The following is a 72,089-nucleotide window of genomic DNA, read 5'->3' as shown; positions in this document are numbered from 1 at the left end:
CATCTGCTGACTGCTGCAATAACAGTAGTCCTTGTAAGGACTGCTTTTATTTATTTTTTTGTTGTTTTACTACTACTACTACTACTACTATAAGAGCCCAGTGCTATTAGTCTAGCAGTGTTGGGGAGTGGGACTGGTGTGCTAATCTGCTGCTCCTAGTAGTTCAGCAGCACCAACTTTAATTTTTTTTTTTAATATTCATTTTTTTTAATTTTACTTTTTTTATTTTACTACCGCTGTAGTAGTGTATAAGTTGACCTTTTAGGCATTATTTGCCCTGTAGGCATTTTTTGCCCAGTGTGTTATTCAACCAACTGCCATCTAGCTGTGTGACCTTGTTCACATTCTGTCTAAATATCCATAATATTACCGTCTCCAGAAAAAACACCAAACAATGCCTACAAGGTCAACGTATGGCAGTTGTTTAAAGAGAACAGTAGATTACTAGCCAGCAAAGCTACCTAAGCTAAAATGTCCCTCAAATCCCTGCAGACTTCTGTCCCTCCAATACAGAGCAGTATCAAGCAGATTACTAGCCAGCAAACTTACTATCATCTGTCCCTGAAATCACTAACAGCTCTCCCCCTACACTATCTCTTCCAAGCACACACAGGCAGATTTTTCAGATACATTTTTGCCCTTGATCCCCCTCTGGCATGCCACTGTCCAGGTCGTTGCACCCTTTAAACAACTTTAAAATCATTTTTCTGGCCAGAAATGTCTTTTCTAGATGTTAAAGTTCGCCTTCCCATTGAAGTCTATGGGGTTCGCGAACCGTTCGCGAACCGCTCGCATTTTTGCGCAACTTCGCGAACTTTTTTTCCGACGTTCGCTACATCCCTAGTGGTTTGTCGCCGGGCATCTAAATCTCTTTGAATCTCTGTCTCTGGGCAGCAAATAAGTGTTAACCTCAAATGGCACTCTAACTAACAACGTTCAAGCTTTTCTTGCAAATGTATCTAGAATAGCTAAAAAGATATACTCGTCTAAATCTCACCTCAAGGAAGGGCCATTGCTCTGGGCCAACCTTGGGAATCACTGCATTACATCTAGGGGTGAGTCTTGCTGGACAATTAACCCATAGCAGGGGAAAACACTAGCTTTTCCAACAGAATTTACTTTAAAATTATGGAGCATTATAGAAGGTACTCCCTTATACAGAGCGCAACTCTACTGGAAAATTCAAGGGTGCGATGCCCCTTTAATCTGCTGTCATTTTTACTGCCACATGCGTTATTAGGCTAAACAATATGTGCATGTTATTAATTGGAATAAGTAAGGTTGTTGGAAATGGGTTGTTAGAACAAGACGTATAGGTATTTAATTGCTGTTGGTTGAAGAATGTGTTCTGTGGTTGCACTACAATGATTTATATTGAATTTGAAAGTAATGCTTCCAACTGATGCTGACAAAGGTGAAGCCCAAGAATAAGTACTTCTCTGACGTGTGTTTTGCTCCAAGTTGTTTGTAGCTGGCCAGTGGGATCTTTGTCTACTTTGTACCTTTTGCCAAAAGCTGCACATGCCAAGAGACATAACATTCCACAAAAAATCATTTTCCAACCTGCAGTTTCCATCCGTGCTGTGATTGAACTACCAGCATTTATTGTGCAATCTACTCCAGGGACTTGATACTTACAAACATGTTCTTCAGACATTTTTATTCAGCTCTGTGGGGCAGGGATCTCCTGCTTCTTCTTCCTGTGCATCTTAAAGGGCATGTAAATTCTAAATAAAGCTAGAAATGCTGTATTTTGTATACTGAATATAAACATGAACTTACTGCACCACAAGCCTAATCAAACAAATAATTTATGCTTTCAAAGTTGGTTACAGGGGGCCACCATCTTGTAACTTTGTTAAACAACTTTGCAAGACTAAGACTGTGCACATGCTCAGTGTGGTCTGGGCTGCTTAGGGATCGTCATAAACAAAGCTGCTTGAGTTCTGCATGGCTGAGAAGTAAGGTGGAGGCTCCCCTTGCTGTTCATAAGTATGATTGTTTCCCTGCTCAGCAGTTAGGGACCGTCTGACAATTCCTATCCACAGCAGTAAATGAAGGGAGAATTCACTGCATACAGTCAGGTTTCTTATAAAAACGGTACACATTTTTTAATTAAAGTATATTTGAGATAGATTTCTTTTTCATCAAAGAAAGTAAATATTGGATTTTATTTTTTTTTTGCCTTTACATGCCCTTTAACATATGGCACAACCATTATAACGCTGTATATAAGTGATGGATGTGTTATCTGGAAACCCGTTATCCAGGAAGCTCAAAATTACAGGAATCACACAGAGTGCATTGAAATCAAATAATTCTCATTTTTAAATATTTCCTTTTTCTCTGTAATAATAAAACAATTAGTGATGGGCGGATTTTTTTTTTACCTGCCATGAATTCTGCATTTTGCCATCTGCAAATCCGCGAAACAGCTGCACAAAAGTCGCAGAGAAACACCCATAAGAAAAAGACTTGAATGCATTTGGAGCAAGATAAGTTGTCGCGTGTAAAGAAATTTTGACTCTCATTGCGTTTCGCAAATTTTTGGGTCATTTCGTAAAGCTTTGTGCAGTTATGTGAATATTTCAGCGAAGCAAAACGGGACCTTGTACTGTATCCCAACTAATCCTATTGGGTTTAATTGATGTTTTAATTGAGGAGTTTTTTTTAGTAGACTAAAGTTATGGTGATCCAAATTACTGAAAGACCTGTTATCCCAAGGTCTCAAGTATTCCCAAGCATTCTGGATAACAGGTCCCATATCTATTGAATTATTACAGTGTTGGTCCCCCACTGGCTTAAGAATTAATGTGCTGTAATAACATACAACATTGCATAAATAAATTTGCATTTTTTTTTACACTTACTGTGCTCAGTTGACCAATAGTGCAAATCACTAAAAGCCTCTATTATACTGTATCTACTAAATAATATGAAAGGATTGATGTTCTAGGTCATCATTACTGAAGCATATAATATTTCACTGTTTCCAGCGTGTAACAGGGTTAAACGTTCCATTGTTTTACAGACATTCAAATACATGATTTTGCATATACTTATATAGACTGATTTCACTTTGCATATACCTAAAGACAGCAGGGAGAGAGGAATACAAAAATACAATATGTGTCTACATTGTTGTAGGCGCTGCTTCCTTTTTTTTTTAATTCCAATAATAGTCACTTGCACCCCAGTTATGCCGTGGCACTATTGAAGAACACATTGTGCCAAATTGCCTTTGTTATATAAATATCATGTTTGTGTGGGTTTCTTCCCATAGTTCAACACATACTGGCAGGTTAATTGGCTTGTGATTAAGCTGGCTCTAGTCTGTGTGTGATAGGTGAATCAGATTGAAAGCTCCACTGGGGCAAGGACTGATTATTCTCTGTAAGGTAGTGGTAATATGTCAGAGCTATACAAACAGAGGATAACCATAATATATTATGGACCTGCTTTCATGGACCAGTGAGAGAAGCCCACAGCATAGTCAGTATGGTGGCCAAATCAACACTATGGGGGAAATTCGCTAAAGGACGAAGTGACTAACGTTAGCAAAAATGCGCCAGTGTGACGTCATTTCGGAACTTTGCTGATATACTAACGGGCACAGGCATAACTTCGCTAGTGACGGAGATAGACTCTAGCGCTCTGGCGAAAGAGCGTTACTTCGCAAATGCACTAAGATGCTCCTTTTATTCAACGTTACCTGTTCCGTCAGACTTGACTTCGTCAGCTCAGACCAGGCGAAGTGCAATGGAATGTGTAGGGCTTCTTCAATTTTAAGTTGAAATTTTTTTTCCAAAAAACGCTGGCGTCTTTTACTTTTTCACAGTGATAGGCTGCAAAAGTCTGTAAAAATTTTTTGGGTACCAGGGCTCCCCCATACATTTCCTAACATATGGCACATAAACTATACACTGGGCTCATGTGTAGGGCAATATAACAACTTTATTTTATTCTATTAAGGTTCCCTGAACTTGTGTAATGTAATGTATTTGCTGCAACATATACATCCATTGTACTTTAACTTCCCGCTGTATGCAAATTAGCCAACGCTAGCGCAACTACGCCAGAGTTCGGCGCCCTGGACGCAATTTTGGATTTTAGTGAATTAGCGTTATCCTGGCGAATCTACGCCTGGCTAAGTATTGCGATGTGAGTGAAGCCGGCACTGGCGAATTTCTGCAGGTTAGTGAATGTGCCCCCATATATATAATTATTGTGTTTTCCTTACTATAGAGGAAGGAGAGGCTGCAAATTATAGTCTTGATCTGGGGACCCTTGGTCTGTTGATTCATCTGTTCTGTTTTCCCCATAGTCTTCCTGCAAAGGCTGCCATGTAAGTGTAGGGGAGAATTGATCCTTCTTCTCCTCTTTACAAATCATTTGTGCCCAGCCAAAGCCATTTTCTGCTTGCTCTTATCCTGTTCTTAATAGATTAACGGAGCCTTCAGTTAACTTGTGTCAGTGCCACAATTCCCTTCTGCAATCTTTCATAACTCTGCAGATTAAATTATTTCCATTTCACCTAAAATTGTAAGGATACACGTTCTCCTCAAATCACTCTCTCGGCTTCTCATTAGGCAACAAATCACTCAACTACAGGTTTCTCTTTCTCATCTTCCAATCACTCCGCTCCTCCCTACACATCACTACATAACAAGTCTGATTCCTCATTATGTACCCACATCCCTACTGAGTTACTTTCTTGTTTGCTGTATTGTGAAACCTAAAAGCCAGTATGGATTTCTAATGAACGTAATACAGTCAATCCAATTGTACAGTCACTGCAGCTCCCACTAATATGTGTAAGTGCAATTATCAGATAGGGAATGTTCAGACATGGCCTCACGCTGTTTTGTCCATTTAAGTGAATAAATGGATAGAAAAAAAACATACATAACTACGGTATATTAGACAGCAGTGTTTAGGCCACCGTTAGCTGAGCAACTATGGGCCATGATATAGTCATTAGCAGTGATTTATGGGCAGGAGAGAGAAGGAAGATGTATAAAAGTGCACAATGCATGTAGTTCATGAAAACAAATAATAATAGGGACGCGTTGGTGGTAACATTCTATCTCAAAGCAGAGCAATACAATTATTCATATAACAGAAAAATTATATATATATATATATATATATATATATATATATATATATATATATATATATATATATACAACTCACTATAAACCTTAAGATTATTATATTCCTGGAAAATGATGTATCCCTCATTCTCACCATCGTTACTGTGAAGAACCATTTGCATTGATTGAGGAGATTGGGGTGACAATTTTGCTTCTTGAAGTGTGCCCTTACCCTTTGTTCTTTTCTATTGGAGAAAAAATGCCCTTTAATCTAATGTACTTGTAAAGAAAAATCAAGTCCACCTTTTCTCCATACAAAACAACTCCATCCTATCCTCATAGTTTAATTGTTCCATTCTTTTTGGCAGTGATGTCACATTCACAAAAAATGTCACTTCCAGATGTCGCTAAATGGGCACTTTACCCTTCACCCGCCCAGCGGTAAGTCTCCCGCAGCTGCCTGGGGGGGTTATTTTATTTTGAAAATGTTTTCCGAATATATAGGCATATAGCTGCGTCCTAGGCACAGGCCCTTAGGTTCCTATATGTACTGTAAATACGGCCCTATCTCTCTCCAGCTGACACCCAAATTGCACTGCATACTTAAACTGAGGACTTACCAGGGACCAGGGTCAAACTGTGGGAAAAAAAACAATGAGCGCCAGCCTAGACCAGATCAACACTTGCAATACTGTCGCTCCCCCACTGCCCAACCTCCCCTAATCACTACAAAGTAAATATAAGGTGCATGAGCGAGGGGGAAGGGAGTATGGAAGGGGCCCCTGGGGTAGTGGCTATAGTGGGCCTTGCCCACCCCAGTCCAATGGTGCCAGGGACCTGTAAAGCCACAAAATTATGATTTTGTCTGTCAAGTCCTTTTTAATATAGTACAGGTATGGGATCCGTTATCCGGAAACCCGTTATCCAGAATGCTCCGAATTACGGAAAGGCTGTCTCCCATAGACTCTATTTTATTAAAATACTCCAAATTTTTAAAAATTATTACCCTTTTCTCTGTAATAAAAAACGGTGTAATGAAAACGGTGACTTTTTCGGATTTGAAACCCGAAAGCACAATATGTTCGGATCATTGACTGAAACCCAGCGCAGGATATCAACGGGACACCTGCCATTGACTTCTACATGAACTCGGCAGGTCTTAGTTTGAGTACTTTTTATTCAGATTTTTAACACCATTGGAGTTTACTAAATCATGAAAAACTTCGGAAAACAAAGAGCTCCAAGTGCCATCCCACCTGTGATCTACATTCTTGCCGGCGGGAAGGCAGTTCAGGGAGATTGGTTGCCCCGAAGAAGAGGAGATTTGTCGCAGGGCCACTAATCTCCCCAAATCTGAGCTTGTGTCTCTGCCCTAAAAGATAATAGTTCAAATTCTTCTGTTTATCGTTTTCAGTCCATTTTTAGTGCCTCTGCTGACCAACTACAGTGACTGTCAAATAATCCATTCATACTGTGGTTCAGATTCACTGTCAATGCCTCTACTTGCCAAAACAAGTGATCTGATCATTGGCCCCAGGACCAAGCATTTGGTACAAGACACAACTTGGGTGGCCAAATAAATTACATAGTTTTGTAATCTGGTGAAAAATTGCTTAAAATGACATTTTGGAATTACAAAATATTATTTTGGGGAATAACCAGTGCAATGTATTAGAATAGTATAATCTGCCCTTGCTCCAAAAACAAATGCCCATGACAAAAACACACTGACTAACCGTAAAACAAGTTTTATTTGTATTTATTGAAAACCTGATGTTTTCTCCAGTACATGTTTAGTATGCGCAGAGCATTTCTACATTTGAATGAAATCTTTAGAGCAAGCTGTCTCCATGGGCACAGACGGCACTGCAGAAGCAAATGGATGTGTTTGTGAAGTGGCTTTTTGATTGTGAATGTGTGATTGCATTTATGTATATGTGTCTGCAGGATCTTAAATTCACTGGCCAGGCAAGTAGAGTGATGCAGCGGTTCTGCTCACATGAACTGGGCATGTGACACTTGGGAGTTAAAAATTAACTCATATTATATAACGATCACAAATAAGCAAACAAACAAGAACATTGGATAAGGTGGTTCCATAATGCAGCCAAGCAGCCGGTGTACAGAAGTAATGGATCTGCTCTTTCTGCTGGTGCATGGTCTGAGCTGGCAGTTCAGGGAGATTGGTCGCCCCGAAGAAGAGGAGATTTGTTGCTGGGCCACTAATCTCCCCGAATCTGAGATTGTATCTGTACAGCTTCTTTTAGGCCAGGGGTCCCCAACCTTTTGCACCCATGAACCACATTCAGTTGTAAAAAGAGTTGGGGAGCAACACAAGCATGAAAAAAGCTCCTGGGTGTCAACTAAGGGCTGTAATTGGCTATTTGGTAGCACCCTTTGTGGACTGAAAGTCTAAAGGAGGCTCTGTTTGGCAGTACATCTAATTTAATGCAACCAAAACTTGCCCAAAATACAAAAATAAACACCTGCAGCCACTGGCACCAACATTCAAGAGGTTTGTGAACAACATGTTATGATGCTCTGTGTAACTACAGAGGAAGCAGACCCTGCAACTGCAGGGGGGCTCAGGAGGTATAGGGTACCCACAAGGCCATAATTAGTGAGCAATTTCAACATCAACCTCTGGATATATTGGGGGGGCCCTAAAATGTATTTTCTGTGGGGCCCAGTAACATGTAATTACGCCACTGGTTGCTCTCAAGAGACTGGTTGGGGATCAGTTCTCTAGGGCCACTCATCCTAAAGGATTTTCAAATCTGGATAAAAGACATCAAGCAGAGCCCAAAAAAAATATTTGATCCTGATTTTGACCTCATATATAGACCAACAGACTGTTGACTTACACATTTAAGTAAATGTACGGCTGTCTAATCTGCACTCAAATAAAATGTTGCTGTTGCCATTAGCCACCATCTTGCACCTACTGTTGCCATATTGTTCTGCCACATTATCTATTCCTATCTACAACTGATTCTCTGTGGAGCAATGTGATTGGCCTTTCCCTGGCAGTTGCCCCTATTTAGACATCATAAAGACACCTGTAGCAGAAAGTATATGGGGACCACACGATGCTGTCGCATAAGGTATTCAAAAATGCTAAAGAGGGAAGGCAAAAAATGAAGCAGCAGTGGCAAACGATTCTTTATTCCCCATATGATTAACCGTGCTACCACCTAACAAGCATTAGCAGATTGTTTTGTTTGGGATGAAAACATCCAGAGCAGTATTCTCCTGTGCATTCCACAACTGAAGAAAGTCTGCTAATGATTGTTCATTACCTGAGCTAATGAACGAGAGCCTACTTTGTACCTGGAGAAGTACTTGCCAGCAAGCAGACGGCTGTTATTTTCCTCCGCTGGCCCATCAGGCTGGAAGCAGGTATCTAAGCAACTGTCTAAAACTGGGAATTAGAGGTAGGAAACATCAATGGATAACTGAACTAGTTTTTTAAGCTGTGCTCCTGTCTGTCTTCATTGAAAGAAACGTGAGATTCTTTTTGCCGCATACTTTATTTATTTATTCATGTATTGTTTGTCTGTGGGCATATGAGAAATTCAAGATATGTTTTCTGTTCTACACTTAAGTTTATGGGATCCCCTTGCCCAAATAAAATGGGCAAAGATGGGTGATCAGCAGTCTATAGTTGATTACACAAGGCTACACAGGACAAAATTGCAGTTACAAAGGGCAACAATACCCCAGTATAAACAAGCCAACTAAAATACATGCACCTGTGCAAATCCCTAGAAAGCAAACTTCCTTTAGATTCTGTAGAATATTAAAAAAAAACAAGCTCAAATAGTTTTTTGAAGCAGCAGTGAATTTAGTTCCACTGGTGTTTTTTGGTTAAATCAAGAGGGGTAATTTACTATGACCCTGGACAAAAGTACTAGAGCACTGAGGGATGTAAAAGTGTGCCCTTTAATCAAGGGCAATCCTTACCCCTCTGCCACCCTAAGGTAGCTTTTGTGCACTCTCCAGAAGTTTGGCTCTTAAGGAGGCAACTAACCTCATTGGTGCAGTGCCCCTGCCGTTAATGCTCATTCAAAAAGTATTTTTGTAGGGGGATCTTGCCAAAAATCCAGTGCTAGGTGCAGGACACAGTGCCGGTGGGCACACCGCAGCCCTGTCCTTACTGCCTGGCTCTGAATAACACCCATGTTAAGGATCTGGTAGCCCTGCATGCCATCTCCCGCATGCCAAATGCTGCCTGCCCCATTTAAGAATGCAGATGCTTGCAGCCATTCAAAAAAGTGAAGGGTACGGGGCAAGCGTAGAAAATCATGGCAATATGCTCCTGTTTTTTTTTCACTTTACACATGCTTTGCATTTTGAAATGATCCCTAAGGTGAGAACCTATTAAGGCTGGTGGAAAGATATTGAGATGGGCATTAGAGCAGGGCTGTCCTGCCATAAGGCAAGGTAGTGAGGGGCCAGTTAACAGGGACGGCAAAAAACAGAAATTCGTCTCAGCCAGTGCAGAGAGCTCTAAATTTTTATTTGCTTAAGGATCGCCCCTGCATTAGAAACCTGCACAGGACTGTTTTTGCAACCTGCAGTTAAAGGGTACCCATGGAGTGCCCACAAACTTTTCATACAGTCAGGACTGTTTTGCACAGGGGTATAACTACAGAGGAAGTAGACCCATGAGGTATAGGGGCCCCACAATGCCCTAATTCATATATAATTTCAATGAATACTGGTAATACAAGTTAACCTCTAGACAATTTGGGGGCCTGAAAAATAATTTGCTGTGGGGCCCAGTAATATCTAGTTACACCACTGGTTTTGCAAGTATCCTGCACGTACCTGACCCACTGCAGGACTCTAATGTGCACACCATATACCATCTTCAGCAGCTATACTTCTATACTTCAACTTCTATAAACACAAACAATGGCCTAATGTGGTTTGTGAGTCACCATTGCGCTAATACTTAGCATGACGTGATCAGGGTTGGATCTAGGGGTAGGCAGAATAAGGCACCTGCCTAATGTGCAATAATGGGGGGGCACTGGCAGGGACCTGTGCATATGTTGCTACCGACTAATGATGTAGAAGAGGGGTATGGAGGGATTGTAGTAGTATGCAGTTCTTACATCACTGTAACTTTGAATGGCATTGGTTTATTCTGCCTCCTTGTTTGATGTCTTTGTGCACTGAGTACAGTTTTCTCACTATTCCACCCTAATGCAACATAATGACCAGACTTCCCCTTTATAGCAGAACACTTATGAAAAATGTATCTGGCTGTTATAAAGCTGATCCCCAGCTCCTCTGCAGTATGAGCGTTTTATAAGTACGTAGCAGTAAAAGGCAGGATGGGGCGTATTAACCTGCGCTCGCCAATAGAATTGCTGAGCTACAGTATAATAGCAGCAAGGGAGCCTTTGACGTTATTTTGGTAGATGACAATTTAAGACGAATGTATGTTGTTTAATGAGGATTAGACTGCCCTCTAGTGACAGATACTTGGTATCAGTGTCCTAAATCCGTGCACCAAAAGCAAAATGAATTCAGAGGAAAACCTGCTAAATTCAGAAGAAAACCCTGTTAAAGGTCTAGTGCAGGGGTCCCCAATCTTTTATACCTGTGAGCCACATTCAAATGGAAAGAGAGTTGGGGAGCAACACAAGCATGAAAAAAAATCCTGGTGGTGCCAAATATGGGCTGTGATTGGCTATTTGGTAGCCCCTATGTGGACTGGCAGCCTACAGGTGCTTATGTTTAGCAGTAGATCTTGTTTATATACAAACAAAACTTGCCTCCAGGACAGAAATTAAAAAATAAGCAGCTGCTTTGAGGCCACTGAGAGCAAGATGTTGCTCACCAGCCACTGGTTGGGGATTACTGGTCTAGAGCCTAATTCCAATGTCGGAACTCAGTCTGTAATCTTATTATACATAGAGGCACCCAAAGCTGATAATCTGGAATCATCCTGTACATCAGGTCTTTTTTATTCCACACATTTTATATTTCATAATCATAAATTATAATTCTATGTGTGGATATATTTTCCCCAATTGTCATAGGGAGAATTCTCTAGAGAAACTTCACCTTGAAGAAATTAAGTATATGGAATTATAGCACTGAGGACCTGACATTGATAATGAAATGCCAAAGTGTCTGCCCTGTTTTTATAATGGCAGTTTGCCAGCCTGAACCTGGTCAAAAATGTATCCTTGTGGTCTAAGTAAATCGATGAAGATTCACTGCCGAAAAGATGTGAATTTTCACAACGGGAAGAGAATTTTCACCAATGAAAAAGGAATTTGCCAAAACTAGTTGTACAGGTATAGGATCCCTTATTCAGAAACCTGTTAACCAGAAAGCTCCAAATTACAGGAAGGCCACTTTCCCTAGACTCCCTTTTTTTATCAAATAATAAAAATTTTAAAAAAATAATTTCCTTTTTTTCTTTAATAATAAAACAGTACCTTATACTTGATCCTGGCTAAGATGTAATTAATCCTTATTAGCGGTAAAACAATCCTATTGGGTTTATTTAATGTTTAAATTATTTTTAGGAGACTTAAGGTAAGGATCCAAATTACAGAAAGATCCCTTATCTGGAAAACCCCAAGTCCCAAGCATTCTGGATAACATGTCCCATACCTGTAATACCAACACCCAGAATGTATAGTCTTAGTCTAGATTGTTATTGTCGTTATTTTTGCATCAGTCACCAGACTTGCTAATGCGGGATCCTACAAATTCCAATCTGAAGAAGAAGAGTTCTGTAATTAAGGACCAATAATACATTTTCTTAGAATGACTATATCAAACTAAATATATACTGCAGTCATAGGGACTGCAGCCCCTCTTATTATGCCGCTACACCCTATAAGGGGCCAGTATAAAATTACACTTCCAGTGACTAGGGAATAAATATTTCTACAGTATCTTTCTCTACAGGCTATGGACAAATTTTGGGTTTGTTCTGGCTACAGTTATCCCTGTAAAAAAAAAAAAAAACCGGTGGGCCCCGCCGGCCCAAATCCGCAACCCGCACCCCCTCAGGGCCCCCCGCAGCTCACGCGCCACTGTCAAATGCGGCCGAACGGAGGGGACGGGGCCGGCTGTGCATCACGCACCAGGGCCGCCCCCCTCTAGTGACGCTACTGCTGCCTTCTTTTTCCTTTTTTTGCGACTGGCCCAATACAGTGCGCTCGTATGCGCATACGTGCATTCACGCTCACTCGTACGCGCATACACACTGTCCGGGCAGAGCAGCAGGGGGGGCGGCAGAGGGGGGCTCTGCGAAAGGAGTCCCGGTGGGCCCCGGGCCCCCCAGTCCAACCCTGGCGGCAAGTCAATTTTTCAAGAACAGAATGCTGTGGGCAAAGTGCAAAAAGATAACCAATCGCAGCCTTTTTTGCACTTTCCACTCTACATTCAAGTTATGATCCCTAGTAGCTTTCTAGACGAGACTGAATGTGCTAAGTCCATAACACCTTCATAGACACTTGGGACACACCAGAGGACAAATGTATATGCCGTATCTTATTTTTCTATTAGACCAATACTAAGCCTATTTACTAGCAGTCAGAATTTTTTTTCCACAAATCTTATTTTTCCTCAGGCTGTTGCCAGCATTCGCAGTGTATGTAATAACATTTCGCAATCGCAAAGGGTTTTTTTGCAACAAAATATTTAACAAAATCCCAGACCAGGTGTTAACGGAGAAAAGTTGGGCACCCCCAAGTGATAGAATGCACTTACCTGACACCCCGGGCCGGTGCTCCTATCAGCAGAAAACTGCACCGGCCAGGCATTCTTCCAGCGAGCACCAAGGAGCAATCGTCTTCTGGTTTCTTCTATCTTCAAATTTCCCAGGGCAGACGCATGCACAATAAAATGAAATATCTGCTTTTTTTTAAAAAAAAAAAGTTTGGCTTTACGAGCTACTGCGCTTGAGGATCGCTCCGTGGTGCTCGCTGGAAGAATCCCGGGCCGGTGCAGTTTTCTCCTGATAGGAGCACCAAGGATCACCAGCTATCACTTGTGAGTGCCTAACTTTTGGCACCCCCAATTTAAAAGACCTTTCCTTCTCCTTTAACACTAACCTTTGCTTAGTGATAATGCTCAATGTAATATTCACCAGCGAATGTTTTTTCATTGCGAGCATCACCAAACATTTGCAAAAACACAATTTTCAGTAACGCTTGCGATTTTTAATTACATTCACCCCAATGAGTTTAATAATGGTTTCAGAAACCTCTAATACCACTAAAACGCGACCTTTCATAAATGGGCCTCTAAGGTAAAATTATAAAAATGAATGGCCAAGCATGTACCAGTGTTCAGGATAGCTGAGTTATACTGTATGTGTGTACTTTACTACAACCACCACAGGCACATGTGCTTGTTCAACATTTCAAAACTATAGGCATTAATAAGGATTTAGTCCCCTTTGTAACTATAATGGTCTCTACTCTTTTGAGAAAGCTTTCCACAACGTTTGGTAACCTGGGTGACTTGGGTCTTGCTCCCGTTCCGACATCAAGGAAGTCAGAGACAGGCACTGATGTTGGGCATTGGGTCCTGGGTCACATTTTCTACATGCCTAGGGTGGCAGCTTTAGGGGTGGCATTTGGGTGCCTATAAAGAAAAAAATGGCCCTGGATCCAAAGTCAGAATTTCAGTGTTATTGTATATGCTGTAAATCAGTGCAGAGCTTTTGGGCACAAACATTATTTTGATCCCCACATAGTTCCTGTCCTGAAAATGTACAACATTCAGACCAAAGGCAGAGATTTGCTAAATGTCATTCCTGCTAATGGGTGCCTTGATTTAAGATCAGCCTGTTGCTTATGGAATGCAAAACCTTTCCTGAAAGCAATATATAAAGTCAAGTTTGCTCCACTTCCTGAAGATTTATTTCATTTTCTGATTTTATATTGTCTTCCAGTGCCAGCTTGTGCCATTCATTTTTTATTAAAAAATACATTGTAATTACATCTGCCTGGTTTGACTTGGTGGATTCCCGTTGTAGTAAGTCATTAAGGCATTACGAGACTCGTAAACAGACAAAATAAATAATTTTAAAGGCAAATAAACAGAGACGCCAGGGCAGTTTGACTGGACCCTCCCTTTCCCCCACCCCTGGCAATTGGATTAGTGATAATACAGCAAATATATAATAGATGCAGTCCCAATTCCTACATTTTCCACCCCGTGTCTGAGAGGGTGCCACTGCCTGCGCCACGGTAGCTCCTTACAGGCAAATGTGGGTTTAAGAGGCAGATTTATTTTCGAGTTGGAAATAATCCAAACTCGAATTCGATAGTAGGCCACCTAAAACCTCCCAAGTTCATGGAGACAAAAAGGAACACCAAGAGCCCCAATAGTGTAATATGTTTTTTACAGGGAGTAATGGTAGAGTAAACAAGTTAATACTCACAAACCAGGGTTACCGATACGCAACCACTGTATAGGCAGGTGGGGAGATTATCCTGACCCCACTCAGGAATAAAACGTCGCTCTCTGTAGAAGAAGAAAAAGGGGATGATACCCCTCCACTCGGGGTGGACTCGATATAGTAGTAAGACAAAACAGAGGCGCATCCTTTTGGCGCCTCTGTTTTGTCTTACTACTCCCAAGTTCATGTTTAAGTCAATGGCAGAGGTCCAATGACCCATCCTTCAAGTGTTTTTTGGAGAAAAAAATAGATTTGGGTTTAGTTGGATTCGATTGGATTCGAGTTGTATTTGGCAACATTCGTTTGAGTTTTTTCTATTCGAGTTTCAAGGTCATTCAAGTTCATTCAAGGTAAAAAAAAACCTCCATCACTCGACCTTTGATAAACCTGTCCCTCAGTAACTATCGGGGGGAGCAGGGGGTGCGATTGGACCAGGGCCCGCACCCCCTCAGGACCCCCCGGCAGCTTGTGCGCCATTCTGTTCTGCGGCAGTTTCCGGCCGTACGGAGGGGGCGGGGCCCGGTTGCACGTCCCGCGCCAGGGCCCTCCCCCCTCTAGTTACTTCTCTGCTGTCCCTAAATATAGGCACAGAAAATGCTTCCATATTCACATATGAACCTATCCTATAGTAACCCAAATTAAAGGTTCTTAATAACTTAAATATGTTCTGCCAAACCTCAGTATGTGCTGCTACTTTCATTGGCATGAGGCTGTTGGCAAATTAGTACTTTCCAGTAGGTTGATGTGTCAGAGTTCAGATACTGATGCCCAAACCATAGGATCATTGTCCGTAGTGAGCCCACCAACCTGAAATTCATACACGGCTAACTGTAGAACTGTTAGGGGACCCTCTGATATAATGAACTGAAGCCTTCAATCCTCCCAAAACACAACGGGGGCTTTAAAAATGTAATTACCGGCCAGTCTATTATTTCTAAACACAAGGGAAATCAAGGAGGATAACACTACTTATAAAGGGGAAATATTTTTCTTTTATTATTATTTTCCCCTGACCACAGAATGGAAGTGCATTTGCTAATGAGGCTTATCTGTTTGGTAATGAAAGTTCCACAATTACTTTGCCATAAAATACAAACTCACAGAGAATCACTGGTTGAGGAATAATAAACATTTAAAAATACTGAAATGTGCCAAGTGCTTATTTTCATCTTTCTCTGTAATAATAAAAAAACAGTACTTTGTACTTGATCCCAACTAAGATTTAATCAACCTTTGTTGGAGGCAAAACAATCGTACTGGGTTTAATTAATGTATTTCAATTAGTGTATTTCAATTAGGTATCCAAATAACAGAAACATCCCTTATCCAGAAAACCACAGGTCCCGAGCTTTCTGGATAACAGGTTCGCTGCCTGTACTAAATGGAGATCAGCTTGTTTTGGGGCAAACAAGTAAATCATTTTGGTTAAAATATGGCCAGATTGACTTTATCTGTCCATCCATACTGATGGGTTGACAGTGGAAGTTGTGCAGGATTTACTGGTAAAGCTTATACAACTTATTGATTAGAGCTCCGACGTGGCTATGTACTTTTGCAAGAAGGAAGAATGACTAACCATAAAGAGCCAGCAGAAACGAAGGAAGAAAGACACATCCACATCAAATAACATTTAGACAGACATCTCCCTCTAGTGCAGTGATCCCCAACCAGTGGCTAGTAAGTAACATGTTGCTCTCCCCCCTTTTGGATGTTGCTCCCAGTGACCTCAAAGCAGGTGCATATTTTTGAAGGTTGGTTTGAAGGCAAGCTTTAGTGGCACAAAAACCAAATGTACTGCCAAACAGAGCCTCGTGTAGGCTGCAAGTGTACATAGGAACTACCAAATACCAATAACATTCCATATTTTGCACCTGTAGGAACTTCTTGCATGATTATGTTGCTCTCCAACTTATTTTACATTGAAATGTATCTCACGGGTAGTGATGGGCAAATTTGCGCCGTTTCACACCCGTTTTTGATGCCGGCGCACGTTTTTGCCGCGAATTTTCACGGGCGTTTTGCGAATTTATTCGCTGGCGGCGAATCGCGCAAATTCGCTGCGAATTCGCGCCTGGCGAATAAATTCGCCCATCACTACTCACGGGTAGAAAAGATTGGGGACCCCTGCTCTAATGGTACACAGCACATACCCAACATTAGAGTAATGGCCCATGGAGAGATTGGTAGTGTCTTTCATTCTCAGGGGATAATAAAAGGTCCGATTGTGGCTTTCTCGTTCACTTAGAATTGGAGAAAGTGTTAGAAAAGGCCATTTTTGCCAGTTGATTGAAATTATTTACTGTTCGCAATTAGCACTGACACCAGTAGAAAGGTATTTTTGGACTTTTTGTCACCCCACTAAAAGAGTTAAGCATGGGCGACAAAATGTACCATGTGCCATTACCCTACAGGAGTGCTTACATGGGGTGTGGGCAAATGGAGTAACCGGAAGAGTTCTCTTTAGAACAAAATGCCTGTATTTATTCTCTTATCTGTCGCACCCTGAAAGGCTTTAGAACACACAGGAATCTGTGGCCAATGGGCAGCGCTATGCAACCGATCTTAGCTTTCCCTGAGTGATGCTCATAGGATACTACCTGCCCTGCCACAATCTTCTATATGTCCACAGAAAGCTGAGATCGGTCACATAGCCCTGCCCAATGGCCACAGATGTGCACAAAACAAACCAGTGATTGACTGAACCACCAATACATCTGCCTCCTGGTGGTATCCAAAATCACAATGCCTGCCTAAATATTGCTACCAGACTTTTAAAGGAGAATGAACTATCCAATGCATGGGGGTGCCAAATGTTAGGGCACCTCCCCTCAAGGATTGTAATGACTTACCTGATACCCCAGGGCGGTGCTCCTATTAGCTCCCCAGCCTGGGGTACTAGTTAGTGATCCCCTCCCTTCTTTCTTCACTCAGGCGCACAGGCCACAGTAGAGGACTCTACTGTGCATGAGTTGCCCACTGGATTTTGAATAAAGAAGATGGGAGGAAGAGGATCACTTGTATAGAGGATCACCAGTGCAGTTTTCTGCTAACAGGAGCACTGGCCCGGGGTATCAGATAAGTCATTACAATCCTTGATGGGGGTGCCCTATCATTTGGCACCCCCCATGGATTGGACCTTTCCTTCCTCTTTAAAGGTCATAGAATGCTGACACAGGAACTGAACCAAGACTTTCCTGATTCTATTTCCTTTATCCTGGGTTACTCATTGGGAATGTTACATTGGCACATGACCCTAATAGTATAGCTACACAATGTGCATGTGCTGCAAGCAGAGCCAGACTTGTACATCAAGAGGAAAGACTTGTGTAGCTTTTATTATCAGTCTTTCTAATGCCAATTGCTGACAAGGTCCCACGGGAGCCATTCCCCTCCCTGCCCCCATCTTCTGCTCCTGCTGCTGCTTATGGAGATTGAGGCTCCAAGCTGTTATCATCTCTCTCCCAGGTTGAGGGGATGGTTTCCTTTGGCAGAGGGAAGGGTGCATAAGGGGGGGGGGGCAACAGAACAGAAGGCGGAGCTTCCATGAGCTGTCACAGCCTTTAACATCTTTTATGATATAGTATAATCCCTCTGTGCATGAGAAGAAGCCAGCTAATCAGGGAATATACATGGGATGGAATAGGAATTCTCTTTCTTTCCTGCGTCGTGATCGTTTGTATTGATGAGAAGCAAATCTATCCCAGGAGCTCATAGCAAATGGCAGAAGAATTTGAACTAGCAGGTAAGGAAAAGTAAGAGCAATATTTGGGGCAGAACACAATTTCTTACCTACGTTATTGGATCACAAGGATTGAACACCTTGGGGGGGGGGGCAGAGAAATAACCAGTAACCAGTAGTATGGTCAATGTGTTTATGTGTTGGAACAGGTTTGGCTTTAGAAGTGCCTTGGTTTGTACAGAAGAGAAATCCTGTAGTTTGGGTTAGTAGGTACTAGTCTTCTGTATAATTAGATCCAATGAAACTTCTGTGCAGCACTGTACGAGGCATGGCCAGGGTTGCTGCTGCTACAGGATACTCTTGGGGAAATGTCTCACCTCCCGCAGCAAAGGGATATTTTAAGGGTGTGAATGAGCCCTCCAAAGTCTGCCTTCAAAATTCCAGCTACTCTGCAATGTCACCCGTGCCTATGTGTAAGTGCAGTTATGCTAGCGTGGACTATGTAAATATAGAGAGAGAGAGCGAGTGAGCAAATAAGCAAATACTAATCTTTATTTGTACATCATAGTGTTATTTATGCTGGAACAAAAAACCAGCACCAAGGAACTTCTTGTGCAAAAAAGTTCTGTATTTGTTACATTTGTATGAAAAACCCTATATATTTATATTTATAATATATATATTTATAATATATATATATATATATAAATAAAAGTAGAAAGTAGCGACACACACAGGTTTTTTAAAGTTGCAAAAACAAAAAAAGATGTTTATTGTGGCCACAATAAACATCTTTTTTTGTTTTTTGCAACTTTAAAAAACCTGTGCGTGTCGCTACTTTCTACTTTTGCATTTATCCCAAATTGGCAGGCACCCAGGTACTTTCACAAATATATATAAGAGTGCAGCTCACCCATGTGTTGCAATTAAAATCAGTCTGGTGCATGGGTGTGTGGCTTATATCATATACTCAACTAAACAAATTATCCCAGCACTCTCATTATACAACTTTAAGGAACAATTGGATTAGAGGAAACTTGTCTGTATTTGGTAAAAAGAGACACTTTTAGTTACATGGTTTGTACAAAGTATGCATATATATATACACACTGTATATATGAGGGAGCATGTAGACCTACTTATGGAGCATGTTTGGGCCTATACGTTTTTTCTGCTGGGAGAGTATAAGTTAGTGGTGTTGGCAATTAACAAGCTGTGATGCGAGCAGCTAATCACCTTACCTGAAACCGGCTTACTAGCTGGTGGGCACTTATATTGGCATTTTCACTTTGTTTCTAAAGCAGTAAATGCACCTCAGTGGTTAGTTCCCCTGCCATGCAGTGCTGGGTATGGTCCCATTCCAATGTGTATGTATGTATATTTTTATTTGTATAGCGCTCCTTGAGGGCAAAGCACTGTACAACAAAACAATAAATTAGAAGTAACAAACAAGGGGTCAACGAAATTAAAAAAAATACAATTCACATAAATATAAAATATAATTGAAATACAGATTACGTGCTCAGTGTCAAGGAGACAAAAGGCTGGAGGACCCACCATGCAGGGCTTACAGTCTAAATGTGAAGGTAACAGACAGAGACAATTCAGAGGGGTATTAAAGTGCTGTAGGTTACAGTTTGTTACACTGTCAAATAAGTGCCAGTGCCAGTATATATGTTTCTCTGTGTTTGGGTGGGTTTTTGCTGATAAAAATAACCATAGTGTGTGTGAATGTGATAGGGGCCATACATTGAGGTTTGTGTGCGCAGTAGAGCAAGTGCAGGCAGAATTGAGAAAACCAATAATATCAGGGCTTAGGCTTCAGAGGAAACATTTGAAAAATATATGGTAGGAATAACTGTCAATGCAAATGGGTAGTCTTCATTTATCTTGTGAATGATCTTTTGAAACTTTTATATCTACAGTGGAGACATGTTTTTTTGAGTTTGCCACAGGGAAATACAGTATTTGTGTTCCATTTTTACATTACAATGATCCAAACTAACTTTTGCAAAATTATAATCTAGGCTATTTGAGGATTATGGGAATTGTAGTTCAGTATAGAGGGTGTGTTAGTTGCACTAGAGTGGCTGATTGCTTTAGATCACATTTTCCAAAATGTAGGTCTCTACCAGTCCTCAACATGTTGCACCAAAATCAAATGTAAACAAGGAAGTGGAAATAGGGGTAACAATGTTGTGGTCCCCAGTGATGAACAACTGAAAAATAAGAACCCATATTGGAGTATGTAGGGAGATATTTCTTTAGTGATCTGGCTGAGAATCCCTGTTATCAGTATTAGTGTTATGAAGGGTCTATTCACTGCCATTGCAGACAGAAGCAGCAGCAACCCCCCACCAGGTCCGGACTGAGAATTAAAATAGGCCCTGGCATTTTGGGTGCACAGAGGCCCAATCAGCCCACACAGAGGCCCAATCAGCCCCCACCAGCCCACTAAATACTGACTTTCTATGGGACCTTATAGCAGCCCCTCTGGCATTTGCCAGAACCCACAGATTGCCAGTCCGGGCCTGCCCCCCACCGCCTCCATGAATCCAAAATGATAGATTGCATTCCAATGTACAGTACAGGGATCCAACAGGTAAGAGATGTCCTGGGTCAAATCATCAGATTAGCCTGATCTGTGGGTGGCCAAATTGGACAAAAACCTACTTTTTGGCAACAAGTGCATCAATTAGTGTCCAACCCAAATTACACACCGACTGGCCTGTAGGCTGGATTTGGAGGCCCCTGAGATTGCAACCCAAGTGGGCACCAGACCTTTCCAGTTTGCAGATTCATGCTGAGTTGGGAGAGAGAGGGTTACTATTTGTGCCTGTGTACAATGCCACAGGGGCCCCAGGTACCCAGTCATACCCAGCTACTATACCCTCATTTGGCATTGTCAATTTTAGATTCATATATTAGACTACAAACATTGGGGTACTTCTATGACCACAAGTGCAGTTGCACTAAATTTGTCACAAATGTTGTGCAAAGTGATGCCATTACAGTTGTCACCATGCCTAATGCGCCTAGGATATTTTCGGATAAATTATGAACAGTGTGCCTCTTGACTATGGGGAACACCACTGCACAATTATGCCTGAATCAGGCAAAGACATCATTTTAGTGACAATGGCTTCTGCTTTGCCTCAAAACATAGCATCAAATTGTGTTGTGTTTTGATGCATCAGACTGAGGTGCCAAACACAACTACCCCATCATTGGAATTACGGGAAAACACCACATTGTGATAAAAAACATGGCAAATTGTATACAAAAAAAAATGTTGCTTAAAAGGTATCTGAAAACATAGAGTGTCCCATTATGCAGAGCACACACACAATTACATTTTATCACTAGTGATGGACGGATTTGCCCTGTTTAACGGAAAAATTTGCGAATTTACAGCGAAATTCAGGAAACGGAAAAAACCCGAGAAACGCATCAGTTCTCTTTTTGACCCAACAGGTAAAAGGTTGGTTTGTGAATTTATATAGAACGGACTAAAATTCACATTTACATTTCTTTATTCATATGATTATTGGTTATTAGTAGTGATGGGTGAATTTGTCCCGTTTCTGTTCGCCAAAAAAATCAATGAAACAGTGATTTTGACGCCAGCGACAATTTGAAGTTGACGCCGGCAGCCCATTAAAGTCAATGGGCGTTCATTTATCGGCGGCGGCATCTAAATTGACGCCGGGGTTGGAACCGTCGCTGGCATCGATAAAACTTTGACACCGGCGGCAAAACTGTCGCTGGCGTCACAATTTTTTCGAACAGCCAAATTCAGGCATCAGGCAAATTCGCCGCGAATTTGCGCCTCCCGAATAAATTCACCCATCATTAGTTGTTAGTTATATCTATGCTCAGCAGAATAAGATAGCTAGCTGCAGTAAGCTTCATTAGAGGGTGGCAAATACAGGCAGTTACCCTGTGCCCCATTCTAAAAAAGAAAAGAGGGGGTCTGGCCTGGAATCTGCCACTCAAGCACTAAGGACTATCCCGGCCTTTGTGAACCAATGGTGTAAGATTAGGTCACATCCATTAATGGCCAAAGTACAGAGATATGGTCAGCCGTGTCAAGGACCCACACAGATAAACAAATGTTCAAAAATGATCCAAATATCTAAACATGGCTCCCTATGTGGTTAGCATATGTTGATGTTCTCCTAGTCCCAAAGCTGGTTTTTCTTTTATCTGAACAAAAAAATGAATGTGTGTTTTAAGCTTTATTGGAAAACACTATTACAGGACGTTGTTCTTTATTACAGTGGGAGCAAATAATGACTCCATTAATCCTTTGAATCACAGCAGGGGAAAATGGAACCCTACAGATGCGGGATAGGAATGGCCCAAGAACAAAATTTAAACAGACTTAATTATCTCAGACGTTCTACCCAGGCTGACAGTGCCGCACAGCAGGCTGTTTCCTCCGAGCTCTAGCGTGCTATCATCACACACTGTCATCGCTCTCAATGTTTTGGAAATGGGAGATAGGAGATTTTGTCCACGTATATTATATATCAGTGATCCCCAACCAGTTGCTCATGAGCAACATGTGCTCTCCAACCCTTTTGCTTCCAGTGGTCTCAAAGCAGGTGCTTATATTTCAATTCTTGGTTTGAGTAAAAGCTTTAGTTGAATAAAAACCACGTGTTCTGCCAAACAGAGCCTCTTGTATGCTGCTACTCCACATACTGTAGGGGCTACCAATAGCAGAGTCCATAGTGGAAAAATTACATTCATAGACAAGGGGATACCCATAATACCCTTGGGACAATGTTAATACATACCTCCCATACAACAATGCTTCTGAGTCCTTCCTTGAACATGGCACATTAAAACTCAGTAGCCCTCTCTTTCTCTTCACTCAGCTACTTAAATAGAAGTACAAGTATATTGGACCTGTTATCCGGAATGCTCTGGATCTTTCCAAAATTTGGATCTTTTTACTTTAAGGGGCCCATTTACTTAGCTTGAGTGAAGGAATAGAGGAAAAAAATGTCGAATTGCGAATGTTTTTTTTTTGGCTACTTCGACCTTCGACTACGACTTCGAATCTAACTAAAAATTCGACCATTCGATAGTCGAAGTACTGTCTCTTTAAGAAAAAACTTCGACCCCCTAGTTCGCCACCTAAAAGCTACCGAGGTCAATGTTAGCCTATGGGGAAGGTCCCCACAGGCTTCCTAAGCATTTTTTGGTCGAACAAAAATTGTTCGATCGATGGATTAAAATAGGATTTAATCATTCGATCAAACCATTAGCGCTAAATCCTTTGACTTCGACAGTCGAATATCGAGGGTTAATTAACCCTCGATATTCGACCATAAGTAAATCTGCCCCGTAATCTGCTAAAAAAATCATATAAAAATGAAATAAACCCAATAGGCTGGTTCTGTTTCCAATAAGGATTAATTATATCTTAGTTGGGATCAAGTACAAGTTACTGATTTATTAATACAAAGAAATTGGGAAATCATTTTTAATCATTTGGATTATTTGGATAAAATTGAGTCTATGGGAGATGGCCTTTCTGTAATTTGGAGCTTTCTGGATAAGGGGTTTCTGGATAATGGATCCCATACCCTATTTAAAGCAGTGACTATCTTCAAAATCTCATGTTAAAATGGACAATAAATATGAATAGTGGGAGCAGGACATGTCTAATTTGTATATTGCTCTTTTAGAGATATCAGCTTTCATATTGCTTGCTCCTTAACATAATTCTCAATATATTTAATATACTATATGATGTATTTGCAGCTGTTTTCTTTAGATAATGTCTACAATTACTGATGCATATGTACTCGGGAATAAGTTTTATACTTATATTAATGCAGAGACCCCTGGATTCACAGCATTATCCAGTTGGCACTATACGGATATATACACACACACTTACACCCATATACATTACTTTTGGTTCAGGGCCCATGTAATCTACCCTTGGAACTACAGACAGTTAGTTGTGTTGCATGATATCTGCCTTCTCTTATACAAATAGATTAGGAAAGTCCATGTGGCTCTGGGAGATAGGGGTACATGAAAACAAACTTCTAGCCGGCTCTTTGCTTACCAGAATCGATGTGTAGTTTCCTTCCAGCCTTTATCACTCTCTACAGTCGTAAGTATGGATGTCATTAAATACATATATATATATATATATATATATATATATATATATATATATATATATATATATATATATATATATATATATATATATATATATATATATACATATGTGGAGCTTAAAATCCCTATAACATCAGAAGCCAATTAACCTGCCTGTATGTTGGTGTGGAAGTAAACTGGAGTACCAGGAGGAAACCCTTGCAAGCATGGGGAGAACATACTTTACTAACACCTGGCTGTGGCATAGCAGGTATAGTAGGGAGAGATGGTGCCTATAGTAACAGTGGGATAATAGTCTCTGGGAAGGGAGTGTGACTGTGGGATAGCAGGTATAGTAGTGAGAGATGGTGCCTATAGTAACAGTGGGATAATAGTCTCTGGGAAGGGAGTGTGACTGTGGGATAGCAGGTATAGTAGGGAGAGATGGTGCCTATAGTAACAGTGGATAATAGTCTCTGGGAAGGGAGTGTGACTGTGGGATAGCAGGTATAGTAGGGAGAGATGGTGCCTATAGTAACAGTGGGATAATAATCTCTGGGAAGGGACTGTGGCAGTGGGATAGCAGGTAGAGTTGCCACCTGGCTGGTATTTTACTGGCCTGGCCGGTAAAAAAAATGGTTGATCCCAATGTTATTAATAGGGAAAATAGATAAATATATAGGAAGGCCGGTATTTTTTTCTGGAAAAGGTGGCAACCCTAATAGCAGGTATAGTAGGGAGAGATGGTGCTTATAGTAACAGTGTGATAATAGTCTCTGGGAAGGGAGTGTGACTGTGGGATAGCAGGTATAGTAGGGAGAGATGGTGTCTATAGTAACAGTGGGATAATAGTCTCTGGGAAGGGAGTGTGTCTGTGGGATAGCAGGTATAGTAGGGAGAGATGGTGCCTATAGTAACAGTGGGATAATAGTCTCTGGGAAGGGAGTGTGGCTGTGGGATAGCAGGTATAGTAGGGAGAGATGGTGCCTATAGTAACAGTGGGATAATAGTCTCTGGGAAGGGAGTGTGACTGTGGGATAGCAGGTATAGTAGGGAGAGATGGTGCCTATAGTAACAGTGGGATAATAGTCTCTGGGAAGGGAGTATGGCTGTGGGATAGCAGGTATAGTAGGGAGAGATGCTGCCTATAGTAACAGTGGGATAATAGTCTCTGGGAAGGGAGTGTGACTGTGGGATAGCAGGTATAGTAGGGAGAGATGGTGCCTATAGTAACAGTGGGATAATAGTCTCTGGGAAGGGAGTGTGACTATGGGATAGCAGGTATAGTAGGGAGAGATGGTTTCTATAGTAGCAGTGGGATAATAGTCTCTGGGAAGGGAGTGTGACAGTGGGATAGCAGGTATAGTAGGGAGAGATGGTGCCTATAGTAACAGTGGTGGGATAATAGTCTCTGGGAAGGGAGTGTGACAGTGGGATAGCAGGTATAGTAGGGAGAGATGGTGTCTATAGTAACAGTGGGATAATAGTCTCTGGGAAGGGAGTGTGACTGTGGGATAGCAGGTATAGTAGGGAGAGATGGTGCCTATAGTAACAGTGGTGGGATAATAGTCTCTGGGAAGGGACTGTGGCTGTGGAATGGCAGGTATAGTAGGGAGAGATGCTGGTAGTAACACTACAACATTGTTGCTCAAGCGATGGCTCTTCAGTTGTTAAAACTAACAAGACCTGCAAGCAAGAAGTCAAAGCTGTCAAGGAGTTCAGTGTGAGTTCCACATAGTATAACAATACCTGAAAAAGGTTCATAGTTTGCGTAGTCCCGTTTATACAATTACTGCAGACCTAGAAAGTCAGTTTTGCATGTCTGCAACAGCCCTAATATGCTGGAGTAATTGTCTGTTTTGGGCATTAGTAGTGAGATGCAGACAGGCCATACTCACAATCAAATCCTGGATAATATCCTGATTCTGACAGTGGTGCAATATAAAATCTGTTTCATCCAGTGCAGTTTAGCAACCATCTGACAAAAGTCTCCCTTTTGTTATTCCACTACTCTCATCCTGACCAGCACAACAGATTTGCCTTTAGGTCATCAGTAATCCTTGTTCAGAGGCAGAGGAGGGGTAAATGATCTTGTTACAAGAAAGGACAGATGGCTGTCCCCAAAAAAATACATAAATAAACGTCTGTCCCTACCCCCTTCCTTTACACATGGGCTCTGTTTGTATTAAAATGTAAATACCATATCAGGTGATGGTGCTAGAGGAGATATTTTTGACACTTCAACCCTCTAAATCAGATGTCCATTTCCCACTGAATAAACAAATTTGTTTTGCCACGTTTCCAACTTCTCTGCCTGTGTTTTTCCAATTTGCACCTCTTCTGTTGGCTCTGGCTGGATGCAGCGAGAGTGACTGACAGACATATTCATTTAACCTGATTTACAGTTCTGGAGTTAAAAGGTTTTGAAAGTACCTTTTTCATAAAATCAGACTTTTAAAAAAAATCACAAATTTTTCATAATTTATTAAACCCTGAGGATGGAAAAGTCAGAATCTGAAAATCCGGCATTTCAGACCTGTTGAGGTTGCATATAAGTCCCAATGATTTTTTGATGTGCGCTGGGTTTCATGCAATATCCTCGAAGATTTCGAGTTTTTGCGTGAAAATTCCGAAAAATTCCGAAATTTGTGAAAATTTGATGAAAACATCCGAAAATTGTGAAAATCTTGTTTTTTCCCGCAAAGCACATTTTCGGATAAATGTAATAATAAATAAGTGTAAAAAACCCAAGCGGAGTTGATTGGAGTTTGTAGCAGAAAATTGTGAGATAAATTCGGACTTTGATAAATAACCCCCTTAGGGGTATATTTATCAAAGAGTGAAGTTAGAGATAACCACAGTCCAGTAGAGTGAAATACCGCCTCTCCCAATTAATTTCTAAGGGATTTTATAAGGCGTATTTATCAAAGGGTGAAAGTTCACCCTTTGATAAATACGCCTTTAAAAATCCCATAGAAATGAATGGAGAGAGGCGGTATTTCACTTTAGTGGACTGTGGCGATTTCTAACTTTACTTTTTGATAAATATACCCCCTAGTGTTTTTAGGCTGAAAAGCAACGGAAGAGTTTAAAGAGGTGGTTCACCTTTAAGTTAACTTTAAGGGGCAGATTCACTAAGGGTCGAATTTCGAAGTAAAAAATACTTCGAAATTCGACCCTCGAATTGAAATCCTTCGACTTCGAATATCGAAGTCGAAGGATTTAGCGCTAAACGTTCGTTCGATCGATCGAAGGATTTTTCGTTCGATCGAACGATTAAATCCTTCGAATCGAACGATTCGAAGGATTTTAATCCAACGATCGAAGGAAAATCCTTCGATCAAAAAAAGTTTAGCAAGCCTATGGGGACCTTCCCCATAGGCTAACATTGACTTCGGTAGGTTTTATCTGCCGAAGTAGGGGGTCGAAGTTTTTTTTAAAGGGAAAGTACTTCGACTATCGAATGGTCGAATAGTCGAACGATTTTTCGTTCGAATCGTTCGAATCGAAGTCGAAGGTCGTAGTCGAAGGTCGAAGTAGCCCATTCGATGGTCGAAGTACCCAAAAAATACTTCGAAATTCGAAGTATTTTTCATTCGAATCCTTCACTCGAGCTTAGTGAATCGGCCCCAAAGTATGTAATATAATGGCTAATGCTTTTTAACTTTTCTATTGGCCTTCATTATTTTGTATAGTTTTTTTTAATTATTTGCCTTCTTCTGACTCTTTCCAGCTTTCAAATGGGTGTCTGTGTAAGGCTACAAATGTATCGTTTCTGTTGCTACTAATTTATTACTCATCTCTCTTATTCAAATCAAGGCACGGTTGCTAGGGTAATTTGGACCATAGCAACCAATTTATTGTGATTAAAAACAGACAGCTGCTGGATAAATAGCTAAATAACCCAAAAGCTAGAAATAATAACAAAATGAAAACCAATGCACGTTGTCTCAGAATATCAATCTCTAAATCATACTAAAAATTCATTTAAAGGTGCTACTAAAGCAAATAAAGTTCTGTCTTGCGTAAAAAATGGCATAAACTCAAGGGATGAAAACATAATTTTGCCTCTTTATAGGTCCTTGGTAAGGCCTCATCTGGAGTATGTAGTGCAGTGTTGGGCTCCAGTCCGTAAAGGACCAGTAACATAAAAAAACGTAAAAAATTTTTTTGTACATAACGAAAAAAAACCCCACCAAGACACATTTAACTTTAAATTTGCAAAGTCTTTATTAGGAAGTAACTTACCGATACTTGGGCTCCTCTTCAGAAAAGGCGACAGGGCGACGATCCATCATGCGGCGCTCGGCTTCTCCTCCCTGACTATCTCCTATAGAAGGCAGGGAGGTGAAATCGAATAGCGCACGATGGATCGTTGCCCAGGAGCGCAAGCGGAGTATCTGTAACTTTGCAAATTTAAAGATAAATGTGTCTTGGTCATGGCCGGAACTAGGGGTAGGCAGAGTAGGCACGTGACTAGGGTGCAAAGCTGGGGGGCGCCAGGCATGTACCTGCTCTGTCGCCTACCCCGTGTCCGGTCCCGTCTCTCCTAGACTGTCGCTTTCGCGTTAATGCGCTTCTGCGCATGCGCGCTGGAGCGCAGTTTCTCGCATGTGTGCTGGAGCGCAGTTTCGCGCATGCGCAGTTTCGCACGCGCTGAACCGGCGCCGTGGCCCGCCAAGTTGCCTAGGGCGCCTGGCCGTGTTGGCCCGGCTCTGGTCTTGGTGGTTTTTTTTCCGTTATGTACAAACAAATGTTTTTTTACAATTTTTTTGATGTTACTGGTCTTTTAAGAGGGATATAAATGAGCTGGAGGGAGTACAGAGACTAAGGGGCAAGCGTAGCGCATTTTCGTTAATTCGCCGATTCACTAACGGACGCTGGCGTAAATTTGCTAGTGTTACTTCGCACCCTTACGCCTGGCGAACGGACGTAACTACGCAAATTCACTGCGAGGGGACATGATTACACTTTACAAGTACATTAGAGGACATTATAGACAAATAGCAGGGGACCTTTTTACCCATAAAGTGGATCACCGTACCAGAGGCCTCCCCTTTAGACTAGAAGAAAAGAACTTTCATTTGAACTTGATGGACTATAGTATTTTTTCAGCCCAACTTAACTATGAAAATATGTAACTATACACCCTGTGAGATAATTTTACCCATGCTACTGTTACCTGATAGGCCACATTACCTAGTAATCAACTACTTGGCCAATCAGGTTTCTGGAACGTGGGCGGAAATTCTGACTACAGTTCAGTGATTTTCTGCTCTCATAGCATGGATACAGATTCAAATTCATCACAAAAATCGTGTGCCAGTTGAAAGATCTGATATTTAATAATATAAGAATGTCAGGAGTTTGTAGTCACTGTATAGTTATTACATCTATAAATAATAACGAAATTAGAACAGAACACTTAAAATCAACAGATTTTTTTAACAGAATGATTCTTTTTATGTTAATTAAAATGTTTTTTTTTTTCAAACCACGCGTTCCTATATTTTTTCAGAAAGTGCTGTTATTTCTTGCAGATGTGGCATTTTGCTTTATCCCGAGAGATATATCAATGCTATTTAAGGACTGTAGTTAAATGCCATACAGGCGGCCGTGTGCCGTCCCTTCCTGCTCTTTCTATTTCTATTAGATCTAATTAGCATGGCTTCTCCTGCAGGTGATAGCATAGTGCTCATTGGGATCATCTACTAATTTTCTGTATCCTTGGAGAAATTCTACAACTCAGCAGCCTGATCCAATGACCCCATCTCTTCTGTGGGTTGCTATAATGAGAGGAGCTTTGAGATAGAGAGAATGTAGCATCAATGCATGTTTGGCAATTCTCTTCATCATTAGAGGAAGTTGGTATTTAGAAATACTGGTGAAAAATCATCCTTAGCGGCTAGCGCTCTAGGTATGGTATTTTATTATTGCTGATTTTATTTGTGTGTGCAGCACAGAGGTACAGGGGCTCTTTGTGTACATTTACTCCCTGCTTACCTGCAATTGCCCCCAACCCTGTCATAAACCCCTCCTAATCGAGTGGCCACCCCACCTCGGCCAATAAAAATGGGTCCCCCTGTCCCAGTACTGGGTAGGCAGTGGCCCTGGGTCTTCATGAACCCACCAGGTTTTCTCCCGGTAGATGCAAAACATTGAGGTAAAAAGTGATATTCTGAAACAATTTACAGTTGGTCTTATTTTTTTTATTTTTGGTGGATTTAAATGATTTGGCTTTTTGTTCAGCAATGCTCTAGTATGAGATTTCAGCATCTAGTTGCTGGGTCCCAATTTGCCTTAGCAACCAGGCAGCAGCTTGAATGAGAGACTGGAATATGAATAATAGGGGGAGTGAACAGGCAAAGATAAGTAGTAAAAAATAACAGCAATAAAATTGTAGCTTCAAATAGCAATCTTTTATTGGCTTCCAGCATCCGAGCTGGTAAGAAGCAAGAAAGGAGCGCAAATTATTCAGTCACTATATAAAAATAAAAAATGAAGACCAATTGAAAAGTTGTTAAGAATATGCCATTCTGTAACATACATTGGGGGTTATTTATCAAACTCCGAATTTATCTCAAAATTTTCTGCTACAAACTCCAATCAAATCCGCCTGGGTTTTTTATGCTTATTTATTATTACATTTTCCTGAAAATGTGCTCTGCGGGAAAAAATCCGACTTTCACTATTTTTTTGGATGATTTTCATCCGATTGTCACAAATTTCATGAATTCTCATCCGAAATCTTCGGGGGTATTGCACGAAACCCAGCTCACATCAAAAAAATCATTGGGACTTCTCCCATTGACTTATATGCAACCTCAAAATGTCTGAGATGCCGGATTTTCAAATTCTGACTCCATTCTCAGGGTTTGATAAATTCCGAAAAATTTGTGATTTTTTTAAAAGTCTGATTTTATTTAAAAAAAAATCACTTATTTTTCATGATTTTTGCATTCGGAGTTTAGTAAATAACCCCCTAAAAGTTAACTTAAAAGTGAATTACCCCTTTAACATCTTTTATAACAACAAGATAAACTCTACCTATATATCAAGAATAAGGGCAGGACTACACGGCCGATTCCGCCGCTATCCGACGCGCTTCGCAAAATCGCATGCGACACGACGGATGCGACGGAAACAAGGTAAGTAATGTCAGTGTCGGATTGGTGCGACGTGACTGTCAGATGCAGAAGCTGCATCCGACACAATCCGACACTGCCATTACTTACCTTGTTTCCGTCGCATCCGAAGTGACGCCTGCGATTTTGCGCAGCGCGTCGGATCGCGGCTGAATCGGCCGTGTAGTCCTGCCCTTACAGGGAAAGCCAAAACAGCACCAGATTCATTTTAAGAATTAAGTAAAATATGTTGCATCTGTTTACTCAGACATTGTGAGCTGCACCTAATTCACACTTTGTGCCCCGGCTGTTCTGTTTCCTGCCAGAGTGCAGAGCCCTGACCTGGATCATAATTAGGAAAACTAATCATTTTCTCTTGCTCACGCTATGCGTGTGTTTATTAGGTTGTACTTGCTGAAAGACTTGTGACTGATTTTCAGGTACATATTTGAAAAAAATTGGTGGACATGTATGCTGGAAATGTATGTTGTTTACCAATGATGAAAGTAATGGCAGCTATGCAATAAAGGCAATGTCAACCCCCCCCCCCCAAAAAAAAATTTTTTGCCTGCATTAAAAAAGCATAATTCTAAGCAACTTTGCAATATAGATTCATTACAAATTTTCTATGGTTTTAAGTTATTTGTACAGGTATAGGATTCGTTATCCAGATAGCTCCAATCTCACATAGACTCCATTTTACCCAAATAATCCACAATTTTCTCTGTAATAATAAAACAGTAGCTTGTACTTGATCCAAACTAAGATATAATTAATCCTTATTGGAGGCAAAACCAGTCTATTGGGTTCATTTAATATTTCCATGATTTACTAGTAAACTTAGGGCATGAAGAGCCAAATTATGGAAAGATCCATTATCCAGAAAAACCCAGGTCCCAATATTCTGGATAACAGGTCCCATACCCATATATATATTGCTATTGAAAGCAGTGTTTGTCCCTTTCTTTTCTCTGCCCTGACAGTTCAGACTTGACACAATGTAACATAGGACAACTGATGGGGAACTAAGACTTTTGCAACATTGTTTAACAATGAACAACCAGAAGTTAAGCAAATGCTGCTTTCAATATTTTTACAAACAACTTTAAAAGCACTGAAAATGTTTAATAAACCTATATTGAAAAGTTGTTACAGTATGTTTTCTTTCATTAGGCAAATTTTAATTTTGGGGTTGACTTGACCATTAATGATCTTATGAATTGTTCTGCATGCTGAGCGGATGACAGTTATGTGTTGGCATTGCACTGTTAGCTACTTTAAATCTAACCATAAAGAAGAGAGAAGGCCGAAGCCGAACTCCTCTAATGTCCAAGCTTTTCAATACCCTATCGGCATAAATGATTGTCAGCTTGAGCATACCAACCAAGAACCTCAAACGCTAGTCTGTTGAAACTGTCTTTTCATACCCTTGGGGTCTGGGGGTTGTGGTCAAAATCTTCAAACCACTCAACCAAATTCTGGGCATATATGACCACATTCTTGTATGTTAAATATCTAATTAGGAATATAACAGACAGTATTGTGATTGCATTTTAAAAAGGAACAAATGCCCATGACAAAATGTTTCTGAGTTGTAAACCCTTTGGTAGTGGGAAAGGGCCGTTGTTGTTCAGAGTCTGTCTAATTGATGTTGGTCTAATTGTTTGTTTTCTTAATGCATCACTTAGCTACATCCAAGCAGTTACTGTTTACAACAGGAAGTGTTTCCCAAATGCAATCAATTGACAACACCACCTTAGAGTTCCTTTGCTGGTGTGCTGAGCCAGTGCCTTTTCCAGCTATTATTACAAGTGTTATTGATAACATTGAAACTGCCCTTTGGTCTCAAGGAGAACTTTGGTGATCAGAATGTCATTACCAGCAGGCAGCAACCCTATTTCAGCTCCTCTAGATGAAGTCGGCAGCTTAGGGACATGTAAGGAGCCCACAGAAGGCTCTGCCTGGCCAGATATTGGTCAAAAGGGTTTGAAACTATCATTGGGCTGCTTTGGCTCACAGATGTGGCCTCCCTCCCAACAGGTCTCCTAGGCCACCATTATAATCCATTGTTGGCCTGGGGTCTAAACGATGGGATCAACCTAATTTGGCCCTTTGTGCTATAATGTTAATCAGAATTTGGACTGGTGGAGAACTGCACTAAAATGCTCTCTTGAACTCTTTTAATGATCTTTCTGCATCAGACAGGGCATTTTCATTGATTTACATTAGAAGCAGTTGGGTGGTTAGACTGCTACTGTTTTCTCCTGGGTCGTGGTGACAGTCAGAACACCCTAAGGGGCCGATTCACTAACTTCGAGTGAAGGATTCGAAGGTAAAAAACTTTGAATTTCGACGTTTTTTTGGGCTACTTCGACCATCGAATGGGCTACTTCGACCTTCGACTACGACTATGACTTCGAATCGAAGGATTCGAAGTAAAAATCGTTCGACTATTCGACCATTCGATAGTCGAAGTACTGTCTCTTTAAAAAAAACTTCGACCCCATAGTTCGCCATCTAAAAGCTACCAAAGTCAATGTTAGCCTATGGGGAAGGTCCCCATAGGCTTGGCTAACTTTTTTTGATCGAAGGATATTCCTTCGATCGTTGGATTAAAATCCTTCGAATCGTTCGATTGGAAGGATTTTATCGTTCGATCTAAGGAATTATCCTTCGATCGTTCGATCGTACTATTTGCGCTAAATCCTTCAACTTCGATATTCGAAGTTGAAGGATTTTAATTCCTAGTCGAATATCGAGGGTTAATTAACCCTCGATATTCGACCCTTAGTGAATCGGCCCCCAAGTGCCAGCCACCAGCCCTACAGAATAGCACTCATATTAACTTAACCCCCAACTCCCAAAAAGAGTCCCTCTATTGCTGGAGCCTCTCCTAAAATTGTCCCTGTTGGTCATTCATGGAACTCTAGCCTAGTACACTAGGGACAGAAACAGCCTGTTAGTTCTGGAACTGTGCAGGTTTCTTTAAAAAAAAGTAATTAAACATTTAAGCCCAGGGAGCAGAGCAATTTGTAACAAGACAAGTGCATTTCCCACAGCACCTCACCCTCCTCATTAGACTTGTCAGTAGGAGGCTTTTCTGTGTTACCTTGTGTAGCCTGTAATGCAATGGATTCGCCACTTGTAAAGCGTTCTAGGCATCTCCTGTTACCAAACAGTTACTGTGTCACTTATCTTGTGCTACATGGGGAGAAGCAAGGGAAACGATCCATTTGTACACTTTCCTTTCAACATGTTTGTTCTACCCACATGTACAATGATGTATGGTTAATTCATGGGTTGGGAGCATTCAGCAGTAATTAAATATTTCACATTTGTAGCCTTTACGTTTGTAATGGTGGCTGTGGATGGATTTTCACTCTTATACAAAAACATTTCTCCCCATTTATGCGCTGTCTGTTAGTGGTGATGGATAGTCACTAGCATTTTGAGAAATGTCCTGACAAATATGATCTGAAAATTGTAAAATATGGAAATGCAAAAGTCACACATTTATTTTTTCCCTCATTGGTGAAGGATTGCAACGTGCCCCATAGCATTATAATTGCTTGTACTACAGTACAAGAAGTGTTTTGTTTGGAAATACAAGCAAAATGCAGCCTCTTCACTCCACACCAAGCCAGCAGTTTATTGGCTGATGTATAGAGCCAAAACAGCTGTCTTCTCCTTGCACTGGGTCAAATAAAAGTATTGCCCGAGACAGGCCCCCTGGCCCCGTTCTACCCCTCCTGTGAGGTGCTGGGTGCAAGCGAACCATGGACCTCCAGAGTTGCGACCTAGGCACGTGCCTCTTCTGCTTACCCCTAGTTCCTGGCAAATATGTCTTCCATTGCCTGTAGTGATGCACTAAATCCACTATTTTGGGATTCATGCAAATCCTTAAAACCATCCTTGTTGGTGATGATTTTAAGAGTTTGGATCCTGCTGAAAAAGACTTGGATTTGGATAATTCCTGACACAAAATCTGGGATTTGGTGCATACCTTAAAGGGTACCTGTTGCCAAATTATATTATCCCCTACCGAAGGTGTGGGCTAATAGAGGGGTAACAAATAAATACCCTGCCAATGCTAGGCCACCTGCACCAGAAGCCATGTTGGGGCACATGCATGTGAATAATTAGCGAATGCCGTAACTTGCTGATTATGTGCATGTCTCTGACCTCAGAAGCACGTTATGCACTCTCACTGACATGGCCGGTCGCACCGGGAAGCTCCCTCCCGATGAGAGTGTCCTAGAACATGGGCGGGGGTCAATTGAAAAAAAAAAAGACTGTTACCCTCAACTGGAGTACAGACTATATTAGCCCGCACCTTTGGTTGAGGATAATATATTTTGGCAACAATTGTGTGACCAGTCTAAAACACATAAAATCATTAATCCCTATTGCAGAGATGTTGGATAGCCCCAGCTGAGATGGATGAGAAGTATTATAAAAGACCATAGCAAATCTGTATTTATCTATGAGCACCTGAGGGCCTGTGCCTATGGCAGCAATTTTAGGTGAATGTTGGACACACATTATATGCAGATAAAATAGCAGTTACTATTATGCTGAATTATATCATAATGCTAAATGATTTACCTTCTCTGCAACCATGTAAAATATGTCTAAATTTATTTACAACTAACCATACATCATGCATTGTGATGCCGATTATCATTATTTAAAGGGTTCCATTGTGTTCTACAGCATATAGTAACAGGCTATTGCCTGTAGGAAGAAAATATTGAAAATATTGACTATATAAATTAAATAATTTTCTTGATATTTAGAGTTCATGGGTACATCTGTTTACAATTTATTTTTTCGCGTAGGGGGATGCCAACACAAGACATAGCAGTTTGCGCATGCAAACAATGACATTCTACTGAAGCACATTGCTACACATTGTAGCATCTGCATATTAGGAGGACCCTGCCCTTAATGTAATGTAGCTATACAATTTATTGTGGTAACCCTAGGATTGTACCGTAGGTACCCTAACACATAGCAGCTTTGAAATGCTTAAATGCATCAAAACTAAACAGCTAAACGCAGATGATGAATCCCTGCTTGTTGAATCTCATCTGGTTTCACCAGATCAACGTAGTGCACTGGGTACAGGCACTATAAGAAAAAAAATGAAACAAATGCAAAAAAAGCACAATCACACCTTTTAGATTGTAAGCTCTTTTTGGCAGGGCCGTCTTTCACCTATTGTAGGAGGACAATTCTATTAATTACCTTATTTTTACGCACTGAATCGTTTGTCCTACAATTTGCAATTTGTTTTTATTTTTTATTATTGAAGATTTTTGAGTTATTTAGCAGCTCTTCAATTTGCATTTTAAGCAATCTGGTAACTAGGATCCAAATTACCCTAGCAACCATGCATTGATTTGAATTAGAGACTGGAATATGAATAGGAGAGGCCTGAATAGAAGGATCAGTAATAAAAAGTAGCAATGACAATACATGTGTAGCCTTATAGAGCATCTGTTTTTTAGAATGGAGTCAGTGATGCCCATTTGAAAGCTGCAAAGAGTCAGAAAAGTCAAATAACTATAAAACTATAAAAAAAATAATTAAAACCAATTGAAAAGTTGCTTAGAATTGGCCATTCTATAACATAATAAAAGTTACCATAAAGGTGAACCACCACTTTAAGAACTTTTATGTTTGAGTCCTATAAAGTATTTTCTCCAGGTTGTACTGTACACATGGAGGGGCCAGGGGAATCCATAAATGTGTAGTAAACTGAAATTGTAGTAAGAAAGAGTATTGGAGTTAAAGTGGAGTAAAAAGAAGGTCAGATGCACAAAAGATTTAATTGGATTTTGGTTTTGGAGTTTTATTATTATTATTATTATTATTATTATTAATAACATGTATTTTCAGGCACCAACATTTTGCAGCACTGTAAATTAAATGGGTACAGGTATGGGATCTGTTATCCAGAAAGCTCGGACCTGGAGTTTTCCAGATAACAGATCTTTTTATAATATCTTTATACCTTAAGTCTACTAGAAAATCATTTAAACGTTAAATAAACCCAATAGGCTGGGTTTGCTTCATGTAAGGTTTAATTATATATTTGTTTAATACAAGTACAAGGTACTGTTTTATGATTACAGTGAAAAAGGATATAATTAAAAAAAATCTGGAGTCTTGTGAGATGGCCATACGGAATAGACGCATTTTTTTTTTTAATGGGGCTGTACTCACACAGGCGCGTGTAGGCGCCGAACGCAGGAAAAATGCAGCATGTTGCGTCTCAACCTGCGTCCGGCGCCTACACGCACCTGTGTGAGTACAGCCCCATTGAAAAAAGCTAAATGCGTCTATTCCTGCTCTCCCCTGCGGCTGAACGCAGAAAAACGGAACGCAGGGGAGCGCAGCTTCAACCGCTCGTCAGTAAGAGCCCTTAGGGAGCTAGCACACGGGCAGATTCGGGGCAATTTAGTCGACTGGCGACTAATCACCTCTTCTGCGGGGCGACAATCTCTCCAAACTGCCTTCCCCCTGCCTTACGCCTTGCTATAATGAGAAAAGGCCAGTGCCAATGCACTCGTGCCGCTTCGATTTACAAAGTCGTCCGAAGTTGCCACATTATAGCAGGCGGAAGGCAGTTTGGGGAGATTGTCGCCCCGCAGAAGAGTCGATTAGTTGCCAGGCGACTAAATCTCTCTGAATCTGCCCGTGTGCTTAAGCCCTTACAGAGCATTTATTTTTTAGAAGGGGTCAGCGACGCCCATTTAAAAGCTGCAAAGAGTCAGAAGAAAAAGGCAAATAACTATATAAAAAAAAAATAATGAAAACCAATTGTAAAGTTGCTTAGAATTGGGCGTTCTGTAACATACTAAAAGTTACCTTAAAGGTGAACCACCCCTTTCATATCAAATAGGGTGCTGCAGGAATATAAGCAATCCCTCACAGAATGGCTTTTTTTGGTCCAATAGTTACTCTTATTTTTCCCTAGGCCCAGCAAATATATATATATATTTTTATTGATCGGTTTCACATGCTGCTTGAAATCTGATCCCTTCTCTGCTCAGTTCAGACTGTAAATCATCATTTGAATTTCTGCTCACTAAAGATCCCCAGCCTCCCCCAACATACACACACACATACACACATACATACACACATACACACACACATACACACTTTGTGTACACAATGAGGAAGCAGAGGGATAACCTCTCTCTTTTGTTGTTCCCTCAGCCTATGACTGCTTTGGGTCCCTCCCAACCTCTTCCTCCTCCTCCCCCTCTCCTGTATTCATGAGAGAGAGAGAGAGGAGCAGCCCTAGAGAGCAAGTAGAAAGAAGGAGGAGGGGGGAGGGTACAGGGACAGGCCACCTCCTGGTCCTCTTTGTGGGAGACACAGAAAGGGGGGTGGTGGTGTATGTGGGAGTGAGAGAGAGCAGAGCAGTGCAAGCTCCAGCACTCAGACTCCAGCTACAACCCATTAGAGGGCCCACAAGCCAGGAGCAGGCTGGCGGTTGCAGGAGCAGCCATTGTTGACAGAGAGAGAAAACCTTGCAAACAAAGAGACAGAGGGAGAAAAAAAAGAAGTCCTTCCTCCACCTCTCAGCCTTCCTGTTTCCCTTTAGGCTGCCATTATTATTATTATTATTATTATTATTATTATTATTATTAGCAGCAGCTAGGCCGCAGCCAAATCCTTGCAGCCTCTTTGCTGCTTTCCTGCCATATTCTCTCATGTGCTGGGGGATTTTCTCACTCTCAGTCATGTTTTAACTCCTTCTGCGATTTGAATTTTTTCTTTTTTCCCCCTTTTTTGGGGGGGGGATACCTATTGGCGGCTTATTTCTTCAGGTAAGTGACTGCATTTATTTGAATGGGGAACGTGGAGGGTCTATTTCATTCCGTTGCTTTATTGTATTGACTTTGCCTACAGAGGCCTAAGCACATTGTACTGTGTCCCAGGCCTGTGTATGAGGAGCGTGGGTAGGGTTGCCACCTTTTCTGGAAAAAACATACCGGCCTTCCTATATATTTATCTTTTTTTCCCTATTAATAACATTGGCCAGGCCGGTAAAATACTGGCCAGGTGGCAACCCTACCAGTCTATATTGAAGATCTGGACTGAGAATCAAAATAGACCCTGTCATTTCAGGTACACCGAGGCCCACTAAATACTGATTTTCTATGGCACCTCATAGCAGCCCCTCTGGCATTTGCCAGAACCCACAGATTGCCATTCCGGGCCTGCTATATTGCACATGTTGTGGGGCAAAGTTATTTGTTCAGCTTGTAATTAATTAGTGCCATTCCTGAACTCCAGCACCCTCTGCTAATGAGGTATACTGAGAGTTGTTGTTGAAATTCCCTGTGCCAGTAACTTTAAAAAAAAAAAAAAAAAAACCAAAGCAAAAAAACACTACGTTCTGTAGTTCCTTAAGCACCAGCTCTCCGGCCTTTATTCTCTTGATTTCAGCTGCCAGAAGTTCTACCTTGTGTTTATAAAGTTTATTTATATTTCCAAGAAGATACATAGCGGGACAAAGTTATTTTTTTTTTTTTTTTTTTTATTGTGAAGGGATATTGGATATAATGTTGCCCATTTGGTTTAACTTTGTGTCTGTTTAAATTAAATTTTTATATATTACTGTGTATAGATCTGCTTATCTGTGGAGGGGGTGAGAGGCGTTACATTATATTTGGAATACTTTAATTGAACTACAACTTCCAGCATCACTGGCTGCAGGAAGGGGGAGGTGCAATATGTCCTAGCTGGGGTGCTATGTATTTATATTTTATCATCAGCCCTCGCAGTGATTGTGGCTTAGTAGGCCAGGGTGCAATAAGACCGACAAATCTAGGAAGTGGAAAGCAGCACGCCTATGCTACGGGAATGATATAGTGTGTAACTCTATATGTGACCTGCCTTGATGTTTACTTGCTGTTGACATACATGTTCGGTAATTCCTGCTGTGCAAACAAACATCTTTATTTTTTTGCTGTTGGTCATTTTCATTCTCTCTGGAATTGTAGGCATTTTGCATGACCCATTGCCCTTCCTATCTGGGGCCCAGCTTGTTACGCAGTAGCATTTTTTCAGCTTTTTCTATAGGTTAGGGTTTCCTGTATTGTGCTTCCTATTGTTGACTTAGATATTGTGCCAGTTCAGTTAGCTCCTGGCAGCAGGCCTTCTGCTAACCACTTGGGTTCATTCTAGGGCTCTATCTATGAACATGGCCACAGCAATGGCTAGTATGGGCTGCTTATGTCCGGCGGCTATAGGTGCCTACTGGATGGACTGGTAAGTGATCAGAAAGGAAATCGTTGTTCTGTCATCCACCACCACCACCACCAGGTTTGTTTGTGTGTGTAATACAGTAGCTTTGGATTGTTCTGTTGGAATTACAGGGTACCCAAATTCCCATTGTCGGGGTGGGATAGCCAGTGTTAAGCTGGCCATTGACGCAATCATATAGATGTATGAATCAAAGTTTCATACTTTTTTCGGACCGTGTATGTATCGTCCCGACTTTTTCGCACCATGGCGATCGGTCAATTGGACAGGTTCAAAGATTTCTGCCAGCTAACGATAATGTCTCTGCATGTATTGCCTATCTGATGATATCCATGGGTGACTGTCACTAGAATTTTGTCGGACATAACTTTCGTATGATTGCTGTCACGGCCAGAACATTGTCTGATTTGTCCTTTTACTACTTTATTTAATCTGAATGGTTAGTGGCAGTTCAGAAGATTGGGATGTCCAATACAAGGGTAAAATCTGTACGTCTATGGCCAGCATTACTGTTGCATTCCTTCTAGTGAGAATACACTTTATACAACCCCATTGTTTCTAAGGTCATTCCCCTACTGTGGATGAGCTGTGGTCCAGACATGAAGCGGTTAAAGAGACAGTGCTTAGAGGAAGCAGTGATAGAGACCCCCACCCCTTGCTTTGCAGCCCCATCCCCCTCCACTTGCTTTTCTGCTGCATTCATAATCTCTGCTTGGTAAAAAAAAACGAGCTTGGGCTCCTGACAAGCTGAACCTTACCTTCACCACTTTGCACCTTCATGATGTTTAAGATTTATGCACTCATTAACTTATCAATACATATGTTAATTACTCCCTGTTTATTCCCTTTTAAAATTGTAAACATAGGTGAATTCCTTATGCAAGACAGCTTCTTGGCCTCTGAGGCTTATTTCCCCTTGAAATGCAAAGACTGGAGTTCAGTATATTCTCTACTGACTTTAAATGCTTTTCATAGTCATTATGGTTATCTTTGGTTATGGATAGCCAGGCATCGTTACTACCACTATTTAAAGCTAAAACTTCAGTGCCCAGAGGTTAGAAGTAAAGATGTTTTTCACCACCACCCGGATGCTTGCAAATCACTTTGCCCAGGATTAGAAGTCATAGCTCTTCCAAATAGCTTGCAGCCCTCCACCTGTGTTCCCTCCATTCCCCCCATAGTTGCTTATAATTTGGTCACCCACAATTAAAGGTTCATAGTGTACTCCACACATTTGACATTGGTAGAGCATTTCTACACATTTTATTTTTGTTCACTTGTCCCAAGTTTGTAAATTAAGAATGCAATGCATCATGAGTGTCTGAAGTGGCATCACACTGTGTACTACAAGCATCACGTGCTTGCTATAAAGCGTGGGAGTTTAGTGGTTACTATAAAGCATGGGAGTATAGTGATGTGCTACTTTTGGTTGCATAAAAACCGATGTACAGACAAATAGAACCTCCGGTAGTCTGCCAGTCCTCATGGCCTGCCAAGCCGCTTATTTGGCACGTTTTTCATGCTGGTGTTGCTCGCCAACCCTTTTTATATTTTAATGTGGCTCACGGATAAAGGGATGAAGTGACTTCCGAAGGCCAGTAGGTGATACATAGATGGGTTGCCACTAGAATTTCATTCTCTGAGAACAAAAGTTAAGTCACTACCGTGATAATAGATTTTTCTCATTATGCCTGTGTGATATGTGCATGCCTTTGCGTGGTACAGAAAAGCTAACTTGATCATGATATGTTTAGGAGGTTCCTGTAGTGGCCTTGTCATGCTCGCTCACAAACTGGACTGTGCATTCTGATTTGTACGTCTATGTATATATGTATGTGTGTATCAGGGCTGGACTGAGAATTAAAATAGGCCCTGGCATTTCAGGTATACAGAGGCCCAAACAGCCCACACCAGCCCACTAAATACTGACTTTTTATGGGACCTTATAGCAGCCCCTCTGGCATTTGCCAGAACCCACAGATTTCCAGTCTGGGCCTGGTGTGTATATATGTATGTTCAATCTCAAGCAAGGGTGCTGCTACCATGAGGTGAGTTGAGAAGCTCATCTCAGGCAGAATTAGCCCTCAAGTTATCAGAGGCAGCATAAAAGCCGCTCCTGGGAACTTTAGGAGCTGAAATTCTGTCTCTGCTAGTGCACGGAGTGCAATTGCGTTTTCCGTACTATAGATGCAGCACCCCCTACACCCACTTCAGTGCTGGAAATGGTATGTGCCGGGTGCTAAGGTGGGACGGCATCAGAATGGCCACCTCAGGGCAGCAAGAAGCCCTGAAATGCTACCTGATCTCAAGATAATATGACATATGTAAGCATGCCTTTGGATAGGGAAAGCAGTGGTAGAGGGAAACACTTGGCTCTGCAGAGCAACAGTTGTAGTTAGGAGACCTGGAGTTGTATCAATAGCAGGACAACATGGCAGTGATACTTCATCTTCAGCTCATGTACAACTCCCACCACCCTTAGCTGCCATGGGATGCCGAGTCTTCGTTCAACCAATGTTGTACAGACTCACTTTATTTTAATAACTGGGCTTCTCAAACTATTTTTTTTCTTTATGCCAGAACCACCACAACTAATGAGAAACAAAGAATGTGAATGACTTTTGGGACCTCAATGAGTATTTAATAGTCTCAGAATAAGCGATCGTATTGGCCTGTGATATCCATTGGTTTGTAGATGTGGTCACTGGTCACCCCAGAATCTGCAATTTTATCAAATAAGTGTGCTTGATACATGTGCATTGGGTGGCAAGATCACTCTATATCCGACCTCATTGCCAGTCTACCAGCTTTGATATTTTGTATCCGTGATACACACATGTGGGATTCTGTGGGCTGGGAATATTGAGTACAGGTATGGGACATGCGGAATTCCAGATAAGGGATCTTTCTGTAATTTGGATCTTCTTATCTTAAGTGGGTTGCCACTAGAATTTAATTCTCTGAGAATAAAAATTGTCATTTGCCCTACCGTGATTATAGATTTTTCTCCGTATGCCTGTGTGGTATGTGCATGCCTTTGCATGGTACAGAAAAGCTAACATGATAATGATATGTTTAGGAGGTTCCTGTAGTGGCTCTATATCCGACCTCATTGCCAGTCTACCAGCTTTGATATTTTGTATCCGTGATGGTTGCACCGTTGTATGGGGTGATACACACGTGGGATTCTGTGGGCTGGGAATATTGAGTACAGGTATGGGACATGCGGAATTCCAGATAAGGGATCTTTCTGTAATTTGGATCTTCTTATCTTAAGTGGGTTACCACTAGAATTTAATTTTTTAATTTAAATTTTTTTTATTTAAATAACTGGGCTTCTCAAACTATTTTTTTTCTTTATGCCAGAACCACCACAACTAATGAGAAACAAAGACTGTGAATGACTGTTGAGGACTTTGTCTGGGACCTCAATGAGTATTTAGGAGTCTCAGAATAAGCGATCGTATTGGCCTGTGATATCCATTGGTTTGTAGATGTGGTCACTGGTCACCCCAGAATCTGCAATTTTATCAAATAAGTGTGCTTGATACATGTGCGTTGGGTGGCAAGACCTCATCGCCAGCCTACCAGCTTTGATATTTTGTATCCGTGATGGTTGCACCGTTGTATGGGGTGATACACACATGTGGGATTCTGTGGGCTGGGAATATTGAGTACAGGTATGGGACATGCGGAATTCCTGATAAGGGATCTTTCTGTAATTTGGATCTTATCTTAAATCTACTAGAAAATCATGTAAACATTAAATAAACTCAGTAGGCTTGTAGGAAATCATTTTCAAAAATGTGGATTATTTCATTATAATGGAAATCCATGTGAGACGGCCTTTCCGTAATTAGGATAACGGGTACAGTACCTGTACTGTATTTTAAAATGAATTTCTCACAGATATACTCTGTTGTTGTGAACAGGCACTTAAAATATCCTTGGGCACATGGATTGCTGTTATGGATAAGGGGCTTCTAGAACTTCTGTTGCTGGAACAGCAGGCATCTACTCTTGGGCCAAACATGTTGTACTTCATGAGCTTGTCTTGTTTCAACCTTAACTACTACATTACCATTCCTTTAAGAGGCCATATTTTAGAGGTTCATCTGCCTTTTGTTAAAAGGGACGTGCAGTGTTTGGGGTAAACATGCAGTTCCAGTTTTCTGGAATGATGAGGACATACAGTAGCCAGGAAGGAGTCTATTCAGTATGTACAAATTGAGCTTTGCCAGTTGTTTATATGCATTCATTTACTATTTGTAGAGTTGCTTTTGAATGGACAACCTTTGTGAAACATATTCATTATACAGTTGAAGCAATGTTTAAAAAAACATACAACTCCGTTAATATTTCCAAAGCTTGTCCCACTGACCTACTCTGGATCCCCTGGGGGCATCTCTTCACAGTCCCTACTGTAACAAGTCCTGGTGATGGGAATGGCAGTTATTCTAACTATGCACACTGTGTACATGTTTGTATACTCTTAAGCCTATGACATGCTCACAGACACATTTTCGAGCAATAATTGCCTAACCCTGACCTGATGTAGAGAGAGTTTCTGAGACAATTTGCAACTGGATTTATTTTTTATTATTTGTGCTTTTTGAGTTCACTTTTTATTCAGCAGCTCTCCATTTTGCAATTTCAACAATCTGGTTGCTAGGGTACCCAAGCAACCATGTACTTTGGATTGGGATTATATACTGCATCTTAAAGAAGAAGTGAAACTTAACTAAATAAGTTGCAAGAAATGTAGTACATTATATTTTGGGCTTCTGTATCAGCCAAAGGCAACCACAGCCCTTTAGCAGGGAAGATCTGTGTCTCCAGTAGCTCCCCATCTTCTTTTCTGCTGATTCACTGCACATGCTCCATGCTACTGTCACTTACTGAGCTTAGGGACCCACAATATACAGTACACATAGAATATCAATGTCACAATATGGGGCTGATTAGTAATTAATAAAGATAATTATTACATTTCAGATCAGAAACCAGTGCAACTAGCATCATGATTTCATAATCGGCCTTGTAGTATCAGTTTATTACAGTCCAACTTGATCATTTGTGCCGGCCCCTAAGCTTAGACAAAAAAAGAAATTCCATATATTATATGCAAATAGATATACAATCACCCCATAGACCTGGTGGATTAGATTCACCAATCACACAGCTGCATGAGGAAAGTGTTCCATATTTTACCTTACTTATGAAAGGTTGAACTTATTTCTGTGGCTTTTTTCAGTTATTACAGTTTTGCTAATGAAGCCCATTAAGCTTTGAGTCTTAACTTTTCCCAAGGGACCTGTTATGTTATATTGTTACAATTACATATTTGCTTATCTTGAAATTGTTAAAAATATCTTATCTGCAGCTGTAGCTGTTCAGGGCTCTCTGCCAAAGCCAATTAAGTTAGAAACATTGTTTCTGGCTGTTCAGTGCAGAGAAAAACTTTACTTTCTAGTACAAACTGCGGGTTGAGCTGTCAAAAGAGGGACTGTCCCTCTAAAAACGGGACAGTTGGGAGGTATGACTTGACCCCTCCAGATTCTGTTTAATGCTCAGTGTATGGGGCCCTCGGGAAGGCTTACCTGACCAATTTTTGGACAGATCCAAATCCTGTTGGGCAATGACATGATCTAAAAAGTTATGATGCTCAATGGGGTGTTGGCTTGGCCTTCTTCAAGCTTAAATCTCTTTTTCGCTAGAATTTTACATTCATCTCCACGTCATATAAAATCATTACACAGCTTTTGGAATGTGTGGACATGTGCCCATGAAATTATAGTCTCTGGTCCAGGTAAAATTTTTTCCCACCTTAGGGGCTGGCCAGTCTAATCTGAATTTGTGACCAGCAACCTACTGTTATTTAGCACTTGACAAGAAGCTCTAAAATCTCTCTCTCTCTATTTACATCACCACTTTTTGACCCTCGTTGGGGGTCTTTATCATCCTTGATAAAGACCCCAGCGAGAGTCGAAACGTTGGATACACAAGTGATGATGTAAATAAACCACTTTATTGAAAAGAATTGGAGTGCTGGTCCATCTTGAAAAAATACAGCCAAGCACCCGCTAATAAACTAAGGAGTGCAGGTACCTCCTGAAATTTTGGGTAGGTCTGCACCTTCCCTGTTTTATATACTGAGTGTGCTGTTCTTTTAGAACCATAAAGCAAGTGTCTGATCTTTACCAGCAGGAAAGCATGTTAGAATTCAATATAAAAGTGGTCGTAAGTCACCAAAATGAACTATTAACTGGGATAAATACAGGAAAAAAATACTAAGATTTATTTTTGCCACAACCTATAATAAGTTACATCAGAAAACGTAAGTGCTGGCTTTCCTTGTATCCAGCCCTCGCTAACTACAAGCTTCAACTTTAAACCATTGACAAAGTAAGTCTGATTTTAAAAAAGTTACTTAGAAGTTTTTATTCATTATGAAAAAACTGCTTTTGGGTGATAAACCCCATTATGGGATCTATTATCTGGAAACTCTTTATCTAGAAAGCACCAAACTATGGGAATTACTGAAGGGAGTGGAGGCTTAGGGTAGGGGCACACGGCGCGATTTCGCCGCGATTCTGTGCTAAGCGAGTTGTCGCTGCGTTTTTTAAGCCGAAATAGCTTTGCTAACTTTGGCGCTGGCGTCAATGCAAATCGCGGCGAAATCGCTGCGCTAATTCACACGCGGCGATTCGTTTTCTATTGTCGTCCGAAGTTGCCTCGCTGGGCGTTTCCGGGCGACAGTAGAAAAAGAATCGCCGCGTGTGAATTAGCGCAGCGATTTTGCCGCGATTTGCATTGACGCCAGCGCCAAAGTTAGCAAAGCTATTTCGGCTTAAAAAACGCAGCGACAACTCGCCCAGCGCAGAATCGCGGCGAAATCGCGGCGTGTGCCCCTAGCCTAAATGAATTTTCAAACTTCAAAAAATGATTTCCCTTTTCTCTGTAATAATAAAATAGGTATGGGATCCGTTACCTGGAAACCCATTATCCAGAAAGCTCAGGATTACGAAAAGGCCATCTCCCATAGACTCCATTTTATTCAAATAATCCAAATTTTTAAAAGTCCCTTTTCTCTGTAATAATAACACAGTACCTTGTACTTGATCCAAACTAAGATATAATTAATCCTTATTGGAAGCTAAACCAGTCTATTGGGTTTATTTAATGTGTACATGATTTTCTAATAGTCTTAAGGTTCCGAGCATTCTGGATAATAGGTCCCATACCTGTAGCTGTAAATGAAAATATATGATTTCACCAGTCTCCTCTTAATTAAAAATAGGCGTCACATTCCCATCTTGTTGTTTCTCCCTCTCTTTAATTTGTTAGGTATATATAAATTCAACTGCAATACTGAAACTTTTTCCCCCTAAGTCAGAACCTCCAGTGCAGAGATTTGCACGGGATAGAAAGATACTGTACATAATAATTTATATTTTTTGGTTCTTTAAAAAAAAAAGGGAACAACTAAAGGCTCAGATTTAGGATGTACACATGTACCTTCTGCAGACCCTTAAAAGCTTCTATCAGCCTAATTTATATTTAGGCAGTCGTGCAGAGCCAAGGGGCCATTGTGTTGTCTGTTGTGGGGGGGGCAGGTAAGCAGTGGGTGCATCTTTTTTCTTCCAGTGCTAATGTTTTCCGTAAAGTTCTCGAAATAATCGAAAAACCTGTTCCATCGCCTGTGGATACATTTCAAGAGGAAGATCTTATCCAGCACGGTCGGTTGGCTTTTACAAGCAGACCTGAACATGGGGCTTGTAAAGTGTCGTCTTGCTGTCCAAGGCCGTGCAGCAGTAACCTGGGAAATGGATAGAATGGCTGGACAATATGTTTTATCTCCCGGCCCCTAGTTCTGATTGATTATGAGTGAAGAACATTTTGCCAGATTGTCAGAACACAACATCTGTATTTAGCAAGAGACAATAGATGTCTATGAAGGACAAGTGCTTGAACAAGCCACCCGGCAAGGGAACAATGGCCCCTCCGCTGGAGGGAGGATAACCCTGCGTTTAAAAAAGACACTACCGCAGCCTGCATATCATGCCAAACTGTATTGGGAAGAAGAAGTTTGAGATCTTTGATTGAAAATAAGCATAGATATTGAGCAGGGCCTCATGCTGCTTTCTGACTCCAGAATTTTATAAAGATTTATGGTGATATGACCCCAAAAAATGTGTCTTGTCAGATGAAAGAAAATATAATTCTAAGCAACGTTCCAATATACATGTATAGGTATGGGACCCTAATTTGATTCTCCATACCTTTAAAGCTGGCCATAGACGCAAAGATCTGATCGTACGAATCGAGGATTCGTACGAGTTTCGGAACGTGTGTGGAGAGTCCCGACATTTTTCGTCCGGCGGAGATTGGTCGTTTGGTCGATCGGACATGTTAGAAAATTTCTGTCGGCTGCCAATAATATCTCTGCGTGTATTGCCGATCGTACGATTTTCAGTGGGAGACTGTCACCAGTTTTGGTTGGACATAGATATCGTACGATTGCTGTCAGGGGCAGAACATTGCTGATCTGTTCTTTAACTAATCTGACTGGTAAGACTTTGATCTGAATGGTTAGTGGCGGGTCGGGAGATGGGAAAGTCCGATCGTACGATGATTCGTACGATCGGATCTTTGCATCTATGGCCAGCTTAAGTCTACTAGAAAATCATATAAACATTAAATGAACCCAATAGGCTGGTTTTACCACCAATAAGGATTAATTATATCTTAGTTGGGATCAAGTACAAGGTATTGTTTTATTATTACAGCGAAAAAGGAAAAATTTAGTCTATAGGAGATTGCCATCCTGTAATTCAGAGCATTCTGGATAACGTGTTTCTGGATAATGAATTCCATACCTGTATTACACATTTTTAGTAGCTGAAAGGTTATATCTATCTGCTTCTTTCTATTTTCTGCCCTGGTGGTAGCAACTGGTTAACAGACCTGCTTATGCAATGAATGCATATTGCTTAGATTTCAGTTTTCAGATTGTTCTGTTGTTAGGCTGCTGGGGAGGGGGTGATATCACTCCAACTTGCAGTAAAGAGTGACTGAAGTTTATCAGAGCACAAGTCACACGATTGTCTTAGTCTGTGCAGCTTCCCCAGTGTGTATGGCTGACATCTGCCAGTTGCCATTGTGCTGCTATTGAGTCATCTAAAATATGCTGGGTGGGAATGTTGCTGGAATTATCATAGAGCTAGTTAGTTTCCAGGCTGTTAGGAAAAGTCACTTTATTTGGTCTAATGCAGTTGCAATGTCCTGCCTGAACTTTGTAGGTGTTAATTGGTTCAAAAAGCACTTCCTTTCCATTGATACATTACCATTAAAAATGAAAAGGAACATTTAGTGTGTAAGTGTTCCTTTACAATGAGAGTGGTGCTAATTGCAGATTACATCCCTACTGATTGCATGGGAGAATTTCCGGCTGCTGTTTGTGCATGTGATTGCTTGGTGTAATACCAGTTGGGACACGATCCATTCTTAATTATTGCTTCTGAGAAATAGCTGGAGGTGGGGATCCTTGGTCGACTTCTTGGCAACATGGCTTCGCATTGCTCCTATAGTGCAATATTATCCCAGAGCTGAGTTTGGGGGGGGGGGGGGGTTGATTATTTTTCGCACTAAGCAATTGAAACTACTCTCATTTTACAACTTCCTGGCTCTGCAAAGTCACAGTTTCAGGAACAATAAAGAGTAAATCCTATTTATTGTGTATCTAGGTGTATGCTGCCCCTTGTATTACAACAATTGTAAATCTATATGTATTGCATTAGCATACCTCCCTACTGTCCCGTTTTTGACCGCTCAACCTGCAGTCCCGGATTGTTACTGAAATGTCCCGATCTTCTCTTTTTGTATCTTTTTCCAGGTGTTCAGTGCCGGGAGATCAGTTTCTATAAATTAATTGGCTTTTGGCAGAGCCCAGAATACATGGCAGGTGCAAAACTCTGACTTGCAGTTTAAAGGGCAATTCACCTTCATTAGCAAAACTAATATCACACAAAAACCACAGAAATGTGTTCAAACTTTCATAATCTGCCAAATTTTGAAAAATGAACATGGTAATTAGGGGGTGTGGCCACAGAAATGGGCGTTGTCAAAAAATTAAACAGAGTTAGGCAAATCTTTGTATTCCCATAATGTTGGGAGGTATGCATTAGCTGCTACCGGTTAAGCAGTTGTACTCTTGCCCACGGCTCCAGACAGTCTGTTGTCTTTTCATTCCAAAAAAACAGCAGGGAGTGGGGTTTGGCAGCCTAGGGGTATGACCTGATTTCATCATAGTGTGGTTAATAAAGGAATAATCCCAGCATTTTAATACGAACACTCCCTGGAATGAGAGGGGGGTTTTACCCTTACATTTTCCTTTACATTTTGACATATTTTAGTAGAGAGATACTTGGGACTTTGCCAAAAAAAAACAACAGGCACTAAACTAAAGCAGTGTAGATAATACCATACCACAATTCCTTAGGAAAATCTTAGGGCAGAGACACACGTGGAGATTTAGGGGACATTTAGTCACCCGGCGACAAATCGCCTCTTCTTTGGGCGACTAATATTCCCGAACTGCCTTCTCGCCGGCTAGAATCTAAATCGCTGGAGACGTGGCAAACGGAGCACTTTGTTTACCGAAGTTGCCTCACAAAGAAACATCAAGCGACTTCGGAAAACGAAGCAATCCGAGTGCCATCCCGCCATCGATTTAGATTCTAGCCAGTGGGAAGGCAGTTCGGGGACATTAGTCGCTCGAAGAAGAGGCGATTTGTTGCTCGGCGACAAATCTTCACGTGTGTCTCTGTCCTTTAAAGGGGTTGTTCACCTTCCAAACACTTTTTTTTTTTTTCAGTTCAGTTGTTTTCAGATTGTTCCCCAGAAATAAAGACTTTTTTTTCTATTACTTTCCATTTATTTATTTTTTTACTGTTTTCCACAAACTAAGTTTAAAGTTGAATGTCCCTGTCTCTGGTGTTTGAGTCTGACAATTCAGTAATTCAGGTGCAGATTCTGAACGGTTACATTTTTGCAACATTTAGTTGATACGTTTCTCAGCAGCATCTCTGGAGTATTGGCAACTATTGTATCAATTCTAACAGCTGCCTGTAATGAAACTCAGGGTTTCTGCTTAGCAGGGACAAAGATAAGAAATGTATCAATTTAGAACAGTTTATAGGGTCGGCGACCCCACCTCCTTGAGCTGCTTTAGAAGGTGAAAAATTGCACTTTACACTTCATTATTAGAAAAACGGTGACACATAGAAAATAGAAAGTAATAGGAAAACGTTATTTCTGATGACTAGTTGTTTGAAGGTGAACAACCCCTTTAAGGTATAGTGTTTATAATTCCATCAAGTCTGCAATAAGTGAATACCTACAGTATAACAATTTAGCTGTAAAAGAGTTTATTTGTATACATGATACCTCTCATTGTTATGGAACTATTCACATTGCTGTTATGCAAATAAACGAAACAATGGGTTATAACGGCAATTGTAATTATACACGCGTCTCAAAAGGGATTGTCTAGCCTGGGAGGAATATAAATATATGTTGTATGGTTACAAAATGCAACATTTAGCTTTGTATTTGTGCTTTTGCCTTTTTCTTTCTCTTCATCACCCCTTTCTTTAATAGACCGGCCAACATAAACGCACAAATTTATGGGGGACGAACCATTAAATCTTAATAGTGGCCTAATGTAGTTCTAAGCCACTTTCCATTCTATATTAATTACAAGGTTTAGTCATCTAAAATGTGTTCATAAATATAATGATGGCAGTATTCGTCTGTTCCTTTCTATATTCTGCTCTGGTGTTTCTCCCATTTGAAATAATGTAGCAGAAGGCAACTGCTTAATAGACCCCTGACGGAGCATGCAAGGATGACTTCCGCAACATTATTTCTATTATTATTAATTATGCATAGCCGCTAGAAATTCAGGGTTTTTTTTTTTTTGGTTTATTATTTTGTCTAATATGATTTCCATCACTTTGGACTTATATTATGTCTTATGCCTATAGCATGGTGGAATAATGTTATGCAATGGAAATGGCTGAGCCTGTCTGCATGTTCCCCCCAGGTTTTGCTGTGTACAAATGCATATATCTATATAATACACAAACGCCATGAATATCTTGTAAATATATCCTTCTAAACCTAGTGATGTCATGATTTATAAACGGTGAGTAGTGATGTCATTTTTGTCACATGACTCACTAAAACTTGTGTTTTGTAATAAATATAGTACCCCTTGTTGCAAAGTATGAGGATATTAGAAGTAACCTCGGAGTTCCATGACCTGTACCTTGTTCTTTTATATGGTCATGGAACTCTTCTGTGACTTATAATATCCTTATATTTTACAATAGGGGGTACTTTATTCAATATATATTACATACAATAAATACAATATAATTTCCCACGGAGTCCATTGTATATATATTCAATTATTATGTACACATTGGACAAAATGTTGTATAATTTCTTATTGGTAACCTGTAGCGTTTTGCTGAGGACATGATGTTAGAAGGGCAAACAGACAACTAGGGTAGCTGCCTATACACTATTTTGCGTATTACTCGCTTAGCATGGAGTAACAGCTGTCTGGAACCCATAAACTATTAACATTTTTTTGTTCTTGTGTTTGACTTTGTATGTATGGAAGTTTTCATGAAGTGATTAAAGCAATTGTTTTAAATGTGTAAAACACTTGACTCTGTTCAATAACAAGGAGACTTTTGTAATTGACTGACGGGGCACTTGCAAATATTTGCTTGATGAGTGAATAAATTCTTATTATAATGGAGAGCTTCAGCTTCATTGTGCAATTTTTGTCTCCTCTCTTGCTAACAGGCTGTTCGTCAAAGTCATTCAAGCTGTACTCGCCAAAGGAGCCCCCCAACGGCAACGCCTTCCCCCCCTTCCACCCAGGCACCATGCTGGATCGAGATGTGGGGTAAGGACTTTTGACATAACACTTAATAACTGATGTTCCTGGCCACACATGGACCAGATCTTAAAGGAACAGTAACACCAAAAACTGAAGGTGTCTTAAAGGAATGCCAATTTAATGTACTGTTGCCCTGCACTGGTAAAACTTGTGTGTTTGCTTCAGAAACACAACTATAGTTTATATAAACAAGCCTCTATGTAGCCCACATCCATTCCAGCACAGGATACACAATGGATAACATATAAATTCTGAAGAATCCCATTGTATACTACAGATCTTATCTGTTATGTGCTGTGTATCCTGTGCCTTTTCTCCTTTTTCAGTTTCTAATGGCTGCCCCCATGGATACACAGCAGCTTGTTTATATAAACCAGGGGTGTCCAAACTGAGGCCTGAGAGCCGCATGCGGCCCAGGAGGGATATGAATGCGGCCCAGCTTGAAACACACTTGGTTCCAGAGGAAATGTCATAATAGTATAATAATAAGTCTATTTACTGTAATATCCAGGTGTCCCATATTCCAGTGTATAGCTCCAACTGGTTATCCAACTGACATTGTAGTTATTTTATGTGTATTTTCTCTACTTTACAAAAAGTTTGTGTATCTCATGTGTGGCCCCAGACAATTTTTCTTTTTCCAATGTGGCCCAGGGAAGCCAAAAGTTTGGACACCCCTTTAGTATTGTAGAGTTTTTGAAGTGAATGCGTCGGTTTTAACAGTGTAGCACAACAGAACAGTATATTTTCATTCCTTAAAAAGATTTTTTGGTTTTACTGTTCCTAATTTGTATTGTATTGTAATGGCTTTGTGACTTTTGAGTCTGAAGTAGTCTGCTTAAGGTGGCCATACATGGGCAGATTAAAGATACTGATATCGGTCCTTTCGACCGATTCAGCACCTTATCTGCTCATGTGTGGGGGTACCCGACGGATCCTCCCGATCAACATCAGGCCAAAATCGGCTAGATATCGATTGGTCAAGTTTTTTTCCACAATCCAGGACAGCATTGGCTAGTTGATGCGGTCCTGCGACCTGTCTGTGCCCATTCATAGCATTGTAATCCGATGGTTTGGCCCCAGGGCCGAATGTTCGGATTCACCCGATTATCACCCAGCCGTTAATGGGCATATCGGGTTAACCTTGCCAAACGAGTGGATCTAATAGTGTATGGCCACCTTTTAGACTGGAGGATGATGGGTCACTGAAAGGCCATATATTCTGAACAATAGCCATGAAAGCAGCACAACTGTCCAACAATATCCCTTCCTGCATATGTTCATCTATTGTCAATGCCCCATAATTCCCATTGGCCATGACTGATCTGAATGGATTAAAAACTAAGGCAAGTTTAGATACATGCATAAAATCTGAAAATCCACTATAATTAAAGGGATACTGTCATGGGAAAAAAACATTTTTTTCAAAATGAATCGGTTAATAGAGGTGCGGCAGCAGAATTCTGCACTGAAATCCATTTCTCAAAATAGCAAACAGATTTTTTTATATTCAATTTTGAAATCTAACATGGGGCTAGACATATTGTCAATTTCCCAGCTGCCCCAAGTCATGTAACTTGTGCTCTGATAAACTTCAATCACTCTTTACTGCTGTACTGCAAGTTGGAGTGATATCATCCCCCTCCCTTCCCCCCCCCCCCAGCAGCCAAACAAAAGAACAATGGGAAGGTAACCAGATAGCAGCTCCCTAATACAAGATAACAGCTGCCTGGTAGATCTAAGAACAACACTCAATAGTAAAAACCCATGTCTCACTGAGACTCCTTCAGTTACATTGAAAAGGAAAAACAGCAGCCTGCCAGAAAGCATTTCTCTCCTAAAGTGCAGGCACAAGTCACATGACTGGGGGCAGCTGGGAAATCGACAAAATGTCTAGCCCCATGTCAGATTTCAAAATTGAATATAAAAAAATCTGTTTGCTCTTTTGAGAAATGGATTTCAGTGCAGAAGTCTGCTGGAGTAGCACTATTAACTGATTCATTTTGAAAAAAACATGTTTTCTGATGACAGGATCCATTTAAGTTTCTCCTACAAGTAATAGCAACAGGCAATTGTAGTTGTAGTTCAGCTGGAAATTCTTTGCTGGTAGATTCCTTGCTTGCATCTGATAAGGATTGGGTAATTTTACCCAGCTAACCAAAAGCATTAGGGATGGGCGAATTTGACCAGTTTCGCTTCGCCAAAAATTCGCCGCCGGTGAAATGTCGCAGACGCCCATTAAAGTCTATGGGCGTCAAAAAAATTTTGTCGCGCGGCGAAACTGTTTTGACGCGCGTCTTTTTTTTGACGCAAGCTGCCATACGAGTCTATGGGCGTCATTTTTTCGGCGAAACGAGGCGAAAAAATTCGCCCATCCCTAAAAAGCATCAATGCCTGTGACCCTGTATTATCTCAGAAGTGAGATCTAAGTGATTTGCATGCTGACCAGGGATACATAACCCTGCTAATAACAGAGCACAATGAAGAGGGGGTTCTAATGTTTAAACCTCTTGCTATACACAGATAGCACACCGTTCTAGAAACACTGTTGAACCAGGTATGGGACAAATTTTGGAGGTTATGCCATTTATCTTCTAAATTTGGCCAGCCTCGGAGAGACCTGGATGTGAGGGGAGTCCACAAGTCCTCGGGATGCAGTGTCCAGCTTCCATAATGTTATTGTTGGAAATTGCCACCTTATGAGTGAAAGAGGGAAGATATTTACTATGCACAAGCAAATAATTAAACTGTTTTGTTTTCTCAGACCCACCCCGATGTATCCACCAACATATCTGGAGCCTGGGATAGGGTAAGTGTATTTCATAGATATCTTTGAAATTATTTAGCCACTTAGTAGTCCTCATACTTACTGGTGCATCTAGTGACAAATATCTGCAGCTTTATTATTCCAGGCCACACTGTCTGATTGCACTGTTCTAACCGCACTAACCTTTTGGAGTATAAAGTAAAAATCTGTGGGGTATGATATACTAATGACATGTTGGGTTTAAACTGTATATCCATTGCAGTTTCAAGTGGCTGTGGTAGCCCCAGATGTCTATTGCCAATATAATTGTTTTTTGACGCAAAATGGATGGACTAAAATAAATCTCTAGTCACTGTCTTTGGAACTACATAGGGCAGGGAGGATGTGTTTTATGAGAGGGATGTGTATGGAGTTTGACTGGTGTTTTTATATTTCATTCTGTTTTTTTTCCCTCCATAACAGGAGGCATACGCCATATGGGAACCAGACAGACTACAGAATATTTGAGCTGAACAAACGCTTGCAAAATTGGACAGAGGTATGTTAGCATGAGGGTTATCATTTTAGCCACCGTCATTAGCCACTGCTGACTGGCAGTGTGAATTAAAAGCACAGTGTGTACCTGTTCCTCATGAATAGTAGTAATGGCATCTATTATCAGGTTTGCTTGGGGCCTGGAGTCTTAAAGCAGTGTGGAGCAACATGCTTTAAGGTCAAATAAGCTATAAAGAGCATTGTTTTGCCATCACTGATTCATGCAGCTTATTTGTGCTTTATGTACAGGGTTATCACAGAGGGAAAGCAAATCAAAAATTAAAATAGTTTAGATATCACTATATGGAAGAAACATCACTGGCAATTTGTATGATATGCAATCATTTGGTCTGTGAGTAGGGTTGCCACCTTTTCTGGAAAAAAATACCGGCCTTCCTATATATTTATCTTTTTTCCCTATTAATAACATTGGGATCAACCATCATTTTTATCAGCCAGGCCGGTAAAATACCGGCCAGGTGGCAACCCTATCTGTGAGATGCTTGGCCGGATACCAATGAGCCAATGTATGACTACCTTAAAAGGAGAAACAAACCCTTAATAAAAAAAAAAACCCTACCCTACATAGACCGCCCCCCCCCCCTGGGCAAATGCCCCTAACTCTTTACTTACACCTCCATGCAGATTTTGTCCAGTGGAGTTCACAGACGCCATCTTCTTCTTTTCGGTAATCTTCGGAATGAGACTGGCGAAGCAGCACATGCGCAGTTGGAGCATTTTTCTGATTAGCGACAACTGCACATGCGCCGAAACTCATGAAAATTGCAGAAGCACCGGTCTCATTCAGAAGATTACCGAAGCATCTGAAGACGGCGCCCGTGAACTCCACTGGACAGAATCTGCACGGAGGGGTAAGTAAACAGGGGCATTTGTCTGGGGGAGCAGCTAGGACGGGTGGGAGGAGGGAGGGGGGTCTGTGCTGGGATAGGGTTTTTTTTTTTATTAAGGCGTTGTTTCTTCTTTTAAGTCATGCTTCAAGTTAAAGTCATACCATCATCTTTGCAGGAATTATATCTAAGGAGGTTATATAATCCGATGTGTGTCATCCGAATGGTGGTCAGGATCTAGTGTTTGGTACTAGAGCTCTGTGGTTGAACACTTGTCTAACTATGGAAACTTAATACACATTCTTATGCAACTTTTTCTCTCTGTAGGAATGTGACAATTTGTGGTGGGATGCTTTTACCACAGAGTTCTTTGAAGATGATGCAATGTTAACCATCACATTTTGTTTGGAGGATGGACCAAAGAGATACAGTGAGTCTTTCTTTTTGCTTTCTGTGCTGTGCAATGTGGACATGTACTACAGAGCAACTGTTACAGCTTGATACATTATTCTAAGAGTATAAAAGTGAATTTTTTTTAATGTACACATTGGAAGATTGATCTAGGCGCAATATTTTCTTACTCATCGTTGTTCTTTTAGGGTTTGAGAGTAGAGAAATGTATTTAGATCAGTGATGCTTTCTGCACATCGTTTGCATGCTCTTCCCATTGACTAAAGAAAGGCTGGCACACTGAGCAAAACAAGTTTTAAAGTTGCAACCTCGTGGCCATTTAACCAAAAAACATGAACGTGGCATGGTAGATTTCATTGCTTGAAATAGAATTATACAATTTCTTAAGATGCTTTAAGATCTGTGGTTAATTATCCCCCCCACCCCACCTTTACTACACAGTGAGAGCCATAAAACAATTGGTTTCTAATCCCATAATTGCTCAGTATAATGTAACCTGAAAGACCTGATGAATAAAAATACTTGTTCTCTGCAGCTATAGGACGAACGCTGATTCCTCGGTATTTCCGCAGCATCTTTGAGGGAGGAGCCACAGAGCTGTACTATGTCTTGAAGCACCCCAAGGAGTCATTCCACAATAACTTTGTTTCCCTCGACTGTGATCAATGCACAATGGTCACACAGCATGGCAAACCTATGTTCACACAGGTAAGAAGTCTGTAATATATTTCGTGTTATTTTGTAAATTAAATGTAAACTGATTATAAAATGATAATAAGGATATATATGGCCTCATTTGGCTTTATTTACTCTACAATAAATTCCCAGAATGCACATATACTAAAATAGAGATTTTCAGGCTTTTTTTTATTTATTTATTTATTTTAAATATATTAAAAGGGGCCTAGCGTTTGAGGCCTACGGTCATATGGTCCCTGCACAAGTCACCCTCTTGCAGATACCACACATTCAAGAACAGCTCTGCTAATTGATAAGTACAGCAGAAGGAAGATCTGTGCAGTAGGATTAGTAGCTGTTATGTCTGGTTCTGCCATTTTCAGTTCCTGTCTCTCAGGTGGTTATTGCAGCCATGTGCGTTGGAAGCCAGAAGCAGGTCCGCTTTCAACAACCCCCAGTTTCACTTTGAAAAGGATTAATAAATAACACATTTCCTGTATAATGATTAGGGTTGTTCATAGTCAACAGTCAAAACCCTGGATTCCATCGGGTGAAAATAGTTTCACATAAGCTGAAATATAACTGATCAGATTTAGGCCAATCCTTTTTTTCTGAAAAGAATCCGACACTCCATTTTAGAATACAGTAGAACGCCCATTTTACGTTTTTCAGGGGACCAGAAAACATTGGTGTAAAATCCAGGAAAATGTAAAATCAGGGAACTGTATTATGCATAATATATAGGTGGGACCACAAAACAACAATGTAAAATGAGGGAAAGCTTAAAATCGGGATGTAAAATTGAGGTTTCACTGTATTCCCTTTTATTCATAATTATCATACCATCTGGGTGGGACTGGCTGTTTATTTTAGTTGTCTCACCAAAAGTATATACATAGTACCAGCCGAGTTTTGGAAAGTAAGTACAGTATTATAGTGTTACATGACTGCCACCTAGTGACAAGCATATAAAATCTGCTGGAACATTTGCAAGTCTAATTTTTTAACTTCTTTATTAATGTGTTACACATAGTAATGACAAAATTATTTAGTCTCGTGAATAAGAACAAACACTCACAAATTAAGAGAAAATATTCAGATAAAGTATGAAAACATTATGCTATGCCGAAAAACCTTCAGTAAGTGGTGCTTATTGTCTTTCAGATAGGTGTACGCGATACTCAAGCCTCTAGTTAGAAACTAGGCAAGCCTAAAGTTTAGGCTCAAGGTTTAAAGGCTGTTTGTCAAACATTGGCATATTAGTAGCGCCTACATTAAGCAAAAGGTATGAGAGGACTAAACTCCCAACTCTGCTGTTTCCTATTACTAAATGTAGTTCAGCAGGGATCTCTCTGGACATATGGCTGTTGGGAATCCTATTCTGTAGCATTCTGCTAGGACAAGGCTGTTTTCTGAAATCCATATTGCATAAACATACATCTATGAAGCTTTTGCTGACCGGTCTTGCTTATCTGACAGGTATGCGTAGAAGGCAGATTATACCTGGAGTTCATGTTCGACGATATGATGAGGATAAAAACGTGGCACTTCAGTATCAGGCAGCATCGAGAGCTCATTCCCCGGAGTATTCTAGCCATGCATGTAAGTGCTGTTGATCAGAAGCTACATAAACTGTGTGCTGCTACATAATTCATATTTGAGAATGTAGAGCTGAAGCCTTTGTACAGTACTACTTATGTTTCCGCATGTCCCATGTACAGATGGTAGAACATCAACACAATCATCTCGTGCACACACTGTCACAGTCATTTACTTCGGTGTCTGAGAAGTCCAGAATAATTCATAAATGTATAACTTATGACTTTCCTTCCAGGCCCAAGACCCCCAAATGTTGGACCAGTTGTCTAAAAACATTACAAGATGCGGACTTTCCAACTCCACGCTAAACTACCTCCGAGTAAGTACATATTTGCTTTTAAATAAGTCTTGCATGTGACCGTCTGAGGCAAGAAACGGTGATTACACATAGTGGATTACACACAGCGGCGAACTTCCGGGGGAGCAGGGGGTGCCCGCCCCCCCGGCAGCCCGCGTGACACTTTAATCGGGCCGTACGGAGGGGGGCGGGGCCCTGCTGCACGTCACGCACCAGGGCCCACCCCCCTCTAGTTACGGTACTGATTACACATATAGGACTTTAAACTTGTCACAGGGGGTCACCATCGTGGAAAGTGTCAGTGACACATGCTCAGTGGACTCTGAGCAGCTGTTGAGAAGCTAAGCTTAGGGGTCGTTGAAAATTATCAGAAAATGCAGAAAATGAGGGTGGCCTGTAATATAAGCCGATGCTACAAGGCTGATTATTAAATTCTGATGCTAGTTGCACTGGTTTTTGTGCTGCCATGTAGTAATTATCTGTGTTAATTACTAATCAGCCTTATATTGTGACATTTCTATTCTATGTGTACTGTATATTGTGAGTGGGTCCCTAAACTCAGTAAGTGACAGCAGCACAGAGCATCTGCAGTGAATCGGCAGAAAAGAAGATGGGGAGCTACTGGGGAATCTTTACTGCTAAAGGCTGGGGTTGCCTTGGGCTGGTACAGAAGCTCAAAACATTTCTAGCTACTTCTTTAGTTAAGCTTTAGTTCTCCTTTTTAATAGTACACACACAATAAGTTATGCCTTGAGAAAAATAAGCATTCCATAATAAGACTTATTCCTTTTTAAGATGTTCACAAGTGTTAGAGTATACTTATTTAGGTGCGGCAATGCACTCGCGGTGCTTCGATTTCTGAAGTCACCTGAAGCTTCCTCGTGAGGCAACTTCGGAAATCGAATTGCCGCGTGTGCCATTGCGCTGGCATTTTCTCATTATAGCAGGGGGAAGGCAGTTCGGGGAGATTGTCGCCCCAAAGAAGAGGCGATTAGTCACCATGAGACTAAATCTCCCCAAATCTGCCCGTGTGCTCTTAAGGATTGGAGATCCAAATTACAGAAAGATACTTTATCTAGAAAAGGCTCAAGCATTTTTGATAACCGATACCATACCTGTATTATTTACTTGCCTCCTTGAATGTAAATGTGTCCCTGTATTCTAATGTCTACAAACAACCATTAGTTTTGGCTCTGATCTGGGCTGTAAGGGTAGAGTCTCTCTCCTAATCCCATCCCCCTGCACATTAAAACACTGATCACTGTCAGTAGTGAACACTGAAATTTTTCTATTTTGCCCCCTCCGCAGCTATGTGTCATCCTAGAGCCCATGCAGGAGCTTATGTCCAGACACAAGACTTACAGTTTAAGTCCTCGGGACTGTCTCAAGACTTGTCTCTTTCAGAAATGGCAAAGAATGGTGGCACCTCCGGGTAAGTAACTGCATGGAATTGTTTACATTTCTGAAAGAAAAAATCTGGTTGGGGGTCAACGTTAAAACATATTTTACTTCTATCCTGCAGCTGAACCAGCCAGACAAGCCCCTAACAAGCGCAGGAAAAGGAAAATGTCCGGGGGCAGCACCATGAGTTCTGGAGGGGGCAACACAAATAACAGCAACAGCAAAAAGAAGAGCCCAGCCAGTACCTTCGCCCTCTCCAGCCAGGTACCTGTAAGCATCCACTTTTAATTTACTCTTTAACCCTAAGTAAAATCAGCTCTCCCCATAGTGTGGCATTACTGTAATATGATTGGACTGTTACAAAAAAAAAGTACATATTATTGCACATGTGCTGATAGCAGTCCAGATTGTTATGGACGTCTTGAATAGTAGAATCAAATAAAAATTTTCTGTAAGCCTGCATAAAAGCTTGGATCAACAGCCACTACAAAAATTGCATTTATCTAACTTTGCAGCAGCAGTGTAATTTTGCATGGAGAGAACATCAATGTGAAATTGATGAGTGTGCTATTCTAAGCTCTTTTGTCATTTACATTCATTTATTTATTTACTTTTTATTCCAAAGATATTAATGGATACATCTACTGTTAATATGAATGAATTTTCAACAGCGCCACCTGCTGGTCAGTTTCTTACCAGTCTGACCACCAAGTAGTCAGGGAAGTTGTCATGAGAAAGAACGCGGCTGCTCTGATGTTCTTCTGCTTAGAAAATATTTAAGAAAGGTTTCTAATTGTTATCATAAGCAGAAGAACATCAGAGCGGCCTCTTTCTTTTACCTGTCAACTTCCATGACTACTTGGTGGTCAGACTAGTAAGAAACTGACCAGCAGGCAGCGCTGTTGAAAATTCATTCATATTAACAGTACATGTATCCCTTAATATCTTGGAATAAAAAGAAAATAAATAATGAATGTAAATGACAATTAGAATAGCACCCTCATCCATTTCACATTCACTTATTTTAAAGTTTTACTTATCCTTTAAGCAGGCTTACAGAAATAAGACATTCTGATATTCTGGCTATGGGTACAGATGCAAAAAGCTATTGCTTCCCTCTTGGGAAATAAAAGCATGTAAGCGGAAACCATAGGATCTTCTTTAATCAGATCACTAGGCTTTCTACCCTGTTTAAATTGATAATTTTAATGCTACTAAATAGTTACGTGCCAGATGGTTTTTTTTTTCCGTAATTGAACTCTTAAGTTTAGAGTGAGTCTAGTTGTGGTGACTTACACTATTCTTGTAAAGCAAATGATTGGGAAGTTAGCATAGCATGCGAATGGACACTTTCCATTTGTTGTGTATTAGTCTGTGTAGATCTTTCCTTCTGGTGTGTAGATACAATATGCATGTGCGTGATAGGGCAGTCCTCTGCCTGGACTTCATGTTATGGCCCAAGTCAGAATTACAGCTAATTATACTGCTAACTGCCAGTATACTAAACTGTCAACAATCTCTGGAATAAAAGTCCGCAGTAAAGTGAGCATGCTCAGTTCAGTTCAATTTATTTTTGTGCCTTTTTCATCAGTTAAATTATTTAACAATATAAATGTCATGGTTCACCTCCCCATGATTTTAGCTCTTATAGTAGGTTGTGGACAGGAATGCTGAACCCATATAATTACCCATATGCATGATGTAGACGGCACAACTCCAAAAGAGAAAACACTTGGGTTTGCCGAGTTGTAGTTTAGCATCAACCGTAGGAAGAACTAGCACTTACAGGGTTTAAAAAAAGCAAAAAAAAAAAAATGTATCCATTTCGAACAGTTTACAGGGTTGGCGACCACCCCTGCTAGAGCTGATTTAGAAGGTGAAAAAAAAAACACTTTACACTTCAAAATTAGAAAAACGGTGACACATAGAAAATAAAAAGTATTTGGAAAAAGTAATTATTTCTGGTGATCTATCGAAAAACATCTGCTGTTTGAAGGTGAACTGTTTTTCCTGACTGTAGCCAGTTGGCCAGCAGGTGGCGCTCTTACACAATTCATATATTAGCAGTTTTATTATTCAAAGATGTCCGATATCTATGAAACAACAAAGAAAAAATAAAGTTATTTGCAAAAGTGCTAAGAAGGCCATTCTGGGCAATTTTACATTTGTTTTCAGGTTTATATATGCTTTAAATCAGTACATTTATTTTCCAAACTACATGACACTATTTTTTTTAGTTTTTCAGATAAAAGTAAATAGTCCTACCTCGATTTTACATCTACACCTTTTGCGGTTTCCAAAAGCAAAAAGCGGCGTTTTACTGTACATTTTTATTATGATGACAGTATTCCTTTAAAATGTAAAGAGAACACTGACGAAGAGATAAAATGTTATCCGTTAAAACAATCATTAATGCACATTGCTGCTCTGTATGAATGATTATTTTAAAAAAAAAACATGGCCCCTTCCATTCATAAATATCTTATTTCCAAATATATGCTAAATCAGGTCAGGTTCCCAATAGACTCTATTCCCATAAGCAAAACAGAAACCAATATCCTGCTCCCGGTTTAAAATGAATATTTTTGTATTTCTAACCATTTTATCTAGAATACCTAAAACTCTTTGCCTATTTTAACCAAGCTGTAGATTCACAGCACTTGCCATAAAGTAATTCTGTTTCAGTTCCAAAGTCTTTAATCATTTTGTGATAATCTATAACAAACAAGGGAAAGTTGTGCTCACTACTAAATTTAAAACCATTAGGGGGGGGTGCAATGAGGTTGTGACCACAAAATTCATACAGACAAATACAAGAGTCCTCTGCACTCAACCCATTATCAATATATTTAGGACATTGAGTCATTTTGTGCCTTAAGATACTAAAAATGCCTTACCCTTTAAACAAAACAGGGATTGTTTGTCCATATATTGCAATATATTTAAGCTGGCCAACTACATCATCATCCCATCCCATATCTGGCCAGTCCTACGCTTAATTTTCATCTGATTCATTAAGAATTCTATTGCTTCATTATACATTTTACAAAGGGACTAAGTTTTACCTGCAACTTGCTGCTTTCAAAGTAAAACTCCCAAACTTGGCTGCCCTTTTATTAGACACCAGTGGGATCACCTGACTATAGCTGGGAAGGGTGGGAGCTACAACATAGAGCTGGTCACTGCTCCTGTATAACTATAACAAACAAGGGAAAGTTGTGTTCACCGCTAATTTAAAACCATTAAATGAGGGTGCAATACATATAGACAAATACAAGAGGTCCTCTGCACTCAACCCATTATCAATATATTTAAGACACCTGAATGGAAAAATGGTTAGAAATAAAGTCCATACTCGCAGGTCTTCAACGTATAGATCTATATAGGGCACATGTGAAATGTATATATGATCTACATGTAGAAGAAGCTTTTATTTTTATAGTTTCCCTTTAAAAAGAAGAAAACACGGTTATGTGAGCATGTGCAGCATCCCATCTTAATTTTGACTATGAAATGAGCATTCTCACTTATTTGCAGTTCTATCCAGACATACCAAGCTAGTACTGACTATGACTGCCCATTATCAGAACTGGATCTTTTCTGGCTTTGGCCAAAACATACAATTTTTTTTAAAATTGAATAAAAACATGTTTTTTTGTAATAATGGACAGGCCTTGTTTTGACCAGGGCTTTAACCCTGCATCCCTTACATTGCATGCATTTTTGCAGGCCTCAGCTTCCCCTTGAGCTCCAAGAAGCCGCTTCTGACCACGCGTAGTAGTGGAAGGAAGGGACACGCCTCTGCCTTGATTATGTTTCTGGAACTCTTCCCTTTCAGGATGTAATGGTGGTGGGCGAACCAACCCTGATGGGAGGAGAATTTGGGGATGAAGACGAACGGCTCATAACCCGCCTGGAGAACACTCAGTTTGACGCCGCCAATGGAATTGATGATGAGGACAGCTTCAATAACTCTCCAGCACTAGGCGCCAACAGCCCATGGAACAGCAAACCCCCCTCAAGTCAAGAAAGTAAATCCGAGAACCCAACTTCACAGGCTTCACAGTAAAAAAAAAAAAAAAAAAAAAAAATGACAAAAAAATATATATGTGTATAACAGGCCGATGTGGAGGAACAAAATGTTTTAAATAAAAGTAAAGTCTCCAAAAAAAAAAAAAAAAAAAGCTGAAACGTATCTACCTGTAAATTTAAATAAATGACGTTTTAAATGTAACCCCTATAGGTCCTGCCTTTTTAAGAAGAGGGGTTAGTGTAAGAGCAAAATTGGAAAGGAGGTACTGTGGACCAGGCGCTGCCATCTTAACGAAATGTCCAATAAAGATCAGTGTGTTTATATCAATAGAAATGTATATATGGGCTTGGTGGTTGGACAAACACTGAGAAAGCCATACATTTAGTGTGAGATACTTTACTGGGCATGAGCTCAACCAGTCTCTCTGGCTTAGCACTTTATTGGAAATTTCTGGAACAAACCTTTATTATATCCTTTCATTTAGGCAATAGGAGAACCATCTTCATGTAGAAGGACAGGAGCAATACCCTCTGTAACTGACATTTCAGAATGGCGCCACCTGTCTTTTGTTTCCATGTTGATCATATAGCAACTTCATCTCCTTCTCGCCAATCAATGGCACATATAGCTGCTTGTTTGGGCAAATCTGGCCACCGTAGGAAAGGCCTTAATATGGTGTCATCACGCGACGCAACACATGGATGGATGATGGCATGTATTGTGTGTGTGCAATTAAGTTTATAATTAACATCGAGACAATACTGAGCACCTGCTTGGTTATTATCCTTTATAATATTAAGACCAATGTTGGTTATCATTGGCCAGTTTCTTCACTGTTCGAAATAATTACCTCCTACTCAATTTACATTTACTTAGGGTTTGAATCACTGAATGCTGAGCTACTAAATGAGCCGCAAATGTTTTTTTTTCTTTATATATATATATATATATATATATTTTTTATGTAATTTAAAGTGTGGCAAGAAATCAGTATCATCGTAAGATCATGTTTTTATTGCTATATATCCCAAATATTTTACAACTTCTCCCCGTGGTTCCCGTATTTTTCCAATTCGGCGCCAGAGGATAGAGTGACCGGCTAAGAGCGCTCGTCTCGTAATGCTGAAAGGGTTAACCCGGCCGCCGTTGTTGGTTCACAGTGCCTCCTCCTGATTTCTCAATTTATTTTTTTTTTGTTTGTTTTTAAATAATATTATTAAAAAGTAAGTTAAAAAAAAATGCTGTCCTGATTTTTGTACTGGCTTATTGTATATCTCTTTCCAATCTTATTTTATACTGTTCCCGAAAGCTTCAAACCAAGAAAGAGACTTTGCAGAATTCCTTTGTAACCCCCTCCTTGACCAGTGAGAGAAGAACTATTTTTAGTGGTTAATTTCTTTATTAAATGTAAACTTGTGTGCTTCTCTCTACCTCCCTGCCTTCATTCTTCCCACCATCTGTTTTTCGCTTCAGTTTGTATAACTTTGTGCTTGTAAATTATCCGCTCAGTAGAAGCCGTGTTTAATTCTGGTCTTAAGTGTATTATTAGAAAAACAAAATGTCTTTTATATACAGTATATATATTGGGGCAATGGGTGGGGGCAGGGTATTGCCTTGCTTTGACTTCATGGAGCAGTGTATTGTCACCAGTTTATTTTTTGCCAATTGAAAGTTTTATATTTGGGGGAATTGCAAGTATTCTATCATGTGTCCCTTCTGGAAACCCAATGTGTATTGATTCCTGTACTAAGCATTTCATTGGTGGATCAGATTTCCTTCTTTACATGTTCACTGTCCACTGAACCATTACATATGATTAGACTGGTCAAAACAAGCCATGTTGTGAGCTAAGGTATGGAAAGAAACAAAACATATCACAAATCAATGGGGAAATGGCTTATTGAATAATAGTCTGATCAAAAATTCTCAAACCGCAATGAGCAAGCAGAATGTGACTCTCCCCTAGACAAAGGACATTTCCTCTTCTGCATTGTTATATTGTTCTTTTAATATCTCTCTAGTTCTTTGATGCTTTTTCTTTTTTTTTTTTTTTTTTAATGAAATGTATTATATTCCGTTATGCAAATACATTTTCAGTTTTATGAATTGCTGGCCTGTTCTTTAACATCACCGTGAACAGGAAAACTGGTTTCCTCTTCCTCTCTGCATATTCATGATTCACCCACAAGTGAAACTCTGGATTTGTTTTAAATCAAATCACGGCAGTACAGGTATGGGATCTGTTATCTGGAAACCCGTTATCCTGAAACCTGTTATCCAGAAAGCGCAGAATTACGGAATGATTGTCTCCCATGCAAGTTCCTTTTTCTCTTTAATAACAGAACAGTAACTTGTACTTGATCCAAATTAAGATCGAATTAATAATTGGGTTTATTTAATGTTTACATGATTCTCTTGTAGACTTAAAGTATGAAACCCCAAATTACAGAAAGATCCGTTATCCGCAAAACCCCAGGTCCCGAGAATTCTGGATAATTGGTTCCATACCTGAATTTGCAACCTAAGATTGTGCCCTCATTTACTTGCATGGAGTTGGTAAATGGCATTGGCAAGCAGGACCTTCCCTGTGATTTTGTAATGTTTCTGCACTCGCTGTGTCCCTTATTTTAATACAGGTATGGTATTGGTTATCTGAAAACTCGTTGTCCAGAAAGCTTTGAATTATAGGGAGATTGCCTCCCTTAGACTGCATTTCAATTAAACAATTATATTTAAATAATTCAAATGTTTAATAATCATTCATTTTCTCTGTAGCTTGTACTTGTTCCAAACTTAGATGTTATTAATCCTTATTGGAGGCAAAGCAATCCTATTGGGATTTTTAGTAGATTTAAGGTATGGAGATCCAAATTACAGAAAGATCCCAGCACCCAAGCATTCTGGACAACAGGTTCTATACATATACTGGTAAATCTCTAAGTGCAACCATAAAATCCAGCCCTGATTTCCTTGGAAGCCGTATCAGAGCAATGTCGGGTCTGGCCCTTTAGCCAGATTTGAGGCCAGTTTGTCTACATGAAGAGAAAAGTCCTAGTATAAAGCCAAAGAGTTTATTATCTTGCCAGTACGTGGGATCTGGATGCTCATGCCTCAGACCAACAGCTTGAGGTGGAAGTATCCAACCAAAGGAAAAAATGGCAGGCCTGAAAAAAGAACTAAAAACTTTATTTTAGGGCAAAAGTAAATCGATACTTGGCTTTACGCGTTTTGTGCCATCCGAGACTTAATCATAGGCTATGGTTGAAGCCTATGATTAAGTGCGGGACGACATGAAACGCGTAAGGCTTTGTATTGATTTATTTTTGTCCTAAAATAAAGCTTTCAGTTCTTTTTACAAGCCTGTTTGTGAGTACCTGGCATTTTTTTCCTTTGGTCAGTTTGTCTACATGAACCTTAAAGAGATAGAGTTGCCAATTTTAGGGACATCACTGGTGAGCTCTGGAGTGAGAGGCAGCAGTGAGCCTTGGGCTATAATCTTATCAGATACCCAACACCAGAAGTGGCCCCCCTGCAGCTGTCAACATGTCTTAACTAGCTAAGTAAGCATACTGTGAAGTTTCCCAAAACCTGGCTCAGACTTAAGCTGGCCATAGACACACATACAGTATCATATCGTACAAATTGAGGATTCGTGCGATTTTCGGATCGTGTGTGGAGTGTGCCGACATCTTTCGTCCGGCGGAGATCGGTCGATCGGTCAGGGTTGATTTTGACCTGACCGATCCCGTTGGAGCCCATTGCGCCTCGTAATCGGATTGTTCAGCCATACAGCCGAACAATCAGATTACCCCCGATAAAGCCATGCTCGTTAATGGCATATCGGGGAAAGATCCGCTCGTTTGGTGATGTTGCCAGACGAGCTGATCTTTGCGTCTATGTCCACCATTACTTTATCACCCAGGCTCCCCCTGCCAAAACACGTGCCAGGTGCATGAGCTTAAAGGGGACCTGTCACTGTAAAGAAAATGTAATTCCAAAAAATAATTGTTTTATGAGATTAATCAAGCAAAATAAACGTAATTTACACTATATAAATGATTTTAATCTTGTTTCTTTTAATTGTGGCATCCACAATCGCAGCAAGCAGGCAGGAGCCATTTTCTGGACACTGTTATTAGGGCAAATTTAGATCATGTCAAAATTTTGTTTATGAGCCAAAATGGGGCACGTGATAACCATGTCCACGCACTGGCTATACAAGTAGGTAGTGGGAATGTGCGGAGTGCAGTGGTATCTAGGAACTGCAGAATGGAAAGTGAATTTAAATGCCAGCCCCGCCTTTATGCCAGGCATAGAGGTGGAGCAGGCAATATAAGATTGACGGCTTAGAGATTTTAACAAGTTTATAACAGGCATGGATGCGTTAATTAAATAATTTGGGTTTAATGTTTAATTTTAAAAATAACTTTTATTATACAGATTGTTTTGTCTGGTTGACAGGTCCCCTTTAACTTCAGTCCTGGTGGTGATTCTGACAAAGCAGGTCTGACTTCGGTGGGCTCAGGTGCAGTCGCTTCCATTGCTTCCCCCGTTAGTTAATCCATTGGTGGCCAGGTCATTCAGCTAATGTATTTAGCAGTCAAATTATATATTTCTGATCTGGCTACCTTCTTGAACACTCATACGTGCTGAGATGGGCCTCATCCAATGGGATCTCCCAATGTTAGCAATCAATATCTACATGTTGCCTATGCTGTATTTTGGCTGTGTACACTGCAAGTTGGCTTGCAACTCTCCCAAGTGGCCCTAGTTGGAAGCCACAATTTATCCAACATAATCTGTCTTGCAAGCCATAAATTGTTTTCCTGCATATGGTCATCCAGTTCCCAAGGCTGTTACTGTGATGGTAACTAGAGATCATCGGATTATATTTGCAATATTGTTTCTTCTGCCTGAGCTAAACCAACTGAATCACTTAGTAAAAGTCCTGACTAGAGCGAGAAAAATCTGATTCGGGGAGGCACATTTATCAATATTCAAATTTCCAGTCTTTAACTCACATAAATTTGATTTTACTCAAAATTCAAATATTCGATTATTTATTATTAAAATCTAATATCTTAAACTCGGACGAATTTTACGGAGTCAAAAACTTGAATTGAATTTGATCAAACTTGATTCGAGTTTTTTTCTCTGAAAAAGCTCAAAATTGCTCACTGGACCTCTCCCATTGAATTAAACAGCAATTCGGCAGGTTTTAGGTGGCTAATAATCAAATTCTTAAAGGTCCAGAATATGATAAATCTCGAAAATCGAATTAGAATTTTTTTTCAAAAAACTCAAATCGAGTTTGGATAATTCCTGTTTTGACCAGAAAAAAACATTTGAATTTTCAATTCGACCCTTAATAAATCTACCCCTGAATGTTGGTCAGACTGTTGTGATTGGACATGACTTGGATCAATTCTAGATCGATTTCATGAGGTTTGCTATAAGGGTCCTTAAAGATGCAGAAGACATTTGTTTTATGTATTAATATGCAATGTCATGTTACAATTCTGCCTGGTAGATTGCCATAACTTATATATCTGCCTGGTAGATTGCCATAACTTATATATCTACCTGGTAGATTGCCATAACAAATAGATTGCCATCCGTGTAGTTTAAAAAGATTTATTTCAGGCGTTCGAGTTCTTGGGAAAGGGAGTTTCCCACATAGATTCCAGTGGTTGACTTTGTGTTTTCAAAGGGCACAACCAGCATTAGACCTGCAGCACTTCATGAGTTGTCTATTTCAGTTTTCAGCTTCTTATAACCGGCTTTCCCTCCAG

At 40.5% G+C, this 72,089-nt stretch overlaps 1 protein-coding gene and 1 long non-coding RNA gene across 6 annotated transcripts; one reads left to right on the top strand and one right to left on the bottom strand.

The window, feature by feature from the left end:
- The first annotated feature begins 18,075 nt into the window (after nucleotides 1–18,075).
- Nucleotides 18,076–66,355, top strand: ldb1.S (LIM domain binding 1 S homeolog). 5 transcript variants are annotated; one of them, XM_018227062.2, is made up of 11 exons: nucleotides 18,076–18,280; nucleotides 53,632–53,734; nucleotides 56,493–56,537; nucleotides 56,958–57,033; nucleotides 58,205–58,307; nucleotides 58,824–58,996; nucleotides 60,446–60,568; nucleotides 60,801–60,884; nucleotides 62,172–62,295; nucleotides 62,386–62,528; nucleotides 66,103–66,355. In XM_018227062.2, exons 1-11 carry the CDS (start codon nucleotides 18,256–18,258, stop codon nucleotides 66,331–66,333), a joined length of 1,230 nt encoding a protein of 409 aa, XP_018082551.1. In that variant the 5' UTR covers nucleotides 18,076–18,255; the 3' UTR covers nucleotides 66,334–66,355.
- A 5,393-nt stretch (nucleotides 66,356–71,748) lies between these two features.
- LOC121396217 lies at nucleotides 71,749–71,939 on the bottom strand. Its single transcript, XR_005962892.1, has 2 exons — nucleotides 71,881–71,939; nucleotides 71,749–71,850 (listed from the first exon to the last, which is right to left on the bottom strand). It is a non-coding gene; the product is annotated as an uncharacterized LOC121396217 (long non-coding RNA).
- Nucleotides 71,940–72,089: the final 150 nt, after the last annotated feature.

This window comes from Xenopus laevis, chromosome 7S, assembly GCF_017654675.1.
Source record: "Xenopus laevis strain J_2021 chromosome 7S, Xenopus_laevis_v10.1, whole genome shotgun sequence".
In the NCBI taxonomy this organism is placed as follows: Eukaryota; Metazoa; Chordata; class Amphibia; order Anura; family Pipidae; genus Xenopus; species Xenopus laevis.
Note: the sequence above shows the minus strand (reverse complement) of the source record. Positions and strands in the feature narration are given on the sequence as shown.

Bases quoted from the DNA above. Each gene is read 5' to 3' on its own strand.
- ldb1.S (XM_018227061.2), top strand. From the start codon at position 18,256: ATGGCAGAAGAATTTGAACTAGCAG. The intron at 18,281-53,631 runs GTAAGGAAAAGT...TCTTGCTAACAG, and splicing joins AGAAGAATTTGAACTAGCAG to GCTGTTCGTCAAAGTCATTC. The intron at 58,308-58,823 runs GTGAGTCTTTCT...TGTTCTCTGCAG, and splicing joins GGATGGACCAAAGAGATACA to CTATAGGACGAACGCTGATT.